The following is a 72,089-nucleotide window of genomic DNA, read 5'->3' on the forward strand; positions in this document are numbered from 1 at the left end:
TTTAGATTATTTAGACAAATAGCATACACGTGTGAACATAAGCCTATACTCATTTTCCAATAGCCCGCAAAACTCAAATATCGCTAATCTGGACTGAATGCTTAGAGCATTATAGATGCTTTTTAAGTCACTCAGCCCCTATTTTCAAGAATTACAATTTGCTTAATGTTTATGATAGTTATGATCTCGAACTAAGCACTTTTATGTACAAGTATAATACCAATCAGTTACCAAAGGCCTTCAATAGTTATTTTGTTGAGCAGAGGAATCACCTCAGGTATCACACAAGAAACGCTGAAGATTACAAGATCTGTCTTACAAAAACAGAGTTTGCTAACAAAACAATAAGAACCGCCGGGCCAAGAAAATGGCATTCGATTGACAGATGCGCCAAAACGGCTACATCAGTAAAACTCTTTAGATCCCTAATTAAAACAATCCTTATAGAAATGTACACTTAATACCTCTTAGTTTGGATTTACTTATTTTTATTTTTCTCCCTTTTAAAACAAAAAATCGATTAAAATTAACTGATCTCTTATAGCATTTATACTATATTCACAAAATGTCAGCTTTCTTGTGCGATATACGTACGTGAGCAAATGTTATGAAATCCTATTTTATATTCTGCATGTTCTTTATTCATCATTTTTTCCTGCTTAGTTCGTTCTACATGAATGTATGAAAGAGGGTGGGGGGGGGGTGTTTGTATGTATGAAATTGTATTTTATTAGACAAATTAAGAAACTTAGGCTAAGGTTAAGGGGGTGCTTGTTCAGGCCTTTTTGGCCTTCTGAGCATCTCCTCATTCAAATGTGTTGTTTTGCTGTTATTGTATTGTTGTATTTTGAATGAAATAAAGATTGATTGATTGATTGATTGATACAGCCAGTCGTATTTGCATATCAATACCGAGGAAAGTAGTTCGATGAAAGGATATGATCTTCTCTGGTTCGATGCACCCAAGGTGAATCAATGGGTGCTTCCTATTACCTTTAGATTATTTGTCTCAGCATAGCGCCATCATGATTGCAATTGCGTTTACACGTAGTCTTGGTTCAGACTCTATGCGGCTATCACGAACATACTAGGAACGACGAGCGTTAGGACCGACACAAACTGGCTGTGTAGGAGGCTAGTTTGGATGTGAACGGGACTATGACGTTCTACCGCAAAATGCAGAAATCCGTAACCCGTATGGCGTTTGCAGTGAACGCCTCTCCGCAATCTCTCTATTAAGCTTATACACCATCCCTGAAACTTTGGATACCATAGCACACTCCATGTAGGCTAAAAAAAATCAAATGTGGCAAAATTTAGGTAATTTTCAAAAAATAAAGAAATACATAAGAATACTACCTGCCTAAAATTTGGTTATACATGATGTTTTGTTTGAAAAACTAATAAACGATCCCGTCAAACAACCATGATCTATTTTCTTAATATCAAAAAGCAGATACACCACTCTACGCCGTGTACAACTCGGCATACCCAATTCCCCTAGCACTCTTAGAAAGGACAAGAGCGCAAGCGGTTACTTTAAGGTTGGTCTGAACCCTGGAATTATGGAAACTTTCGGGCCTCATAACTTCTAAATTGTTGGTCTAAAGTATATAAAAGTATACATATTTAGAATGGCAAAGACTTGATAAGTTCATCTGTGAGGTCAAATTTGGGCCAAAATGGCACTTTTGGCCCAAAATCCCCAAAATAACGGTTTTTTTCTTAATTTTTAAAAACTAGATCAAAATATCTAGGACCAGTTTTTTAATTTTTTTTTAATTTTGACCAATTTCACCAAAAATATTTGAAATTTGTGCCAAAATCGGGATTTTTTATGATTTTTTTGAAAAATCAGGATTTTTTGACCATTTTTGGCGCAAATTTCTCAAAGTAAGTCGAAATTCAAAAAAATGAAAAAACGGGTCCTAGATATTTTGATCTAGTTTTTAAAAATTAATAAAAAAAAAATTTGGCCCAAGAATTTTTTGTTACGGTGCACAAAAAAGAAGTGGGCCAAAAACCGTTATTTTTGGGATTTTGGGCCAAAAGTGCCACTTTGGCCCAAATTTGACCTCACAGATGAACTTATCAAGTCTTTACCATTCTAAATATGTATACTTTTATATACTTTAGACCAACAATTTAGAAGTTATGAGGCCCGAAAGTTTCCATAATTCCAGGGTTCAGACCAACCTTAAATTATCCCATTGCCACCATGGTCAGGAATTCTATAGAGACAGTGATACACCGATTATTTTATTGTCCCGTCAACAATTTAGTAGTTTTTATTCTATTTGCATGGTCATTACTAACATTAGGGTAGTTACCATTAAGCGCTGAATAAAAATGTCAACTCAGATACACATGTATTGATTTAGTTTCCCGCCTGTGCAACATAATTATTAACCTGGTGTTGTGCGATGGATGATTGTTGCTCATTTTTCATTTACAAGGTATAGTTCTCAGGAACCGCTAACTATAATGGTTTATTTGTCTGTAACAGACCAAAATAAAATAAGATAGCTTCAAACTGTCGGTGTAATCATTTAACAAGTTGAACTTCAACATTTGCGCCAACCTTAGCCCACGACAATGCCCCTCGTAGATAACCATTAACCGTATTATACATGTGTAGTTATAGGTATAGCAAATGGGAACCTATGACCATGATCTTCGATCTGCATATCACTTAAGACGACCTTAAAACAAACACGTATGTTTGAACAGGATTCATGGAACACGCAGATGCATTTGAATCTGTCAGTCACCAGCTGGTCTACTGAGATCCTTTCTGGATATTGGGTTTCCCATTTAATATTGCGGTACTTGATCGGGCTTTGTACATCATAATGATTGGGGTTTAAGCTGACATTTTTTTTCACAGTTATATTTTACATAGTAGATATTTTATGAGACAGATTTCAAAAGAAATGAAAAATCAGCAATATATATATATTTTTCAAGCATTTTTCCAATCAATTATTTTATCGTATTATTACTGTGTATTTTGGTTTGAGAGAAGTGCAATAATCCTTTCTCATGTCGCAAGCCTGCTACGCTAATTCCCTAAGTCAGGTTTTGTAATTTTGTCCAAACTATGGTTCGAACATGCATTTAAACATATTCATTAAACAACTACTACCCTAAACGCCCTAGTGGTAATTTTTTCACATTACATGTATTTTAAGTTCTACAACCGTTTTTACATTCGTGCGAGATTAAAAATAGAGGCATTAAATGCATGTTATATCAGCCCTGTTATAATGTAAAATTTTCAGGATATACCTAGAAATGTCTAGCCGGTAGCTAGATAGTATCTTTTGTCAGTGTATGGAAGCCATTCTCGAAAAATACTAAACTGTACTCCAATCGGTACTTGAACTCTACTGTGCGATCATTGGCTTCCAGCTGAGTCAATTTTGAAGCCATTTACTATTCTTGATCATCAACATTGCAAAACTAAATTGATTTTAAAGCATTAAAAGTTAAAAGCATTGGATGGCATAAATATGTACCAACAGTGCAAATTGACATTTGTGAGCTACAGTAATCTTTCTTGCAAATGACTGTCAGTTGCCCGGTTAAATGAAAAGTTCAACAACAACACCACAAGATTTTTTAGCATTAAAATTCATATTTACCAATCACCTTTTATACCACGAAGATAAATATGTTATACATCTCTTAGATTATCTTCTCTTTTTTCTTAACACATTAGTATGAACGGGGGTAGAATGGGATCCAAATTTTATCATAAATAATAATAACAATAATGTCGGTAACGCGCATTTCATCTAAGCATGACCTAGTAATCAGCACACTTCAACAATTATTCCGCTGCCATTATGATATATCAGAATCATATCCGCTTCATTAAGTCCGCAACTGATGCACATGTGCTTTCGGCGACTTAGATTGGGATTACCACCAGCAGCTCCCCCAGCAACACACTGGCTGTGGTGGGGCTCACACTGATTTACTGATTCAACCCTTTGTCTTTCACTCCTTGTGACCTTCATGGTCACAGAAAGCATTGTACTTGTAATCTTGTAATATGGGATTAAGTAAACAATGACCACTGATGTGAATAATTTTTTACTGATTATTACATATGTTGACTTCCTCCAAATTCACGAAAGAAGAGGATTAAGTAAATGAGCGCAGAAAAAAAATCCATGGACACTAATACAAGGCAATACGACTTTGCTGCAACTTTCAAATCTACACTCTTCAAAAACAGTTTGGAAACTTTCAGAAACGGCTGTATATCAGAGATGTTTGAGATCTATCTCCACATTGTTTCATATCAGTGAAAGCATCGTTCTTTCCTGTCAACAATGACACCTCATTTGTGACGATAACTTAATCCACGGCTGAGTAACTTTCTTTGAAAGACAGAGAGGTCTCATAGAAAATGTGCCAAACTGACCATTGTCTGCGCTCATCTTATGCTTCAAATGAATGAACGAGTGGTTTCATACATGAATAAAAGTATGAATGCCGGAAAAGTTCATCATGTTGAATAAAAAGTGCTAGGATGGTTCTACATGTGGATTCAAATGGATCAAGGCAGGTCAGTCTCTCTTGCGCTTGCTGGTCACCTCTTCATAGTGGTCATTTGCGATAAAGTTCTAATCAATCATGGTTCAATTATCAGATCTGGATAAGGCTCGAGCTATTGGTCAGCTTCAGGCTGGCATACCACAGAATCAAAGTGCGGCAACTATTGGAGTTTCTTCAAGCTAAAAGTCAAATTTCGTCAGACCGGAGATGTCAAAGACAGACCCAGAAGTGGCCGCCCACGAAAAACATCGGCTGCAGATAGAAGACCGGGATATCAGACTGGCAACACTATGAAACCGTTTTTAATGAAACAGTGTAATATGCCTTATTCATGTTTACTGATGCAAATGGCGCAGACAATGGCAGATTTGGCACATTTTGTTTGAGACCTCCTTGTCTTTCAAAGACAATTACTCAACAATGGAATAAGTTATGGTCACAAATTTGGTGTCATGTTTGTATTGATATGAAACAATATGAAAATAGATTTCAACTATTTCTGTTATAAAGCCGTTTTGGAAAGTTTCCAAACTTTCGTTGAAGAGTTTAGTTACTTTCATTTAGATATACGCTGCAACATCGATTTTGGGACCATTACAACAAATGAGTTATCATAATGCGCAGTAACAAATTCTGCTTTGACTACATATTTCAATTTTGGCATACGATTAACCGTTTAGATATAACGGCCATTATTTAAAGGGGTAATTACATTTTGGTAGATGTTTATATTTGTTTGATTGGAGTTCGCTATCTAAGAGTGTATGATTAACACGTATTGAATTGAAAGGATTGGGTACGTTCATCAAATTAGTTAGTAATGTATAAATCATAAGCATCGCAAACCACCGCTTTAGGCTGTGATCTGAATTGCCAGATGTTTCGTGGTAAATTTAGTTTCAATTCATCAACACGCACTTAGTAATACAAATTTTTCAGGATACTAAAAGCTAAGTGTAACACAAGATTGCATACCAATATGACACTCAGCTGCAAGTGTATTTCCTGTCCACACTACCAAGGTGATGATCATTTCTATATTACGTTGAACAGGATGATGCCTGTTCATAGGGACAATGTCGGGAAACACGTCATGCTATTGTTCGACCTAGGCTACATCATTTTTAACGCATGCGTGTTCGTCAATACAGATTTAGTCTCATCCACCTTCGCAACACGGTACGTGGAGTGACTGGAATCACATTGACGGCGGAGGAGAATACTATCAAGCATATAATACCTGAACAATCACCGTCATTTGATCAATTTACTACGAGTATATTGTATACTTAAAATATAATTTAAAAATGGTAAGCCTGTTAATTTATATATGTGTGTACTAAAGTATACGACACGTGAATAACATCATGTAGGAAACAAAATGGTCACTAATCCGCCTATTGTCTAGACCTAGGCTACATCTTCCGGTTTGGTTACGTCCTTTCAGATGCCCATCCCATTGTCTATTATTCCTGCGTTGATTTTGCATTCGGAATTTTACTTCTTGGAATGCGGTTCATTAGTGGAGACACACATTAAGCCCTATGACATTACGTAACATGAATATTCGATAGTCAGCTATTATTGTGATTTAGTGTTCTTAGGAAGGGGATCTTAGGATCATCTATTGATAAACACACGTCAAAAGATATTTTGAAAAACAATCAGTCAACAACCACTAAATATAATTTTTAACATAGGATGATATACGCTGGCGAAGTTATGTTATAATCGGATTAACTACCATATCAATAGGTGAAAACAATGGATTTTACTGTTTTGCACCAGTACGTTCACGCGGTACGTTACTATTGAGCCATATCATACTGATAACTCGCACCTGCAAGAATAGTATTCGTTGAAAAGACAATCTATGACGGCAGACATACACAGGTGATGGGTGCAACCTATTTGTAGTGCAGCGCGATATATTCAAAATTGTTTTCACCTATTGCTATGGCAGTTAATCCGATTTATTACGTCACTTCGCCAGTGTATTCTCCATATAATAATATGTTCATAAAGTTGTTTTTCTCAATATAGTCTTTACAAGCAATATGTGATGGGTGGATATTGAATCACGCTATAGGTACTAGGCGCTAATAATTGGTATTTGCCAGACAAGGGAATGTGCCGTTGGCCACACTTAGTCCATATTTCTTTCCACGAGATGTCATCGACGGTAAATATGACATTTTGGCATTGAAAACAAGGTGATCCAAGATTGAGTGTTTACTACAACTGCACAATTTGTTAAGTTTATGTAATAACATTTACAAGAGTGTACACTCTAGAATTTTAGTCGTTGGAAAACTAAGGGCGAGTTACGAACAAAAGAACAACTTATGTAGCGAGGTAAGTGCCACGCTGCAGCGGCACTACTTGCTGGGAGTCAAGTCTCATTTGTCCATACACAAATCTATTGGCTGTACCCGAGTGGCAAACTGATGATTTCTGTAAGCACTGTTCAATTTAAATCGATTTTAACAACATAACTTCCAACCAATTATGGATCGAAGTTAATTTTACAGGTATCTTGATCAACTTAGAGTTCCACTTCAGTATGCAAGATTCCGTGCATACTATTTCATTTTTTTTTAAATTCAGTTTCCAACTTTGTACACATTTTAAATGCTGATGCACTAAATTACACCTTGAATATTGAATGTTAATTGTAACAGACAATAATGCATACAAATTTACGATTTCAGTGTAGATTTATGCTGAAATTTTGTGGACATGTTGACAAACTGGATTTTGATCCTTCACATTGAAACCAGCGCCTTTATCATTATTATTATTTCACCTTATATTTGATCCCTTTTTCAGATTGTGTGTGAAAAGTAGCCTGAAAAGATGAAGACTTTCTTACCACTCTGGACTTACGACTTGCGTTCCCGCACAGTCCCCAACACAGCCCATACCCACACCCCCACACTCCAACCCACATCCACACACACACAACCATTGTGGCGACACCTGAATTGTTCTGGGTGGAGCAATGGGTCACACGGGGACGGCTATTTCAAAACAATTAGTAGCCTCATGTTGAATGTCGAAGTTAACAAAATGTAATAACCGCCTAATTGGGCAGGATATATTTATTATCATATCACAAATTCTTTCAGCAAAATTAATATGGAGTGGTTGGGCACGGAATCAAATAGAATAACCCCTGCATAAACCATGCATACTAGTTATAATACATTTTGACACCATTGAGATACTAATTTAAAGGGCATTCCCACAGGTGTGTCATAAGGGCCGTTCTAGTTAAGTTATCGCCTTCCGGTCAAAGAGAAGACGTCTCATGATAACAGCACGATTTCGCGCCGAAACGTGATGGCCGTATTAAATTGTGCAAACGCAATCCTTCAAATGCTTCTATTGATCTTTTGACAACTTCGATGACTTTATTTATCATTAGAATATAAACGAATCTATACTTATGCAAACAAACAATACCTGCTATATTCTGAAAATATGAAACTGGCCAATAGTTTGGCCGACGAGAAATAAGAAGTAGCGCACGTGTATATGTACAATTTGTTTATAAGTTGGTCTTAACCCTGGAATTATGGAACCTTTTGGGCCTCATAACTGCTAAATTGTTTGTCTAAAGTATATAAAAGTATACATAATAGTCCAAGCGAGAGTAAAACCAATGATTGGTAAAGTACTCGACCAATTGGGAGCATTATAATAATTACAAACAAGGAACACAATTACATAACTGTTTCTTGAGGTCTTGAAACAATTAAGACCTCACTCTTCAGAAACCAAAATGTAGAGTGTCTAAAACCGGAGATCTCGGAAAAAAACCCTTCAACCCGGTACCTCAGTGGTGCAAGGCGAGGGAGCAACACTGCACCAACTCACACTCCCTGGTATGTGTTAAGAGGGGCACCATTAGATTTCCGCGGGAGAGGCATCTACATCTTGTTGGAAATGAAAAACTCACCCACTCAATGAACAATCAATGCCTGCTATCTCTTAAAATCTCTTATGGGCAAATTTGGTATCAATTGAAAGCAGCTAACATGCTCTTTGTAATTAAGTCATCTTCCAGTTACTTTGGTTATCATGAAATTTCTTCTGCTCCTAGCAAGAGTTAACGTTTTTCACAGCTGTCCCATAGGTACAAAAATTGGTATCTTTATTTAGCAATACTACGAGGATCTAGTCGTGAATGTTGAGTATTAAAAAAACAAAAAAAGGTTCCACTGAAATGGGTTTAAGCGTGAGTTACCATGCAACAACCCGTATTTTTTTTTAATACATTTTGACAAATTCTCAGTGTGTCGTTATATGTCGCAATCATTTTAGCTTGATGCCCGAAATCTAAAATGAGGAAAACATTATGTGAAATGTTGCCATAATGTGGTAATGCTGATAAAAACCACATTAAAGGTTGGCTGCGCACTGTTGATAATGGATTACATTTAACCTCAAAAACACACCTGCTGTCGGATATGAACCTTAGAAAAGGTGTCTGTTCTCTAAACCCCTTGTCAAATGACGTACTTCTTTAACGACTACATTACGAAATGGCTGTTTGAGCTATGTTGGAACATTGGCGACAAATTCGGGATGGGATTCAATTACGGACGTACATCGGGCAGAACTGTAAAACAGCTGCAGACATCTTCAAAGTCATTGTTCGCTGGAAAGGGAGATACGAAGTTCAATGTTCATGCTACTACGGTATTTTGACACCTCACTAATTAAAACTGTAATTAAATAGATTATATTTTTAGGTCATCAACAAACTGATTCTTTCAAAATGTATTCAAAATTTGCACATATCTTCGGTGACCATCGTAATCAAGTGCAAATAAACACTTTCAAGAGCCACATAAGATGATCAAAATTTAAATCAAATTTCAATAAGTAATACAATTTTGATTTATAAAGAAAGATAATAATATGGGTCTTCATCATATTAGTCATAGTATGTGAGTTTGCTAAACCAAATTATGTTAGTACAATGTCGTGTACCAAATATTATTATTATTATTATTATTATTATTATTATTATTATTATTATTATTATTATTATTATTATTGTTGTTGTTGTTGTTGTTGTTGTTGTTGTTGTTGTTGTTGTTGTTGTTGTTGTTGTTGTTATTATTATTATTATTATTATTATTATTATCATTATTATTATTATTATTATTATCATTATTATTATTATTATTATTATTATTATTATTATTATTATTATTATTATTATTATTTATAATATTATTATTATTATTATTATTATTATTATTATTATTATTATTATTATTATTATTATTATTATTATTAGTAGTAGTAGTAGTAGTAGTAGAAGTAGTAGTAGTAGTAGTAGTAGTAGTAGTAGTAGTAGTAGTAGTAGTAGTAGTAGTAGTAGTAGTAGTAGTAGTAGTAGTAGTAGTAGTAGTATTAGTAATAAACATTGATGACAGAATCAGGATAAAACATTATTATTAAGAATCAGGATAAGACATTATTATTCTTATCTCTTGCAATAATTACACGATAGCAAAATAAAAAATCATTTATTTTTACAGCACAAACCTATGTTGGGCCTCAACTCCTTCCTCTATGATAATTTTTGATGGTCGTTACTACCCCAGGGTACTTAAATGAGCGCGAAGGATGGATCTACAATTAGATTTATGCCGGATAAAAAACCTTTTAGGGGACTAGGATTAAGGATTAATTAGTAAAATGTGGAAAAAATAGAAAAATGTATAGCTGTAAAAGTACGAAACTCTTTACGCAGTTATATACAATGATTTGAAATGAAATACGTTATGCTTTACACCTGTTTGAGAGCATCGAGATATTTTGTAGTAATTTGCTTCACATTTGCTGCGCTTGAATTCATTTAACACCTACCCGTATTAATTAATGAGCAATTTTGATTAACGTGTCAGCCATTAAGATTCTATTTAGATCCCCTTGGTTAAGTTATTATTGTTGTAATGAAAGTGGCTCATCAATATGGATTATTGTTTTATTTTCCATCAAAAGAGCAATCAAAAAGCTTTCAAGTTCAGTTTAATTTGAATCATTAAGACTTTCCCACAACTGACATTGTTACAGCTAATTGCATTGCCAAAAATATGTTAGCAGAGTTAAAAGGTGACGTTGTTGGAGTAATTACCCAAATGAGTCATTTGAAGAGCATTATCAAAATGAAATAGTCCTCAATTATTAATGATGCAAATTACAACTAAATTTGCTCCTTTAAAGCAGTCCTGGTATATCAAAGAATATGGTTAATTTAGTTAACATAAATGCAAAATACGAGCGTAATATAATAAAGTACAGTGTATATTTGACAAATATTTCAAGTCACCCTGTTCAATCATATCTGATATGAAGAATCGGATATTTAGAATACATATGTATCAACTATTCTTTAAGAGTAATGTAAATTTCAGATCTATACAGGGTGTCCCAGAAAAAATTACGAGGTGAATTAAATTGGACATAAGTTGAGAAATAAGCTTTGGGATCATAAAATTTTGAAAAGCAGAAAGTAACTCATTTTATTATGCGTCGCTGTTTTTATACTCGCACACCCCTTCCTAAAGTGCATATCTTAGTATATAAATACATAAATAAATTAGTCTGCAGCACGTTTGGTTCTGCTCACTCCACGCCAACAGCGGAACCAAACTGTCTGCGGAGGAGATTATTTCTCGATGCCGCTTTCTTTTTTTGCGGCGGAGGAGGAGACTATTCTTGGTGCGTTATTTTATTTCTCGATGATTTTTTTTTAATTCTCAGTTATATTTTTGTTTTTATTTTTTTCATTAGGGAGGGCGAGTTAGCGCAGCGGTAATTCCCTCGCTTTGCACCACTGAGGTCACGGGTTCAAGCCCGGCGCGGCCCAAGGACTCATGTGCACTTGGTTTATCCTGATTCCATGCTCGCTCTCGCAGGTTTTCTCCGGGATCTCCGGTTTCCTCCTGTATCGCAAAAATCGGTGATTAGTTGTTTGGTGATCAAAACTTCCTTCACCCAATGGAATTTGGGGAGCTGCACAGATAATTGTTGGATGTTACAATCTAAATGCGGATAGGTGTGCGCCGTTCGGCAGCAACCTAGTTGATGCGATCTGATTGTGATGATTCACCATTGCAGCAAAATTACAGCGCTTTGAGTCCTCTAAGATCTGGAGAAAGGCGCTTTATAAATCCAAAATCTATTTATTTTATTTATTTATTCTCGGTAAATTAATTTTTCGCGATGTAATTTTTTTTCTCAATGGGTTGTTTATTCGAGATTTTGCCCACTCTGGCCAGCCATATCTGCATGCAATGTGTGCATGCTCCCATCACTCGTGGGCCCTTTCCGCTCACACCCCGACTCACTCCTGCATGCTGCTGCATATGTGACAATAGCACCATGGTTTCTTAGTGCAATATTTTTCTTCTTTTACCATGCCTGATTTAAATATTATTTTGTTGTTTTGTTTTTGTATTTGTAATTTTGTAATATTTTGATGTATTTTACTGACAATTACTCTATTTGGGCGTAGGGTTTTTCTAATAAAATGAAATGAAATAAAATGATGTGTGTGTGTTAAAATGCTCAACGAAATCCGTCATTAACCGGGTTTTTTTTTACCCTGCTGTATTATATTACTCTGGGCGGATATGATCATGATAATTTATTGAGCTGTTCATTACGTTGCTCACAATACGATACATTTACGCAATGAGTTTAATTCCATATCTGAAGCCTCTATCAGTGGTTAGCTACATAATTACATCTGAAGAAATGTTGGGTTGGGAAAAAGTACAAGTGGGTAAATGTTTGCAAACTTGTACAAAGTTGTACAAAGTTGCCAATGCGAGTGTGTGTAAGGAGCTGCATAAGCTAATTAGTCTATAAGTTTGTACGACTGTGTATTAATTTATTAATACCTTCATTGCACAAGAACATCACAGCTACGATATGTGCTGCAGAAGGGAACCCCGGACGCGATTTTCGTACATCATAGTTTACGCATACGTGTAAAATCAGTTGATTTTTCAGAAAATCGTATTTATTCAGTGAGTTTTGCTTTATTCCATGTTTGATTATTAAAAACGAAAAAAAAAAATCAAAATTTTCAAATTAATGATGTACGAAAAATATAATCACACCCGGACAGGTACAGGGTCCTCTTTACACATCAATTTAAAGTATATTAATGCATAAAATTACTACAGTTATTAAACATGATCTAACTTTACAGTTCTATGTTCTCGGCGAAAGATGTATTCTTCCATTCCACTCGCCGTTCCGGCTCGTGGAATTGAACAATCCATCTTTCACCTTGTGATTAAATTTCGACCATCACACTCAAAGACAGTAAATATTTGTATATGTGACCGTACACCACGAATGAGCCGTAAATGTCCTCAATTGTATTCTGAGTTACAGTGTAAAATGGGCATGAAGGTCGTATTCATAGGTACCTCAATTTGGTGCTACGTGTATCTCATTTAATGAGATACACGTAGCACCAAATTGAATTACCTATGAATATGACCTTCATGCCCATTTTAAACTGTAACTCAGAATACAATTGAGGACATTTACGGCTCATTCGTGGTGTACGGTCACATATTATCTGTCCAGATTCTGCGATGCGTCTTTGCAGTATCGTTTTGTAGCGAGTGTGTAGATGAATTCAAATATCACAGATATACCTTTGTAGGTCCCGTGGTACTTGGGTTATGTTGTAAAGAGGGCTGAAACAACATCACATTTGTAAAACGTACATAACTCATTAACAACAATAAATCAAGTCAGTTTTCAAAGTATATGATAATTGTGTAGACTGAACTTCTCAAAACATCAAGGTGCAATAATCTATTAAATTAAAATCGATATTTTTGGCTCAACCAACAATACTTAGTCAACCCTTAAGCCTTTAATCTTTCTTATCAAAGTTGATAGAGACACTATATTTTTAGAACCATTGTCTTTTTCTGTTTAGAGAGAGAAAAAGAGTCACGTGAATTCGGAGTAGCAGCGATGATTTCCCTAATGAACATGATGAGTATTATGCACATGAAAACAATCATGTCAAGTATCGTGTTACGATTTAATCACCAAAGAATCTTCAATAACTCAGAAAATCAGAAAACATAAGGTTTACTAAGAAATCGAACACAAAAAGTAACGATATTACAAGGCTTTCATAATTCATACATGTCCCAAAAGAACCCAAGCTTTCATATTTTAAAAACAGTAAGGGGAAGATAGCGATTGGCATTTATGAGTGAAACATCTAGGTAATGCTGTCAGAATTATGAATATCAATGTGTAAAACGAAGCCTACAGATATAATTTATTATTGCTTATTAAGTTAAATGGATTGAGCATTACGTATAATACGATTTGTGGCACAAACCCAAGACACGAAAAACACTCATTATTATAAGTTGTGATCTGAATTGACAGGTGTTTCGCAACAGCTTTGATTTCAATGCATCTTTCTAACTCTTGTAAAAATCGCAATCAAGATAATGCTGTACGAACTTTCCTTTATACATCAAACATATGAAACTAATTTATGAATTGATATCCATCTAACCCGCCCAGATATAATCTAAGTTGTGTTAAAGGAATATTATAGTAACTGTTTTCCCGAGGGAGGTGAAGGAGGGACAAACGATGGGATTTCACAAAACTTGTCATTATTGGGCAAAACAAATAAAAAACCCAAAATCTAAAATATCACGGAGGCTAGCAAGGGACAGCTGCCTCTGCCTGCTTGAAGTACCAACAACAGATGACATTAATTTATGGAATTTCAAATAAATTGTATTAAGAAGAATATAAGTAAAAATAAATACATAAACTTGAAAAATGAGCACCACTTTGATAAAGATGGTTTCTTTTAGTGTGTTACATGACTTGCGTGTAATATTCAGTCAACCTATAGATGCCTTTAATTGGCATACAAGGTAAGATGCCGTGGGCAACACTTAGTCCAGATTTTCTCCGTAGATCTGGAGAGGCCTTTCTAACCATATATCTTTGATTTTAGACTTGATTTCTAACGTGTATAGTAACGTCCTTGTCATTTGTTATTGAAAACATGGTCCATTATTGAGGGTGTTTCAGACGTACAAGTTGACTTTACATTGTTTAACCTGACCCTTTTCCATCAATATTGATTGTATCCGTTATTAAGAATTGTACCGCTAAAAGAACCCGATCAAAATGTAATGGATGTTATACTTATCAGCAAAATGCCAAAAAGTACAATAGCATGAGGAATTACAGATACTTAGCCTTATTATAGTGTATATATTTACCTCCAGTCACCGGCACTAGCTTTAAAGTCCAGCGAGTTGTTTAGCGTTGTAACGTGTGTGTAAATACGCACCACTTTGATAGCGCGCGTGAAAGCATGTACACGCACCAAGTAACGCAAAGCTAACGTGGGACACGATGAACTTCAAAGCTAGTGCCACTGACTGGAGGTAGATAATGGACTATAGGTACATTTGTATATGTTAAGGGCTGGGGTATGAACGTTTGGACAGTATTTATTGTGAGACATTAGAGCACATCAGACATATCGAATTGCATTCTGAATACGAAGAATGTCCTTCTGATATCAAATAATTTTGATTTTTTTGAAATTCGCAATGTAATACACATTTTATGACAAATGATTAAAAATTGATATTTTTGATATTTAACAGTACTCGAAGTAAACTTTGTAAATCTTATGATTTATACTTAAAGTGTTTGTAGGTGGGATGAAAAGCCGACGATCAATTGAAAATTTTGACCTTTCGTATTGAAGATATGAATTTTTTTCCCCAAAACATCAACCAAAAAAAAAAAGGTCTTTTGGGGAAAAATCCATGATGAAAGGTCAAAATTTTCAATTGATCGTCGGCTTTTCCTCCCAGCTACATACTTTTTAAGAATATATCATTAGAATTATAACATTTACTTCGAGGACTGTTATATATCAAAAAAGTGAAAAATATCAAATGTTAGTAATTTGTCATAAAATTTGTATTAAATCGTGAATTTCAATGTTTTTTAATTATTTGATATCAGAATGACATTCTTCGTATTCAGAATACAATTCGATATGTCTGATGTGCTCTCATGCCCCACAAAAAATATTGTCGAAACGCTCAAAACACTCATTCCAGATCCCTTAAGAAGAGTATAATTTATAGCAACATAAGTAAATGAGAGTAATATCGCTCCAATTCTCACCCAGTATTCTCTTTATGCGGTTTATCAAATAGTGTCAATGTTATTGGAAAGCTCTTGGGTAATGGAAATAATGCTGAAATGGTCAAGAATGTCAAACATAAACAACTTACATCACTGTATTACAGATGCGATTAGCCAATGTCTGGATTAAAATACTGGCTTTGGGTTTATTGGAAATGAGAGTAAGACATCAATATGTTCAAGTCGAGAACTCACTCGATACAACTAAATGCAGTCAACAATTCTTTTAGGCTTACTACACATCGTGGTGTGGCGTGAGTAGTCTAATTTGATCGTTTAAATTTACATTATAAAGCTATTTCATGAGAGAGAGATGAGAAATGGAAAGCCCCTTTTAAAACAATAATGCAAGAGTTTGTTTGTAATGAAATGTTTTAGGGGAAACACACATTGGTTGCAATACTCAATTCAGTCAAGATATATTAATAGTGAATCCCCAGTTTTTCAGAATATTCACCGCATTGCAAAATGTAACATCCGTGAGCTATTAATGTATTTTAGGTTTTTATAAGTATAAAGAAAAAGGAAAATATATGCTCTGGGCAATTATATAAAGAGAGTTTGAGGCTCTCTGTAATGTGTTGGAAGTCTGCGTGTCTAGAAAGATACCCGTGAACCAGTCATTTGCATAGTCAAAAATGTAATACACCAATAATATTTTTGCTGGTATTAGTTGTTTGTTTTTAATTAAAATTAAAGGATATTAACTAGGAATAAATTGATGAATGTTCTCAGTCATCCAGTTGTAGTAACATGACATTTGGAATTAAATCAAAATACTGGATTTACTATTTTTAGCAAAGCTACGCATCACACTTCATCAGGCAACTGACCCGCTGGACTGGTCATGTGACAGACGGCTGGGGATCGGCTTGATGGCTGAACTGAACTGAACTGAACTGAACTGAACTGAACTGGCTCTGTCCCATGCGTGAGATGTGAACATTAAGTTCACCCAAGAACTTTGCAAAGACAGCTCCCTTGCATTTCTTGACTGTTTAACCACCGTGAAAGGTGACGGCTCTCTATCACCCAAAGTATATAGGAAACCTTCACCATCCTCTCATACACAAGCTAGGAGTCGTACGAACCCTCAAATATAGAGCGGACACTATCATAAGTGAAACTGAACAGGGCCCGGAGGAGATAGACCACATTGAAAAATCACTCAAAAACTGTGGCTACCCGAACTGGACATTCTTGAAAGCCAAAAAGAAAACAAGCCAGAATACCCAACAAACCAACGGGGGTGGTGGACCTACTAAAGCGCGGGCTACGCTATCATTCATCAGGGGAACCTCGGAACGCGTCAAGAAACATCTAAAAGCGTACGGGATTGCAGCATCTTTTAAACCAGGAAATACCCTCCGTGGAAATCTTGTTCAAGTTAAGGACAAACAGCCCATAGAGAAATCCTCTACTCTTGTGTATGGACTTGTGTGTGTGCAGACAAAGACTGCACTGAATCATATGTGGTTGAAACCAAAACAAGCCCTAAAATCCAGAGTAAACCAACATAGGCGGCCGAGCACCAACGAAGCCCAAAACCCCGCTGTTTATTTACACCTCAAAGAAAGTGGTCATTCCATAAACATCGAGGATGCAACCATTTTAGACAGGGAGGAACAGTGACACCGTCGAGGCATTAAAGATGCTATTTGGGAGAGAGTAGAATCACCATCACTCAATAAAAGGGGAGGCCTACGATACAACCTATCTCACGCATGGGACAGAGCCATCAGGCCGATCCCTATCCGTCTGTCACATGAACAGTCCAGCGGGTCAGTTACCTGATGTAGTGTGACGGTACGTATCACAAGCAACGTAGCATTGCTAAAAATAGTAAGTCCAATATTTTGATTTAATTCCAAATTTCATTAAAGGGAATATTAAAATGTTTTGCTCCCTTTAGGGGATGTGAAGAGTGCGAACCGTGGTTTATGTTCCAGAGGGAGGGTGTCTCCTGTGATATTAATCCTTGATAATGCTTAATGAAAGGAGAGTGTCCATATGTTTTTTTGTTTTATATCATACTAATGCAAGTTTTATGGCAAAATACATGTGATAATGAAGGCACGATTAGCGGGTATAGCCAATTCTGTACTTATGATAAATTCAAGGTAAAATGAAACCGCTAATAATGCTGACATATTTCCTTCACTAATTTCATATCACCACAAAATAAATGAAAACTGAACTCTTGGTAATTTCAAAAACGACACAGGGCATGCACAGTCGGAATAATTTTAGAAGAGTCGTTGCGTGAATCGATCTGAGACAGAGAATCGATTCTCATGACGACTCTTCTAAAATTATTTTGTTTGCGAGAATTTTATTCTCCTAAATTCCAAACGCAGTATTGTTGCTTCTCTTGAATGATGCATTTGATAGCAATATATATCGCCCCACAGAGCACGGAAGTGTGTATACTTTCCTATTGTACATGCACTTGGTACTTTATTTCTGTTATTGTACTGGAATCCTTTTTGCCTGCCTGCTTGAGCCTTGCAAATGTAGTATGTTATGCTACTCTGCGCATAACAGATTCTAAACTAAACTGGAAAGTAGCTTTTACTTTGTCCCATTTTCTACACAAGCTAACACCATTGCTACTAATGAGTAGTAATTTCATTGTTGACAATCGTCAAATCTCAAGATCTGACGTCGACAAGTTGTCGACTAAGCAATGTATTAATAATGTCAACATATTAAGTTCAGATACCACGTTATACGTCATTTATGTACATCAAAATATTACCAGATACCCTTTGCGCGCAGCATCATAATATTGGGATTGTAATGGAAACATAATCTGCACCACTTGCGAATATAATAAAACAGGTGATGTTAATATATCTAATATCTTTAATGTCTAGATTTTTGTCGACAATCGATCCCTGCTCGTCGAAAAATAGGAAAATTGCTTAGTCGACAATATTGTCAACAACAACCTTGTCGAAAACTTCCCTATTAAACATACAGCTATGACTTGTCTGGTCTCTTACGAAAAAGTACAGTAGATCAGTGATGATAAAATCTAGGTGATAAAGATAAATCCAATTATTATTGAAATTAAGTCATAGGAAATCATCAACCTGAAATTCAAGATCAAATTCTTTACAAGCAATTCTCGCTATTCACAATAAGGGCGCCGCCAGCGGTTTGCGATGTAATCGTGATGTATCATGGGAAAAGGTCGACATCCAAGTCCGCGCAATACGAATATTACCATGCTATTACATAGGAACACGTGACAATATTTTTTAGTTTGTCAAAATAAAGGTGTTACACGCGAATCGATACTCAATAATACTTAATAATGTGATTTGAAATGTGCACAATTAATTTTTTCTCTATCGATTTGCGTGTAATACCGTTATATTGACAAACTAAAAAATATTGTCACGTTTTCCTATGTAACAGCATGGTAATATTCGTATTGCGCGGACTTGGATCATGGGATGTCGACCTTTTCCCATGATACATTACGATTACATCGCAAACCGCTGGCGGCGCCCTTATTGTGAATAGCGACAATTAAAACAAAAACACACTGTTTCCATGTTATGAAAACATAGGTAAACACACATGGTAAAGAAAATAATAATATGTTTCAAAATGTTCAATAGCTTGATGCCAGTAAGCATAAGTGTTGCACTCGATACAGAGGTGCCGTAAAAAAGTATTACGCCTATTAATGAGCCGATTGAAATAATTAGTTCGGTTTGTTAAAGCTAAGGGGCAAAGGCTTCTTTACATACCAACGTATACTTGATCAACTTTTCTGAAATAGGAGAAAAAGAGGGCGCAATGAGGGGCATTTTTGGGGGCACCCTATACATTACTCCTTTCCCTATACCTGTATTGAAAGTGTATTTAGTAAAGAGGAAACGCCGTTCACCATATTAAAAATGTGACGTTTCGTGTTTAAGATTTGCATGAAGTTTTTTTTTAAACACGAATATATTAGCTACCAGAAAAAATAGCCATATAGTATTAAGAACAACTTCGGTTCTTAATAAAACTATGCGGGAGTTCTTTCTACTGTATGTGTTATCTGGAAAGAAATGTAATTTTCAAAATTTGTATTATATCGTGAATTAAACAAATAGTTTGATATCGCAAGGACATTCAGAATGCAATTTGGTGTGTCTGATGTGCTCACAGGCCCTACAAACTGTTTCGTGCAAACTTCGTTAATGGAGTAAGAAAATTTGAGTTTGTACGGACTAAATACATGTCTATGTTTTCCATTATACAACTGTTAGTCATCACAAAATCACTTTAAACCGCATTCCGAATGTGTAAATGTTTTGTGGTAAAATAATTTTCTCTTTCATTGTTACGCATTCACGCATTACTCTCTGTACCAGCTGCACTGAGTAATGCGAGGTTATTTTGATAACACAGCTCTAAAGATAACACTTTTACATAAATTGGCAGCATCAGTTTATCGCACCCAGCTACAATACACAATTGTCGTACAATTTCAAGACATCTCTGCTTTATACAATACATACATTTTGCATTACCTTAAAATTACTATGTGTAAAAAGCACATACTTTACTGTGTGTTTTCATTACGTGCTTGAGACCAGTCTGCTGTTTTTCAATTGTTTAAAACGAGGTGGCAAAGTGGTTAAGTGTATTTTAACATAAATTAAAATACATTTCTAATGCATTCCATATATGAAAGTAAAGATCAGTAACATGCTTTTAACTACAACACAAGCTGCTCCATTTTGATTTAATGTGTACAAATCATTTTGTGTGCAATGTTTATTCTTGTTGCCGTAAAGGTACTTCCCTTTAATATATTTATTATGCGATTAAGTGTTATGTATATTATCATATATTTACCAGATTGTCTAAAAGCTCAGTTACTTAATTTTCAATTACAGATGTTAAAAACACCAACAACTATCACAATAATATTTAGTATTGAATATTGTTTTGCAAAATTTCAAGACTGGTCTGGGAGGGTCTGCATAAACCGCACGGAGTAAATATTATTTGGGGTGTGTCGGGAGATGGTGTAAAGTAATTATTTGACAGATAATGTGTTTTCCTAAAGTGGCGGACTAAATGAGACTGAATTTGATTTTGTGGTAACATTTCTGAATTTTAGCAACATTATTCTGATATTATCAAAATTGATTGAGGTTTAAGGTGATATCACCTTGGTCTGGGGCGGACATTTTAAAAATGAATTTAGAAGAGCAGCAACGACATCTCTTGCATTACATTCCAGATGTTAAATCTACATCATATGCAAAATTTGAGGACATTCGCACGAGGCCGTTTTATTTTAGGGCCATTTGTCTATAACTGGTCTTTACATGTATCCCTATGGAGAGAGTGCCCGTTGAGGGCGCTATAACCCCCATTTTAGGAACAAAAATGTGATTTAAAAAAAACGGCCTCGTGCGAATTTTCTAAAATTTTCAGAGTATGTAGTATGAACATGTAGAAATATAATCAAGTAGTTGTCCTACCTGCTCTTCTCCGATAAAATAAAAATGATAATGAAACCTAGGTGTGATATTTACTGAACCTAAATACCAATAAGTGTTCGTCAGAACCGAAATGCACTGTGACCTACTAGTTTTGAAAGTGAAAGGAGCTTAAAAAAACACGGATCTGAAAAGTGGTACGCACTCAGAAAGATTGAATGGCCGCCTGGGGTTAAATGTTATAAATTTACTGTATACAAAGAAACAGCGTGAGTTCATTGGGCAACCAAGAATTCACGCAGTTGTTTTGTACCGTAGGTTTTTAAAGGTGAACTTCATTGAAAATAAAGTTCTATATCAATGGAAAGCTTATGATGCCAGGAAGCAGAAAGGAATATTTTTTATTTGCCTAACGTACCAGGCTAGACATAATCTCCATGCAAAGATTGGATATTGGCACCCCCCTAAATTACAAAACGAAATCGTTCAAATTGGGCGCTTTCGTTGATGACGTCAGCTCGGGGACACGCAGTTACTTCCGGGTTTGATTGTAAACACAATGTCCATGCATTACTGTGGCATGCATCGGGCCAATGTACGAATTCAGTCATTGTCAACTTAATACTTTACATGAAAAATAAAATATGAATAACATGAAGGAAACATCATGATCAAATCAAGAATGAAGCTCCTGAATAAACTGTGTGAAAAGTGCTGGCCGGGGTGATTTGGGATAGGCCAAGCCACCCACGATATGCATAGGGAATATTGCAGTAAAGCACAAAGAGCGAAGATTCGCCGAAGAACCGGAATGAAAACAGATTGCAAAAAATAACTGCTAGTGCTACCAGTTCAGATCGTTACACCAAGTTGAGATGAACTTATCACAATGAGAAAATGAAGGAATAGAATAAGGTACATGTACAGGATTTTTAAATTATTTCTTAGCTTTACAACCGGTCATGTATGATAGGCGAACTCGTAGATACATCCCTACGGGATGAACTCAGTGACTGACTGAGTCTAAGTCGCCGAGTGTTCGGTATCCGCGACTGTACTGTACTTGCAGACAAAATGACCGATTTGATATTCACATTCTGATATTTCCAACTTATTGCTACTTCATCAGCAAAATTTATTCCTGTAAATGTTCCAAATATAAGCGATTGATCAAATCTGCTGAAACACACAGCCGGGCACACAGCGCAAGTGCTACCGGACGAAGCGAGTCGCTGTGTTTGTGCATGTCCACCTTGATCGGGTTCCTGTAATTTCTTCAGCAGCAATTTACGCATCATGTTCGGTAATCCATAAAACATGAATGTTTCACTTTTTCAGTACCGTACACTGATTGTACTATCATTAAAGAATCGTGACACAAGTGACAATATTTTAATTTTATTCTGATTTCGAATTCCATCAAATAATGGTCTACTAAGCCTAAATTGCATTTATTTCATAATAAAGTGTCTGTTTCTTTCAATCGTGATTGTATGGAAAGAATGTATTACCGCAATGCGCTAAATATGAAAACCTTTATATGGGCTGGATTTTTTATCAATTTTTTGATTACTGCAAGACGATATTTAAAAAAATCAGATATTTTAAAATGAATCAAGAATAGGGAATGTCACAAACAAGTATTTAATTTGTTATTCGATCAATGACGATCATGTTTATTCAGTCCATGACATGAACAGTATACGGTAGCAGCAAGCATTTGCGCATGGAATTGATCCCAGCGCGAAATTCAAACTCAATTACCCAATTATACCCAGCCAGTTGTGACTGAAAATTTATGTTGACAATAATTCTATTATTTCTAATATATATAGAAGGAACCAGCAACTTGAATATTCCTCTAATTTCAAGCTTTATTGTGAAAATCAGACTTGCCGGGCAACTTGCAAAGTACAGGAGGCAAGTCTTGTTTACATGTTTCCGAGTAGCGATTGATTTGGGTGCTTTTTGGGCGCCTTCAAAAAGACCAAAAATTCACTAATTTTTTTAATTTTTCACCTGTATTGGTCATCAAAAAATTTTAGTATCCTGACATCATAAGCTTTCCATTGATATATAACTTTATTTTCAATGAGGTTCACCTTTAACATTTGACCTCAGAGGGCCATTCAAACTTTCTGAGTACGTACAATATTTTAAGAGCCATATTTTAAACCCCTATAAATTTCACAATAACGAAATTGTGTCCCCACAAATCTCAAATTCAGCCCCCCTAAATCCGTCATTTTAGGCGAATTCGCTGCATTACAGGGTGTATCAAAATGATTGGTACCGGGATGTGTGACATTTTCAAAAATATATCAAAAATATAAAATTGCTTATTAATATAGTGTTTGTACTATGAATAGAAAGGGGCATATGTGAACTTAATCTGGAAGCTATTGTCATTTAAACGAAGATCGTCGTAATCATAGTTTTACTTACACAACACAAGATGAATAATTGTGTTCACTGCTTGAACTATTTATTGCATGCATGCCCTCAATCAATATTTCATTTCAGTCACATGTACTTTTAGAAAGGTAGTTCCTGAAGTCTCCGCCTTACGACTATGGCAGTGTGAGGTAAAGTCCCATCTTGAATGAACTTAACACCAGGGGTGGATCCATTCTGCCCATATCAACTTTTGAAACATTGTAATGTTTGCACAGGATACTCCTTGCTCTTGGAAACTGTCTCCTAAACCTTCTCATGCACCTTTCCATAGCTTCGTGTCAACCAGTAATTCTTATGAAACCACGCTTGAAAACCCATTCAGTGATCCCAGCGAAAGTGTAAAAAAATTGAAATTGTTTATAAATTGCTTAAAAGTTTAGGATAAGTCATTCAAATTGTCATTTGGTATTTTTGAAATGAAAAATGTGGCAAAAAACAAACAAAGAAAACCGCAGTATTAACGAAGATGAAGCTCCATTCGAATACATGTAGCTAATTTAGACACGATGGGTGGGTGTTGATCAAAACAACGTGTCTTGGGGCGTGCTTTGGCAAATGGAACCTTTCTGTGCATATCAACATAAGATCTATTACCAATACCAGCCAACTTGAGCGTCTGGTATCAGAACGAGACAGACTGCTGTAACATGTGTGGAAAGAAGGATGCTCTGCAACATATTCTGAGTACATGTACACCTGCGCTTGCAAGTGGTATGCACACCTGGAGGCATAACAACGTCCATGGAGTGATAGTGGTGACATTCAAGCTACAAATTGATCACAAGCTCAAAAATAACATCAAGCGATCATTTGTGAAGAAGGGATCTCAGTCCAGGTTATACAGTTCTAGTTCAAGATCGAACACCCATTCTCCAGTAAACGACTGGTGTATTATGGCTGATCTGGACGGTAAAAGGAGGATTTTCAGGAGAGATATTGACCACTGCACTGCGTTCAGATATTGTCATATGGTCAGAGGTTCGAAAGGAAGTGATCATCGGAGAGTTGACTGTCAAGTGGGATGACAACATTGATGAAGATCATGAGAGAAACATTGATAAAGTATTCAGAATTGAGAGGAGAATGCAAGGACAGAGGGTGGAAGGCTTCTTGCTACTCCCTTCGAAGTCGGCTGACGTGGTTTTGATGCACTCTTTCCAAAAGTGGTTGTGAAATCTAGGCTTTAACAGGAGAATGATAAAGTCAGTTAGCAGGGCAGCGTCAGAGGCTGTAGAATCGTCGCGGGTGTGGCCCAAGTACATTAAGAAGAGCAGATACTCTGAAAAACATTGAGATTAATTATTTAGCTGCAGATGCGAGAAGCATATAGTTTTAGTTTCATTAGTATTCAGGTAACATAATCGTCAAAGTCAAGTTGAAAGGAAGAGTTGAGTGGAACAGTGTATAGGGGAGAGGAGAGTGTAGGGGAGGTGAGCGGAGAGGATAATGATACACTGGTGGGTGGTGGAGAGGGATTAGGGAATAGGAAGTGATATAGATGAGGGGCGAGGGAAGTTTAGGTGAGAGATAGGGGTTGCGCTTTCTGGAGACAGTATATTAATATATAATCAAATCATCTTCGCTTTTGTCTTATACAATCAAACAAATAACAAAAACCGTGCACGCGTGATGATATACAGGTTGTAACAAAAAACGTATACAACGTAGAAAGCAGTATTAGATAAATATGCCACGTATTGGTTTTACTAAGTCGTCAAGATAATTTCTTATGCTACTACATAAGCGTTGTTTCAATAAAATCGAAGCGAAGCGAAGGTATGACCAATTGTGCAAAATAGTCCTAAAACAACTTGGTTTTTTACATCCATTAGGGGTCCTAACTATAGAATGTATATAAAGCACGCACATTAATATTTGATCCATTTGTTTCATCAGAAAATGGGGTGATCAATATGTGTAAGTAAGGTTTTCGTGTTGTTGGTTTTTTGGTCTAAATGAATAATTTGAAACGATCTGAGACAAAGTTTAGACGAATGGGAACATTTTCAAAATTGGGATATAATGTAAAAGGTCGTTGACCTTTGATCTACTACTATTTGACGTCATAATCCATGATCTGTGCATTATATGGAAATATGACAATTGACTTTTTTGTTCCTTATGATGAGATAAATAATTTGAGTTATCACACAGTATGTTCCGAACAACTTTAACATTTTACATCATTATGACCTTTGACGTAAGCTGGTGACCATACAAAGGATATGCTATTTTGGACTGACATTGGTGCCCTGTTCTCGAAATTGAGAGGATGGGAATGCGATACAGTTTTGTTTAACACCTCTTGTCAGAATGATAAACAGATGGTGCATGGGATCTATAGAAAATAAATAGGAAAGTTTATACTTCACTCTATAAAATGTTATCCTACGTCCCTTTCATGTATGTAAGATCTTATCTCTACTGTATAGCAAACATTAACCGAGTTATATCACGTCGCATAAATTCGTCATTCACGAATTCTGATTCCCTAAAGTCTAGTAGATGTCTTTTGATTGCGTTCAATATAAACCACGGTAGGATGAGAAGATCACCCAAAAACAATATTGACAAGAATAGTAAATCATATCATGTCTTAGTGCAGCGTGTAGTCGTCCTATTGATAACACCCTCTACCCGACAGTGCCTTTTAAACTACTGCAATGAATCTCATATACATTGATCCTGGTTTGTAAAGAATTAGGTTTGATCAGATATAGCACTACACGTTGTCCTAATAAAACGTTCTGAACATATCAAAACATAGGCTAAATGTATGTTTGTTTAAGGTTATACGATGTATTGTTGGTCGAAGCAGCAGAAAAAAGTAGTTCACAGCATCTTGCGAATGGTAGTGAGCTTTAGCGAACATTGCATTGCTCAATTCATAGCGAGCGTGTAGAAGAATTCAAATATCACAGATACACTTTTGTAGGTCCTGTGGTTCTTGAGTTATGTTGTAAATAGGGCTGCAACAACAACACTTTTGTAAAACGTGCATAACGCATTAACAACAATAAATTAAGCAAGTTTTCAAAGTGTATGATTTGTAGAATGAACTTTTGCAAAACACCAAAGTGCTATTTTTCAATAATATATTGATTCAGATATTAAAAGAAAATCGATTTTTTTTTGGGCTGCTTCGACCAACAATACCTCGCATACCCTTAATAAAAGAGATTACTTGAAATCCATAGTATCCCTTGAACGCTTCTGGGTAGCTCGACATGTTTGCTTTTCGGTCTTTAAACAGTAAACCTGGCATTTTCCACAAAAGATCGAACTCGTACTATAATCTTTGTGTATGGGTATTTATCAAGTTGAAACCAAATTCCCTTCTGACGACAGGTAAACTTTGCGGAGATAGGGTTCGCATGGCCTCCCTACGTAAGGTAATTGCTCTGTTCTGTTTTTCTGACAATTACAACACATCCTAAATGCTGTACCTCCTTGAGCCTCCCTAAACGTTTAAACATTAATCATACACGTTATATAGGATAAGATTGCTGTGTGGTGTAGCTACTGAAACCATAATAGCATGATACGAGTGATTAGAGGAATCAGGCTCTCGGCACATTGTTTGACAATATATGTTGGAAGTGGGTCCAGGATGCAGGTTTTATTGGGCATTTCCTTCATCATAGCAACAATATCCTCTTCACAAACCGGAGAAAAAATATCAAACACTGGACCATCATAAATAGCAAAGCATGGAGGCTGGCAATGCCGAGAATCTAATTCCTCTCTTAGGCCTGTTATTTTGTCAGAGAAGAATTGGCAAAACTTGTCTGGCAATTCATCTACAGGAATATTAGATGGGAGGGCACGAGATTTTGATTTGCCCAGAAGCTCATTTGACACATTGAAAAGTTGTTTGGTGGAAAAACCGACAGAGTCTGTTTTACTTCCATAGTAGTCTTTCTTCGCGGCAGTAACATGCTTGATAGTATCGTTCCTAGCATTAATATACAACTCTTCGTGAACAGACAGTTTTGTCTTGCGCCAGAGTCGTTCGGCACGTCGACGCCTACGTTGCGCATTCCTGACTTCTGTGGTGAGCCAGGGGGCGGATGGTCTATCCTTAACACTGCGAGTGGTCAACGGAGCATGCTGATCGAGTGTCTGTCGGAGGGTATCATTATAGGTATCAAGAAGACTATCGACAGTCAAGTTATTCATGCTAAGGGACATCACAGACAAGTCCTCTTTCAGTTGATCTGTATCAATTGCCCTCAGATTTCGTGAGGTCACAACACGTTTAGCAGGAGCAGGTCTTAAGATGATCATCTGTCCTAAAATAGCAAAATGATCCGATATCCCACGATAAATACGAACATCATTAAAAGTTATAAGAGATCTTTCATTCCGTACTACGGCCCAATCGAGAATATGATTCTTAATATGGGTAGGTTTATCTACAAGTTGCAAGAGTTGAAAGTCGGATAACACAGCATTAACGCGTTTCACACAAGATTCATCAGGCTCATCGAAGTGCAGGTTAAAGTCACCAATGAATGACAAATCACTGTTTGAATCCGCGTATGAGGAAAGCATATCGACAAAGTCGCACATGAAACCATTAAAAGTTACATTATTCTTCTTGGTATGATGGATTCTATATAAACAAATGCATGTAACTGAAAGTTGGTTAACACACAACTTCATTTCAACACTTTCAAAAGAAGAGTAGTTCAACGGAGTAAATTTGACATATCTGGATAAGTTGGATCTAATGATGAAAGCAATTCCACCTCCTCTTTTTCCGCGACGTGGGAAAGAGTAAGACTTGTAACCATGTGGGGTCATTGTACTTTCATATGCCTCATCACCTTCAGCATATAGCCAAGTGTCAGTTAACATTAAGATGTCTAGGTCATTATCGAGGATAATTTCAGAAATGTCAGTAGCTACATCGCGACATGATTGAGTATTAAAACACATCCATTTCAGATGATCACGATTAATTTCCATAGGCTTACCATTTTTGCGGTGGTAACGTTTACGTGGTAGGCCAGTGCCAATTTCTAGCGATCGAAGATTGGAAGCCAAATCTTTAGTCAAGCGTGCAGGTTGAAGAGCGATCAATTGATCACGATTGTACAATATTCGTTGCTCACGATCAATGATGGATGTCAAATTACTCGGCCTTGGTTCAGCTTGTTGGTCTGGCATGTATAATGGCGTATGCAATATAAATATGCATCGTGAAGAAAATAACACTGCCAGAACCAAGAGATGGTATCGTGCTAGAACCATAAAAGATGACCAGGAGAATGAGATCGCCATGGCAAACCATATATCCAAAATTCACAGAGCAACACAGAGTACAAACACCAAAAATAAACGCAAACAGGCGGAGCATGAGATCGCTCAAACCTCGCGGCAAGCGACCCAATGACCAATTAATAGTGGGACCATTAGGGACCGTTCAGAAATACTTTGGTGGGGGGGGGGCTGGGCACTTGGAAATTTTGGAGTCAAAACTTTTGACCCCCTCCAGAGAACCTAAAACTTTTTGACCCCCTCTTTAGACATATAAAACTTTTTTTGACCCCCCTTTCCAACTGAGACGAATATACTTTAGGTATATTCGTCTCAGCTTCCAAGAGGTTAAAAACAGTCTGGGGAGGGGCTACTCCATTTGTGCAAACTCTGTCACAATTATAGGCCTGAATGTTTAAGTTGTTTTTCACACGCTGTGACTTGTATGAAGTTTAATTTCAATTTATGCATTCTAATTTTTGTTTCATTCTTATAACCAATAAATAAATAAAAGTAATACAAAAAAGGGAAATTGACAGTGGCGTAGCTAGGGCTTGTGGCACCCAGGGCTAAGGATAGGTGTCGTTCCCGATTCTTGAAATAATGATTGCGCCCGGAGCACAAATAGGGCCTACCACTAATTAATTTTGGTTATAATGAAAGAATATCTTAAATTGATCTTTCAAATGACTCTGTCCTGATATGCGGGCAAAGCGCGAAAATTTTGACTTTCATCGCTTAGAGTGGCGCAGAATCGATGCTGAATTGGTTAATTTGGCGCCCCCTAAGAGTGGCGCCCTGGGCACATGCCCCCACTTTTCCCCGTCGCTATCCATTGGAAATTCAGAGCAACATCTGGGCACATACTCAAGATTTTTAATACTTAGGACTTGTTTATCAGGGGCGTAGCCAGCTTTCTTGGTCGGGGGGCAAAATATAAATTTCGGGGCAAAGACAAAAAATCCTGGTTGCATCATTTTGACCCGGTATTATCAGTGGGATACATACATAATCACCCTTTTCTTATAGCGACTGTGGAATACATGTTAAGTCTTTGGGATTCCAAAAAGGCTTTAATGGGACATCGGTAATGAGCGCGCGTAGCGCGCCAAAAATGTATTTTACACTCATTGGGCCATAATCGTGGTAAAAAAGGGCTTTATTGGTACATATGCGCGCGTAGCGCGCAAAAATTTTGTATGCTCTTGTTCTTTTGGTATTTTTTTGTTTAAAACTTTTTTGACCCCCCTCCTTTAGTAACCAAAACTTTTTGGTCCCCCCCTTTGTGCAACTCAAAACTTTTTGTGTCCCCCCACACTTTGCCCAGTCCCCCCACCAAAGTATTTATGAACGGTCCCTTACAACAAACGAGGTGTCGTAATGCACAGAAATAAATTAGGCTTATCCCAGATTTGGCATACGGTAAACAGTTTTGAAATAATGGCCATTTGTTAAGGGGAAATTGGGTAATTACATTTTTGATGTGCTTACATGAATTATCTTTGGATAATGATTGGGTTTTATCAGATATACCATTAGACGTTGTATACACTGTCCTAATAAAAACGTTAAAGCGGCATTAAAAACCCTTTTTTGATCATTTTGCAAACAAAAGATACGAAGATTGCAAGGTGATCCATTTTACTTTTACCAATTATGCTCGCATTTTAACAATATTACAAATCACAATCATGCGTATCTTACAACTTAAACAACAGTCATGTCAGTATTTCAATATTCACCAGTGGACTTCGGGTATATATATAAATGCGCATATATAAATGCGCACGTGACATCTAGAAGTCGCCATACCGTGTTCAACGATGTAAGGTACCCGGATGTGCACAAATTCCACACGCAAAAGGATAGGCGAAAATGACAGGTTACAAGGAAAATTGGCTTTGCAAAATAGTGGCATTGATTGCAAAGGGCAAAATAATTTGACCCGAAACATAAACTCTTTATTTGGATTTTCCATTACGGAAAAAAAAATTGTGACGGAAAAGCTAGATAGCTGATTAAAAAAGTTATATTTCATTATTTCCGTTCTAAATGGGCGTGGCAATTGGCCATATTGATGACGAAATGTGATTCTTACTGGCATTAAGGTCAGAACTGGGTAGCTGCCGATGATGTTATTTGATAATGTTTGCACATAGGGAACTTTTCGGAAGGAAGGGGTCATGGATTGATTTATTTGGGAGGCAAGATAAGTACCCCCCCCGGTAGTGCCGCCAATGAACATAACTCTGACCCTAATTTTAACTCTAATTATAACGTAAATTGAGGAAACTATAACTTTAGCCCTTTTCGGCATAATGACCCTCTCAAACTAATAGGCTAGATGTCCCCGCCCGACCTCCTTAATTCTAACTTACTCATTCGCTCGCAAATGGACAAAAAAACAAATTCAAAATGTGTTTTTAAAGCACCTTTTTGTGTCCCCCATGCTAAATCGGTAATCTGTACACCCTTTGTCACCCTTTGACGTACAATTTAGAGTATAAACACGTATATGACTGTACATGATCTAATCATCCCGGCTGGAAGATGTTGAGGAAGACTCGTATACTATACATCACGCTCATACGTTATATGACAATTTGACGTACAATCACGTATGTGATGCATGGTTTGAGGTTTATTCAGCTAGTAAGTTAGATCCGTCATACACATTATTGTCATGGTATTATATTGTAATTGTATACGTCAATTTTGTTCAGTTTGATTCAACCGGCTTATAAAGTTTTACTTTACACGGAAGGGGAAAGTTAACAAAAAAAAACAACAATTAATTTACGAGTGTAAAAGGGGAGGGGTGGTTTTTGGGGAAGGGGGGAGAGACAAATAATATTTATAAAATTAAAGTAAGGCGAGAAAGAGAGAAACCCTGTTCTACGGGCGAACGGACCTTTCAAGTACGGTCGGTCGGTCGGTTGGTATTTTTTTTTAAAATTTTTAAATAACCCAAAAAATCAAAAAAATCTGTAAATAAATTTCAATTTGAGAAAATACAAAAAAAAAAATTGTCCTGAAATTTCCGAAATTTGGGGTCGGCATTCATTTGTACAGGAAAAATTTGTTTCCCAATTTGTTCAAAATAGAACAGGGTTTTCGTTTTTCGTCGCATAAATAAATAAATAAATAAAAATAAATAAATAAATAAATAAATAAATAAATAAATAAATAAATAAATAAATAAATAAATAAATAAATAAATAAATAAATAAATAAAATAAATAAATAAACATTAGTTATGTTTGTACATGGGGTGCCGTGCAATAATCATGATCCTTTGATATCCATGATTTATCCTTGCAAATTTATAGCATCGAACCTCCAGCCAATGTTCCTTGCCAGTGCTAGCCACGAAACAAGGTCACAACTGTAGCCACTCCTTCAATGATCGCCATTTCAGTGATTGACAGTGATGTAATGCAAATATGGCGCTGGCCATCTGGTCACGTGCGCATTTATAAAAGCGCATTTATATATACAGCCGAAGTCTACTGTTCACTTAGAGAAGGTAGTGCAGACCGGCTATTACCCAAACCCGGGCATCAACTTAAAGTAGCAGGAAAGAAAAAGCACAACCATGCAACCATGGCTGTGGGTTAAATCTTTAGCAGGTAGCAACTCTTTTTCAGGTCCTAATGCGGGTAGTACAGCTTTTAAAAGATGTAAGTATCCCCAAGATATTTTGGTATAATCCAAAAATTACTATCAATTTCTATGTTTTACTAGACTGATTACTTATGAATTATGTTGTTTTCATTTGTTTGTTTATTTATTTGTTTAACTTAAGATGTTCATGATTTAGGTTTTACACATTTTACAAGTGTTTTATGGTCATGTATAAGGAACAACCCAAAAGTTCGATGAAGCCCTATAAACGAAAGTCCTTTCGTTAGGGAGGGTGGGGGTCAAAAAGTCCGATTACGTTTGTAAAAATGTAGTTAAAACATCGGTCAAAGTTGATCTTTTTTAAGGATTTAATTATAATTTTAAAATTTTAGTATTTTCTGAAGTACGATATTGACATTTTACAATGGTTGCTTCAAAATAATTTCAAATCAATATAGAGTGCAGTACTCGCAACCTGTAAGTTCAATTTTTGAATCAGCTGTACCTCACCTTGATTCATTTTCATTATAAAATCCAGCAAGTCATAATTTTTTTTCATGCCCAAAAAGTATGAAGAAAAATATTTTAAAATAAAATAGAATATTGGTTTCTTCCATAAACGTGATAAATTGCATTGTCGCACTCCTCCACATCCACCATAGCGACGGTCCCGTATCCTATGAATCCGGGTTGGAATTTTCGATATTTGAAAACTTACGTTAGAAGGGAGGGGGAGGGGGTTAACCTTCTAACGAAAGGACTTTCGTTTATAGGGCTTCATCGAACTTTTGGGTTGTTCCCTAAACAAGAGTTGTCCTTTCATGCATCGGATATGTTAGTGAGGAAAAACAAATACATCTTGTGTTCATTAATATATTCAATCGAAGGATGAATCGATTCAATCCCTATTGCTGGAACCCAAATTTTTTTAATTAAAAAACTTTTAACTTTCCTCTCTTTTGCTAAATCCTATCTAACCAAGGACGCACACCTCATCAATAAATCGACATACCGTGGACCTTATTTATACACGTTGTCCGAGGACCTGTCCATAACCCATTTGCCGGTATTTACCAACGCACCCCACACACACAAACAACAACAACAACATGAGACTCGATTTGTTACAAGCGGTAAGTAAGGTACTACACCAACTTACAGGATTTTGCAACAAATCCTGCAACATGCGCGGAATCAACTGCAGTGAAGAACTATTGTCAAGAATATGCGCAAGAAATGCTTGATAAAACCCACCTCACATAATTATAGAAGGACCTATACATTATTAAAATAAATCTTGTATTTTGCAGCATTCATTCTTAAATTATTCACTGAATCATAACACGTGATTTGAATGTGTGACACGTAAATATTGAACATCTTAGGTTATTAATGTTTGTTTTTGAATAAATTGCTCACTTCGTGCCCTTAGAGGGTTGTCGTTAAAGAGTTTTGGAACACAAATTGATGCATAAAAAGGATAGAAAATACATTTTTTTTATGCCGAAATTTTACAAATGGATGTATTTTTCAGTAAAAATAGCAACCAATACCTACTTACTTAAAACATAACTAATCAGTCTATGTTCCAAACGTTTAAACAAGGAAATTGATTAAGTACTTATGCTAATACCAAAACGTCTTAGGGCATGCATCATGAGAACACTAAGTAATTATAATAATATGGTATGAATTGTAACGGGAGACGGAACAACAATCTTGAGCGTTTTACAAACAATAGTGCATACTCTTGTGTCACGATATGTGAATGAGGTGCGTTTTGGGTAGATTCTTGCAAAAAGGGCTTGATTTCAGTGGCGAAACCTATGTCTAAACCATTGTCTAAGAACCCAATAAAAACAGTAACATTTGTTAATTTGGTTCAGCCAGCATTCTTGAATTTCACCGTCATTTTCTTTCCACTTTATGAAATTATAAAAGAACCAAATGAAAACAGTAATATGTGTATATTGGGTTCAGCCAGTAATCTTGAATTTCACCGACATATTCTTTCCACTTTATGAAATTATGAAAAAAAAATGTCTGCAAAATTCAAAATGGCTGCCAAAAATGAGTGCCATTCATATGGAAAGAAAAAAGCAAGGTACACCAACTTGATGTGGGGAAACAAGTAAAATGCAGACTATAGACAGTATGCAGGGGGACACAAACAGCAAATGTAGGCAGAAGAAGTAGGCAAAGTTCGATAGCCAAAATTTACCAGTTCCAAGGCCCACAGAAGTAAGTGCTGAACCTGCAAAAACAACAAGGATCAATGGTAATACAAAACTGCACTGGAACAAGTGATGAAAATCACTGTGCATATAAACAGACAAGCTTAACCAAACATCCAGAGTAGGCACAAAACAGGCAAAGTTCGATGGCCAAAAATTGCCAATTCCAGAGCCCACAAAAGTGTAAGGAAAACAGTACACTGGAAATGATGAAAATCACTGTGTACATATCAGTCAAACACTAAACAGACAAAAAACAACCCCATTCGTCCAATTGCGTTAAACATGGGTTTAACCAAAATCAAGCCCTTACGTGTTTCCACAACTGAGATATAAGTAAAATTGATTTTGAATTGCGGCCATTTTGAAAATCAAGATAGCTGCCTCCACCGAAGGAGCCAATGTTATTGGGACTGGTCTAATGGGAATCATTGACCTTAAAACATGAGCGTTATGGTCAAAAATTGTGATTTTAAATGTCAGATTTCCCAATGGCCACCACCATACCAAGATTTTTTGATAATTATATGATGTATTGAATGGAAAATGTGATTCGCAAGAATCTGCCAAAAAAGTCCACTAAATTAGCCCACTCAATCAACATGCTAGGGAACATATTTATGTCTGCTGCTCAGGTTTCAGAAAAACTTTTTTGTAGCTAAATCTGAGCACCCACACCGTGAAGCTGGTCAATTGTTGCCGGGTCTAGAGTGTCTCTGACTCACTAAATGTTCTTGTTCTCATTTTTATCTGATGTTCACACCTGCATGTCTGCACATTTTAATACTGGTTGGTTGGTGTAGGTTTCATGTAACAGGATCTACAATATGCATTGCCGCTGAATCGTATTAATTAATGTTACATGCAATTATTTTTCTTTTGCTCATAATTCCAAGGAGAAATTTACGTCAACCATCTAACCAACCATAGAAGAAGAACAACAACGAAAAACCAAAAGAGCAGAATATGATTATGATAACTTCATAGAATGCAAAATTAAATAAAAAAAATCACATGGAACAAGGCGGAACGACCTGCCTTTTGAATGTAAAGTAGTCCTATAGCATAAGCGCTAACCCTTCCACGTTTTCTATTGCGACACAAGTGATGAAACAAACAAAAACAATACGCTAAAATGTAAAACTTAAAAGCTTGTCGCGGTCTCCTAAGACAATCCTCCTTTTTTGGCTTTATTGCTTTGTGAGCGTTTAATGTAAAGTTGATTAGGAAGGTGTTACATTTCGGAGAATTATGATTTGGTGGGTTTTTTGCCAGATACTCGTGCTTGTAAAATAATACTGTAATGTTTCACAGAGAGTATTATTATTCATTTGCATCATCATTATAATGATGATAACCAACCCCGAAGGCTGTGTCTTATCATAATTAAATTCAGAGTGTATGAAAGAATGCTGACGCTATTGATTACGATTTTCAATATTCGTATGTTCCAGTTTCCAATGCTCCTTTTCCCGTCCTAACACCATAAACTCAACTTTATTGAAAAATGTGTTTCTCCATTTTCAAAAGAAATGTTTAAAACTAAATGTGCATGCAGGCAAGCTTTCTTTCTATGAGAGGGTCTAGTGGTTAGGTGTATTTAAACATAAATTTAATAAATTTCTAATGCATTTCAATCATTCACACTATTAAGTTCAGTAACATGCTTTCAGAAAACGACAATAGATGGAGCTTTCTTATTTTTTTTTTATATTTAAATTATTTTCTACGCCAGATGATTTTACCTTAAGCAAATGCTACACGTAACTCACCGTGAACTAATTTCTGTCGGAGATTTGATTTCGCTAATGGCCATATGAGGGGTGCTTTTATATGAGTTATTCTTGTTTTACATTTTGTTTACGTAATTTGTTTTCTCTCTGTTTGGGAAAATGTTATTCATTATCTACGGTAGATTGAAACCGCCGTCGTAAAAATTGTACATAAGATGGTCATAATATTTCTACCATGCGTGACTTACGTGCGTTAGGGTTACATCGTACGACAAGCTTAGGTAAATACTTACGTCTACATGTGTACGATGTATACCCATTCGATCTCTTATACTCATTGCTTCGCAGTGGCGTGGATTTATTGTTGACATTGGGGGATAGGGTTGGACAAAAAATGCTTGAAGTATAGTAAATTCAGCACCTTTTGGCGACATAAGTTTATGGTAGAAATGCGCCAAAACATTTGCCATTTTGAAGCTAAACTGTTGAAATATGGTGCAAAATGGAATAAATTCGCGCAAAAAAAGCACTTTTGGAGCTAAATGGCCACATATGAGGTTAATTTGGTCAGAAACTCAACTAGATGCGTCAACATGGGGGGTGTATGGATCATCCCCAGTCAAAATATGGGGATGTAATGCCCTACCCGGATCTACGCCTATGTTTCTTCGATCAATGTGGTACTGTAAATGTACTGTATCACAAACAATGTCACTTTACCTTAAGGTTATTAATTATTTTAAACCGTTGTGATTTGGTAATTCACAGCATCTTACGAATGGTAGTGAGCTTTGGCAAAAACTGCATTGCTCAATTCATAGCGAGCGTGTAGAAGAATTAAAATATCACAGATACACTTTTATAGGTGCTGCGATTCTTGAGTTACGTTATAAAGAGGGCTGAAACAACAACACTTTTGTAAAACTCATTAACAACAATAAATTAAGCAAGTTTGCAAAGTATATGATTTGTAGAATGAACTTTTACAAAACATCAAAGCGTTAATTTTCAATAATATATTGATATAGATAATGAAAATCTATTTTTAGGTTGCTTCGACCAACAATACCTCGTCTACCCTTAAGCTTATAATTCCAATTCGTTTTAATATTCCGACACATTTTTTTTGAAATTTGATTGCGGGTAAAATTGCTTCTGTAAACATCTAATGCACAGATAGTTCTTCTAGTGGTCACCTCAAAGTTCGATTGTAATGATGAATTACACCAGGAAAGCCCCCCCCCCCCCACCCCATGTTTAAGCATAGCTGGAGTATGTGTGACGAAAAAGAAAAAAATACTGGAATCTCTGCTGCCCAGCTGCAATTTTCTCAAGCATTTCATAAGCAAAATGTGAGAACATATATCCGGGAAGCTGGGCAATAATAGCCGAGTCTACAAGAAACTTAACTATCGTTTTCTCCACTCTAATTATTTTGCTTGATATTCAGCCTTCATGTCTGCACTGAACCATACTCGAGACTGATGTCAATAGTATTCATGTTACAAGAGCTGTCAGTATTTGTACATTGACAATTTCTTACCTTAAATATTGTGATTCTTTCTTTACACCAGTTAAGAAACTACCGTCTGGTTTCCATTACCAGCCATATGAGGCCAACATTTTTTTTATTGGAACAGTATTATAGATTTGCCCTACATATTCATAATTAAATTTGTTTGTCAGTGATTTTATGAATGTAAATTGCAATTCTTTATTAAGAGGGCTTGTAATTTCCAAGAAAATTACTTTTTGTTCTTTGTTTCAAGGTACGTGTAACATGAAACTGTGTTGTTTCACAAGTGGTATTAGTTTTCAATTCCATCTTCATCATATGATGATACTGAATCCACAGGCTGTGTGTAATCAAAATTAAGTACACCTACATTTACAACATCTTACAAAGTATAAAGGAATGTTCAACGCTATTGATTACAATTTTCATGTGATGCATGCGAAGAGGCTGCTTTATTCTTAATCGTCACCCGTTGAATATTACAATAAGAGTTCTAGCTTTGCTCCAAAGCCAACCTATTTTCCATCCAATTGAAAGAAAAAATGAAAAACCATGCCATATGCCCTCTGACACTAATAGTAGAGACCGGCGCACAGTGGGCCAGAATCGCCTCAAAGTGTGCAAAAATTATAAACGGACAATCAAATGCATAAAAATACGGTAAAATGACTACATTAGGGGTTTTTGAGGCTGCAGAATTCAATGGAGGCATTTTCAAAAATGTATGACGTCATCAAAATGCTGAACGGTGATTGGTCGATTATTTTAACAACAGTATTTCAAATGACATATGTTAAAATTTTAATTGAAAAGGCAAAATAGGGTTTCCAAGGGGTGCGAAATTCAGTGATGACATTTTGGAAAGCGTATGACGTCATTAATATGCTGATATGTGATTGGTCAATTATTCCTCCCACAGTTATTCAAATGCCTGTGTAAGAATTATTATAAAAACTTTCAAATCAAGGGTTTTAAGGACTGCGGAATCCAATAGAGTAGTTTTCCAAAGTATATGACGTCATTAAAATACCGAACCGTGATTGGCTAATTACTCTTACAACAGTAATTCAAATATCCGGTTGGAAAAGTATTAGCAAATAGCATACTCAAGGTTATACGGACTGCGAAATTAACTTACGGCATTTTTTAATACCAACGAATCTAATATAATATATAATTCGCAGATTTAATATTAAATTCGTAGATTTAATATTTAATATATTCAATATTAAATTCATAGATATAATATTGAATTCACAGATTTGAAATTTAATTCACGAAATTTATATTAAAATCACGGATTTTATATTTAATTCGCAGATTTGATATTTAATTTACAAATTTTATATTTAATTCTTGAATTTAATATTAAATTCGCAGATTTGATATTAAATCTGCGAATACAAATGCTAATATAATAGCAAAATATACGGATATTAATAAATCTGCAAATTTAGTTATTAAATCTGCGAATTAATATTAAATTCAAGAATTAAATATGAAATATATAATATTAAATCTGTGAATTAATTACTTAGAAATTTAAAATTAGCAGATTTAATATTAAATCGGTGAATAAAATATCAAATCGGTGAATTAGATATTAAATCGGTGAATTAAATGTGACCGTTCACGGCGAATGAGCCGTAAATTCCTCCCCCGGTCAATTTTGTTTTATTTCATGTTTAACAAATATACATCATAAGCTTTAAAATGGTATATCATTTGACTTCAAACGATACCCAGAAGCGGGGTTATAGTTTGTTAAACTTTGCTCCTTCAACGACATTGAATACGACATTCGTACACATTTTACGCTGTAACTCAGAATACAATTTAGGGAATTTACGGCTCATTCGTGCTGTACGGTCACAAATATCAAATCTGCGAATTCAATGCTAAATTCGAGAATTAAATATTAAATTCTAGGTCTACTAGTGTATTTAAAACTTTGTTAAACTTTATCCATCTCTATACGGCGGTTGTAGATGTTTGTACACGCTGCAGCGCGGTACATCTCTTTTCACCTGAATTTACGATTTTGTGGCCACTTTTACTGGCACAGGGCCTCATAAAACTGACTCCACTGCAGAAGACTGCAGAAAGCTGCAGCTGAATTTGGTACCATCACAAAGATTAACCTTTTCTGATTGTGCCTGTATAAATTTTAAGGCGGGAATCAACGGGAATCTAATCTTTCGAGATCAAGTTTGTTAAAATGTAATTTTTCTTAGTTTCTAGGACGTTTAAGCCAAAATATGTAATTCCCTGAAGGTTTTCACATTCTTCATATCCTATTGTTATATTCTACTAATAGTTTCTCAAATAGCTGTGAAAGCACAGATGAATCAGAAATGTCAAAACAAAATTATAGAATTTTACCCCAAATCATGATTTTTCTAATAAGAAGCAGATTGTTGCAATTTCGCGTGTTTATTATAAAAAATACCACCTTTAAGAACAAACCAGTGGTGAAATATTTTCAGAAAATATTCTTAGGTTCATTATCTTTCCAAATCGCAAAAAAAAATTCGAACATTGAAAGTCACCAAAGTAGGGTTTTGGCACACTTTGACTTTGACCCGGCCCACTGTGCGGCGCCTGGCGGCTCGGTGCGTGGGCTTTCGCGGTTGGTGGGTTTTGTAGACCAATATCTTAGGCAGACAGTGATCTTTTACTGTATAGTGGTCCTACTGCATAGTGGTCCTACTAATACTTGTTGGTGACTTATGTAGCTTGCCTATAGTGAAGCTTGCCTTCGGCAAGCTCTGTACATGTACTGCTGGGAGTGGTATTAATTTTTTACAGAATGGTCTAAACCAGGCAGGGTTTGGCCTATATATATATACATTTTTTAAAATACCAGTCACTTGCTTGGGTTTATTTTACTTGGGGATCACTGGATCTTCTAAGGTACTGCGAGGGCTCTGATCAAGAGCTATAAGAGTTCATGTTTACAATTTTCTATCTCACCATCGATCAAGTTTAATATTGTTTCGCTTGAGCTTGATAACAAATCTAAACATTGTTTGCAAGTCCCGATGATATGGTTATGTGTAACAATAAGATGTAACAAGTTTAGTGCTCCATTGTGCAGCTTGCACATTCAGTTAGGACGCGGGACTACCGATTGTTATTGTTCTGCAAGGCTCACTCAGTCATTTAATAAGGCAATACAAACGATCGAATTTGGTATTCAAATGAACAAAATTTTGAGTTACACCTTTTCAGTGTAAAATTTCTCAGTCAAATGAAAAGCAATAATTTTCATTTTTTCAGTAAATGTCAGGAAAAACTGTAATGCTTGATACTGTATTTTTTTTCAAATCTTAGTGTTAAACTTAGTCGTGAAATTCAGTCATTTAGTGTAAGATTGTCGATTTTGATAGGCTTCAACTCTGCCCGCGAGCCTTTTTTTTGGATCAATCTTTTAGCTTTTCAAAGTAATATAGTTCGCTAAAGAAGGATTTTCCCAACTTTCTAACGCACATCACCGTGAGCGATATATCATAGTTTTGTCAGAATTTCCGTTTTGATTCCATAATTTTTGACTACTAGCTAAAACATTTTCAAATCTATGCGTGAAATCTTAGGCTAATAATAGCATTGTGGATCGATATCTCTGGGTGCCCGGCCTGGATACAGTGTTGCCAGAACTTCAATATAGCAAAGAAATTACCTAGTGTTTCAATTGTCATGAAGGTGACTGGGTATAGTGCCTTTTGTTTGTGTTTGTTTGAAATTGCTTAAACCCACCGAAAGTCATAATGAAGCAGCCAAAACAATACAAGGTTAAACATGGAAGTTTATAACAACCTATTATTATGACCTAAAGGAAAAATCATTTATGGCAACAATGAGCTTTGCATTGTAAGTCATGGTTAAAATGTGTTGAGTACCCACCCCACCCCCATGGCCTACATATTATTACATACCGGTACCTTATAATATAAAGCACGGCTATAGCTATAGCCTACATTTAGAAAGTATGACCTATAGCGCTAAATTATAACAAATAGGCATACACAAACCCGAACGCAAGTCTGAAGGGTGTAATGAAAATGCCAACCCGCGATGGGGGGGGAATTCAAAATTCACATGGAGATAGGAGGGACAGAAAATTAAAATCCCCTCTAATAACACGCGAATTTTTCTAGGTTTGGACAGTGGATTTTCCCAAGGACCTCATGCTAGGTAAATAAACAAACAAACAAACAGACAAAATGGTTTTCATAATCATGGAATCCATAGCCCCTATAAATTGTAATTGCAGGCTATCACAGGAGCAAATTTCCAAAATTCACCTCATTTACCAGAATTGGGGATTTGGGCTACCAAATCGCTGGTCAGGCAATCCTGGTTTTCAATGGAAAAGGGACCTGGTTGACAACAATTGAAATATCGATTATTTCTGCTGGTTGTTCTCGAGATAAAGTACTAAGTTTGACATTTTCGGAGCATGAAGGGAAAAAGGGTAAAATAAAAACGGAAATTCTGACAAAACTATAATATATAGACCCACACGATGTGCTTTACAGAGGTGGGAAATATCTTTCTTTAGCAAACTATATTAGTTTGAGACGCTAAAAATGAATTCCGTAAAAAGGTCACGGGCGAACTAAAGGCCTATAAAAATCAAAAATATCACACTAAAAGACAAAATATGATGCTTGAATTTTAACACCAGGATTTAAAAAAAGTATATCCAAGCACTATGTCTTTAACTGACATTACTGAAGAAAAAAAAAATATTGCTTTATATTTGACCGAGAAAATAAATTTCATAGCAAAAAGGTGTATCTCTGAATTGTGCTGATTTTAACATGTATCGATCGACTTTTAGCGCGACTACGCATTTCTAAAGAATTGGTAGTCCCGCGTCCTAACTGCATTGTAATATAACTATCTGAAAAACACGTTCTGGAGTTGTTTATAAATAAATAGTAAATACAACATTGCTGTAACACTTAATGAGACACACTTTCTAGATTTTTTCTGATGATGTGACCAAATGGTATAATGGTGCTATGTGTTTGGAGTTTAATTCGATACATTAGTGGAAACAATGTGGTTTTTTTTACATCCTTACACAAAATAGCAATAAACTGTAGTTGCCTCCATTTTTCACATGACCCTATGCTTCCATCGAGGGGTCAAAGGTCACAAAACTCAAATATTTTTGTCTCTCATTGCTATTTAATAAAACGGGTTTTTAACGTCAAAAATGTATCAAATTTTATAAACGGTTTCAAATACCCCTCAAACATAAGATCTCACACCACCAAATAAATCCTCATAGACCCAGCAAACACAAAAACGTTTTAAAAACGTTTTAAATAAGTTATATTTTGGCTTTTGGTTTAGGTAAAAACGTTTTAATAACATTAAAATGTCGGGTTATATAAAGGTCATGATAACGTTTTAAAACGTTTTGTATGAAAACACACTACAACAATATTTTTAAATGTTTTCAAAAAATGTTATTGTAAACCATTTTTGCAAACATTTTTGCCAAATATTTTGTCAATACTTAAATAACATAATGTTAAAATATTTGAACCCAGCAAACACAGAAATGTTCTTAAAATGGTTTTTCAAAACATTTTAATAACATTTAAATGTCGGGTTATATAAATGGAATGAAAACGTTTTTAAAACGTTATTGCAAATATTTTGGGCAAACATTTTTCGCAAAATATTTTATCAACCCCAAAATAACATTCTGTTTAGAATGTTTTGTATCAAGTTTTCAAGAATGTTTTTGGAATGTTATCAAAACGTTTTTATATCCTTTTTAACCCGACATTTAAACGTTTTCTGTAAAACATTTTTGTTTGCTGAGCAGTAGATTATCAAACAATGTTTTTAAGGTTATGAAACCGTTTTATACTCTTAATATACCCTTTATATAACCCGACATTTAAACGTTTTCTGACTACCTTTTATAACCTTTTGCGAATGATGTCGAAAACGTTTTGTGTTTGCTGGGGAGATATCTACTAAATTTGCCTCAAGAAAACGTCATTTTTTTCTTCGCAGTAGCGACTCAGTTCAGCGACAGCTATGATGGTTAAATTAGCCCTAGCCTGATCTCTCTGGGAAAAAAGTATTATTTTTTTACGATTGGCCCTCGAAGGCTATGATGTCTGGGAATGACTTAATTTACATGCAAAATCATGCAAGTGTGTCAATCAGAAAATGCTGCTTAAAATCATTAAAAAATACTCGATCTCTCCTATCTGTAGTACACTTGCAGGATTTGATATTACTAATCATGACCAATCCAAATTTAGCCAAAGTTATGCAAATTTATGCTCATCTAAACGCTTGCTTTAGGCCATCTATGAGTTTTTTGAAGAAAAAAAAAAATGCATTAAGGGCGCGCACCCATATAATACTATTTGGTGCTGTGAAATTATAAGTACTCACATACATACATTTAATTCACAATTTTGTTGCACTTTGCAGTGTCATGTTCCCCTTCAACAATAACGCAGCCAAAGCATAATTGGAATAAAGAGACCGGGCGTGCCTGTATGCTGTAGCTAAAGACTACCACATTTGTAAGAGCATTGCGCTTTCAGTAACGGCAGGAGAAGGGACAATAAAATCACGATGCAAGGGCGGACTTGTCCCGTGCTGGGGCAAGTCCGCCAATTGCGAATCGCCATGTTAAAAAGAAAAGGTTTTAATTTTGCATAGCAATGATAAATTTAATGCAAACGTTTACTAAAGGGTGTATTGGGTACTCATTCTCTTTCAAAGAGTATACTAAATTCATTGAAGGGATATAATGTATGCTAATAAATGTGGGGGTTCAAAATGAGCGAAACCTTTATTTACAACTTCGGCAATTTTGGTATTGCTCTCAATCGGCCCTGATTTGGTAAAATGATCTAACTTGAAATTAAAATTGCTGTTTCGAGAAAAAGAGCTTTAAAGTTTGAACACTTGACATTTTTCTTTTTGAATAAAATAAATTATTAAATAGATCTTATTGCTTATACCAAAATATAAAAATCTCATTATTTGGTGGCATAGTGGTGATTTTAGGATGTTACCAATGGAAAGAGCGCCCTCACAATACCCATGATATGGATTTATTTCAAAATATCCAAATTTCAAGTTAGATCGTTTTACCAAATCAGGGCCGCAATGTTGTGCTCTAACAGAACCCAGGGTAGTTCCAATTTATATAATCCGAGGGTACTTGTGCCTGCACTATGAAACTGAAGAAGATGAGAGTATTAAAATGTGATTAAAGAGTATGTGCATTAAATGTTCATTTTTAATAACTGTGGTCTGTGGAGTATGAATTTTATTTTATGAAGACAAAGATTGCAATGGCTTGGTCAATGGATAGGCCTCTGCTTTTCCTTGCAATAGCCAGTCTTCTCTTAATTTCAGTTGTGCTGTCACCACTGTTGTTAATCATTGAACCCAGATATTCAAATTGCTTCACCTCCTCAATCTGCTGTCCATCTATCACTAACTCATCACTTTTCCGCTCTCTATCTACAATCATTATTTCTGCCTTCTTTGTGTTTAGGAGAAGGTCCACCTTCAAACCCCTCCAAAGCTGTTCTCATTATGTCTAGTCTTCAGAGTAGATGTTAAATAGATTTGGTTTATACACGTAACGTATTTGTGCCTTTTACACAATCAGAACGGACCGGGTGAGACTGACAACTGCGATTCTTTCTTTTCTTTGAGTTTAATGGCGCCTTCAGCTACTATGGCTATTTGCGCCGACAACTGCGATTAATGTTAATGTTTGTTTTTCTTGTTGTAAATTTCGAGGTGTTATAAGGTTGGCATTGTAACACATTGAAAAGTCACACCGTTATGTCATGTCTAGATGGAATGTGACAAGTATGTGGGAATACGTTGTTACGCCTTTAAATGTAAGCCGATGGCTTAGATACGAGATGTTGTATTCAAACATATCTAATTCAAAATGCACTCGTGGTTTTAGTTGTATTTCCTTTTGTTGGAATCTTCAGGTAATCACTGGTTACCATGGGTACCATGGGCTTACATAAAACCTTTCACATTCTAAGAAGTATCGGATCTCTGAAAAGATGATTACGAAATGAATTATTTCACATTGTGGAGCATTCCATGTTATAATATCAGGGAGAACTTACTTTGTTATGTTGCATTAAAATTGAACCTTGAAAACATCATCAGTTATTATTTGAATTTTGATATAGAAGTTGCTTAAATTCAGTGATAACAAGTATCATCACTTGCAGAAGGATATAAACATGGGACCTGTGTACATGGGCCTCAATTTCAACCTCTTTTTGACAATCTTGTCCAATTGAACCCCCCCCCCATACACACACCCCCACACACCCACATTTCAAGCTGGCTTGGCTGTGTATCTAAAATAGACAAACACGAAATTGAATAAGATTAAGAACATCGAAAGTTCAAAGGCACTCGAAAAATCTAACTATAAACCAGATGGAGGGAAAATCAGACCCTAATTGTAAGACCAACCATGTACTCAAGGTGATATTGTCGCCTACAATGTTAATATCTGGCCATTTTCCTGGGAAATGAGGAATTGACCAAGAAAACCATTTGAATGGATGGGCTGGCCAATATTTTTTATCATAGTGGATACCGGCGCAAAATCCTATCTTTTATTCTCATTCTTATTCAGTTTAAATGTAACTTTTTGAGAAAACTGCCTTTTTACAGAAAAAACAAAAGTTACCTTTGTGAGGATATCCCCATTGTTTTAAATGAACGAAACCATCACGAACAGCTAAGTCGCCGAACTACGTTCTTAGTTCTCGCATGTGTAATACGCGAACGTATATTAACGCGCGATCATTGGGGAGCAACAAGCGTGCCGCCGTTGTGTGATATTATGCACCAGAATACCAATTGAATTCTGAAAGGTGAATTATTTACAAGACACACCCACTGAACAATAATATGATTTATAATATAGTCCCAGATGATATTCCCAGATGATACGAAATAAGCAATGTGCGATATTCAACGCAAACTGATGCAAGCAGTATGCAATTTTAATTTACTTGTATCTATAATAAACTACTGAGTTTGGAGAAATGGTAAGGCTAAAAACTTTTACAGTTTACATTATTTCGGAAAACGGACTTTTGCGATGCGAAGAACAAGGTTGTGCGCACTTCAACAAAATGTCGAATTCTGTTTTTGTTTACGTTAAGGGTGTCAAATTAAGTTAATTAGTTTCAAAAGCACTGAAAGCTCCCTGCGAGCTAAACACTGAATAAACACTGAGGAAACAGTCACAATACACTACAATACAGTCATCTGTCCGAAAGCCTTAGCTGTGTAGTCCAGTACTCCGGTCACTGAATTAACTATAATTATACCCTAGACATTCAATATCCTTCTTGGAGATCCAGACTCAGGGTTGCCAAACATGTTCAGTGAGAATAGAGGGTCAAATCATCGGGACATCGCCCAATTTTTCTCTTATAAAACCATTGGTTTTCTAGGAAACCATCACATGGTCATGGGAGCCAATGTTGAAAACTAGCTCAATTTCTTTTCCTTAACCATTGCTTTAAATGGGACAGGAAATGTACAAATTGCAGGGACCATTTCAAAAGTCACCTACTTGGGCTACCAAATTGTTGGTTTGGCAACCCTGACTATGAAGAAACATCTCATTTACACCTATTGTTACACATCTTGAAGAGTCACCAAACACAGATATTGGAATAATCTGAGCACCAAATCAATTACCATATGTAAACATTTACTCAAGAGCATGAAATGTCCTTTTTGGAGGTCAATACTGAACATCTCATACCAAAATAATAAACAACCAGCCAATGGCTACAAAATATTGACCAGTCACCTTGAACATGTACAATCCCTCATTTCAAATATATAGTTTTGGTTTCTCTTTTGTTCAGAAACCAAAAATCAAGGGATTAAAAAGTAGAGCTGATCTGATCTGCAATCATAACACTATTATGCTGGGAGGACACAGTATAGGGTATATAACCAGAAGTATACAATAGCCTATTGTGCTAACATAATTATTATCATGATTGATATCGGAAATCTATCCCGCGGACGACAGTTGATGCTCTCTGTCGAAGGTATAGGTGGCATATTACACTCACGAGTTCTAGGCCTAGAAATCATATACATGCGCGTATACTGAAGGATGGGGTGGGGTGGGGAATTTGTTTGTTTGTATGAAACATAAACGATGCATGGAGATGATTTGATTATGAATTTGTTTATTATCCCAGGAAGCACAACCCATACCTCTTTAAGAGGGGCTCCCTCCCTATATAACCACCTCTTTCCTAAATTACCCTTTTCCCCTCCTCCTCCCCTACATTCGATATCTTCATCTCGAGCTCTCCTCCCCTTCTCTTTCACTTCCAATGCTCTCTCTCATATGTTTCTCTCTCTCCCGGCCCATATCCCCCTTGCCCTCCAGCCCCCCCTCCCCCCCACACCACACACACCCCAATCTTTTCCCCTCTATCTTCTACTTTTTGCAGTAAAAATTGCTTCAGTAAAAGTCATTAGGTTATTAGAGGTCATATAATGGCCTTCCATCGATTCTGGTACATGGGATTAAGGACATGAATCGATTTTGTTTATAGCACCTATATAATTACAGTAGTGGCCCCTATTGTAATGTCGAATGCAAATATTTCGATGGTCTATATATTTTCACAGTGAAATCAGCTAAGGCTATTTCGTAGTCTCAAGCCAATGCTTTCAAACTAAATCAATGCTTTCAAATGTAGACTGTTTTGTTCGACTTCTCTGCTCGTGAATATTGCACTGCGACATTTAAACATTTCTTTTGTATACTTAGATCAGGTAACTCGAAAATCCTGTGATTTTATTCGTCACACCACTTATAAGAAACTGAAACCAAAACCGAAACTACCTGTCACAAATGTTTAGTTTTAAACAAAAGGTAGAAACAAAGAGTTCGATATCTTGTGATTCAAGTGGTTAGGCAGGACAATAGGAAACCACGTGACCAAAACCAAAACCAAAACTAAAACTATATATTTGAAATGAGGCAATGTATGTGACCCAATGAGTTTGAGTATTATAGTAGCCATTCTCTCATTTACATAATGACAATGATATTGGTCAGTACTGGAGTGAGTGATCATTGTTTATACGCTCATCAATTACATGCTGACAATTATTATATTGACTTCTGAATTACTCTTGAGGGGCTGTTGAGGACTTTCCTCTCAACTTTTCATGAGTAGTTTCATCTTTTTCTGATGTGTACTTTACAAATAATCCACCTCGCTATTGTATTTATAAATAAAAGTAATCACATGAAATAGAACATTTACACACCCAACAAATCAGTATAATTTACCCACCGCCGAAAGGATTTGACCGCTAAAGATTGAGACCGCGAAGCACGGGTAGTATCACAAAATACCGAATACTGTTAAATGTTCAAGGCTTCCCTGCACAAGTGTTTCTATTCTTATCATATTATATGGAATCTATTAATATAAAACAAAATTCTATGCATACGTAAGCGAATCTTCTCGTTGTATTTGCTGTGAAGTATAATGCATTAGGTTACAACAAACGCAGCATTGTGAAATTTCATTAATAATGGAACTCCTTTTCACAAGAGCAAAGCCCCTACATCATAATTAATTGAGAAGCAAAAATACATTTATATACTTATTAATTTCGTATTCATGCACTGAAAGTTTGTTCTGCTTATGTATAAAGTATTATTGTCATCCACACATTTATTTTTATCAAATGCCAAGTGACAACTTGGCATAGTTCTAAAACGAAAAAGACTATAGCTATTTCATATCAACTGTTGCAAATGCATTAGCCTCTTAAATGTGTGTAAGGTTGTTTTTTTTTGGGGGCTGAATTGTCAAAAAGTGGGTCATTTTGTGAAAAGGGGGGGGGGTGCTGGAATAAAATATTGTACAAAAGATTCAAAGCACCTTTTTAGTCAGAAGCGAAATGAGTAATTGATAAGGGAAAAAGATGGGCATCGATAAATCACTGAACATTGTCCTACACTTCGTTTCGTTTATGTGTTTTGCCTAGCTTGTCGTTGTCTTTGAACACTTAGTGATAACAAGGATCGATAGCTAATAGCAAACATTTTTGAGTCTATTGCACGGACTTTCTGATCGCAATTTATTTCATCTCTCTAAATGCACGGATTGGAAAAAGAAAATATCAGGATCAGAACCTTGAAACCCATGACACGAGAACTACACCGGGCCCGAAGGTCTATTTTAATTCAGTTCACTATTGTAATAATTATTATATTAAGGGTATACGATGTATTGTTGGTCGAAGCAGCAAAAAATAATTTAGTTCACAGCATCTTGCGAATGGTAGTGAGCTTTAGCACTGATTATAGCGAGCGTGTAGAAGAACTCAAATATCACAGATATACTTTTGTAGGTCCTGTGGTTTTTGAGTTATGTTGTAGAGAGGGCTGAAACAGCAACACTTTTGGAAAACGTGTATAACTCATTAACAACAATAAATTAAGCAAGTTTTCCAAGTATATGATTTGTAGAATGAACTTTTGCAAAACACCAAAGTGTTATTTTTCAATAATATATTGATTTAGATAATGAAAATCGATTTTTTTTTGTTTGCTTCTACCAACAATACCTCGTATAACCTTAACCGTGTCTTACTGATATATTTGTTGGTTGCATTCTTTACTAACTTAAAATATTTTGTAAGAGCAAAGCTACATATTCGTGGGCTTCATCAACCCCACAATGGGCCAGGTCACCACCATCAAGGGTCAACTAAAATGTGAGGAAATGATGGTTTAGTCAATTTGAGCGTCGTATTATGCCGGCTAACATTTTTTTTGGTTTGTACACCTCCCCAACTAGTAAAACAAAGAATATAAAATTAATAAATGTTTCTTCAAATGGAAAATACTCTAATTTGACCCTCTATATCTCTGGTCAGTGGTACATGGTGGGAAACGCATTGCGAGCACAGTATGTGTATCCGTGACATTTTCATTGAACATTGTGATTGGAGTTTGTGATGTCCAGCCACATATCAGACTGGTAAGTAGGCTTACCTTTTAAAATCATCAGATCGTGGTTTGTACCTGGTATCATGATGACCATGATAATGACCTGCACGTGTTTCACAAGCGGATCTTCTAACTATTCTACCTGCATGTTCTGTCACTTCAGTTACATTTTCAATTTTAGTTTGAAATCCTAATCAGTGTTTCATATACAAATGACGTTGTTTACAAGTTAGCTGTGACGGATATCCAGAAATGACACTAAGAAAATATCTCATCAGAATTCTCGGATCCCCCCCCCAACTCATACATACTTTGCTCCCATCAGAATGTCTAATTTGCACGCAGACGATGGTGGTCGACGTCATTTAATGCGGCCACCACAAACATCGTAAACGAACCATAATACGCAATTCTTCCCCGAGCAGATGTGCATTTCTGGTTCTATTGGCCCCATTACAGGAAAAAAAATGCACAAAATATATTTACCAGTGTACATAATTTCACATGAAAATAACCAATTTTTTTTATTAAAAATGAATGGGAAAATATTACATCCACCGGGAATCTATCTCGGACCGCCCAATCACAGGGCGAGTATGCTAGCCACTACATCAGTAATCAATTGCAACCCGTGTGCGAATACATATAATAACACATCGTAGCCACACGCGAAAAACGTGTGAACATACTTTACAATTAGGTGTACTTTTACACCCCAGCAAGTTTAGACTAGTAACATATTGCTTGATAACATACATGTTAATACACTTTTGGAATTATTTGTCAAAATTAAGTCAGCCAATTATTTTTTTACGGCCTCAGGTCGTTGTCGTCGTGGTCTTATGGGTCATGACTGACCCTTTGTGACCCTGTTGATGATGGTATTCCAGCAGCTTCTGTCTTGAGCCAGACGGTGGGTTGCGACGAGAGAAAGGCATGTTAATTGTTTAATTCCATCAGTCCATCTAAGATTCTGTCTACCTCTTCTACGACTGCCTTCTACGTGACCTTGAATAATTATCTTCTCGATGCTGTCACCATCTCTTCTAGAAATGTGGCCAAAATATGCCAGTTTAAACGATCTATTTTTTGGCACATGGAAGCATGGTCTCCAATTTGGTTTCTTACAAGTTCGTTAGTCTTATGTTCTTTCCACGATATTCTCAGCATCTTCCGCCGGCACCACATTTCAAATGCCATGATCTTTTTCTTATCTGTCATTCTAACCGCCCACGTTTCACAGCCATACAAGGCAATCGGGAAAACCAGAGCATTGAATCTTGATAGCTTTAGAAATGCCACTGTCTTTCCATATATCTGTCAACGCAATTGCCGATGATCTTGCCATGGCTAGGCGTATTCTGACTTCCTGTGCACAGCCCCCTGCATTGTCTATAAGTGATCCCAGAAAGTTGAAAGTGTCAACTTGTTCCACATCTTCTCCATTCACCTTCACTTGCTGATTTGTATCTCCTCCACAGATCATTATCTTTGTTTTTTCTTGCCATTGAGATACAGCCCACATTCCTCACTGTTTGCTTTTACTCTGTATATGAGGTCCTGAAGCTTATCTGATGACGTTGCAATAAGGGCGGTGTCGTCAGCGTATCTGAGGTTCTTTATCTTTCATCCTCCGACTGACACCTGACCTGTAACACCAACAAATGCTCTCCACATGATGTAATCTGCATATATGAAGAGATTTGTTGTAAAACCCCTTACATCCACTTTTGACTTTTTGAGAAAAACAGCTTTTTTAATTGTGCAAGTATTACTTGTTCGATTTGATTCAATTTGGGATTGGATAAAGTGTTGATGAATAGAAACTAAAAGAATAAGTTTGGGACAATTTTCAAGGCTTCCTATTTATTTTAGTATTTCTTTTATATCGCACCTTTTGTGGATGTAAGGGGTTTTGCAACAACATTAATTTACCCCTTTTCTAGAAACCACCTTTGCAATCAAATTTGAGCCCATTTGTTTGCACTACATTATGTAACTTGGCTAATGCTTTGAAAATCAAAAAGAAAAATTGAAATATCTAATTTTTTTAATTATGAATTTTTAATTCAATTCAGGAAAATGGCATTTTTTGGGTATTTCCGAAGCTACACCTTTTGTTAATTAAAATGATTTTTTCAAACATAGTGACCCAAAAACAGTTCCTTTTGGTTTTAATAGGTAAAGAACATTCCAGGCTACCATTATACATCAAAAAATTAAAACAAAACAATTCTATATTCATTTTAATTTCAGATTTCCGGAAATTCCCTAAGATTTCCCAAACGGGAAATATGCGATAACTCCGGAAGGGAAGGTAGTATGAAGGTCAAACAACCACCAAAATGTGTATTTTTACCCACACTATAATATTATGACAATAACTCAATTTGACCAAAAGTGGATGTAAGGGGTTTTGAAACAAAGCTCTTCATATGTTGAAAAGGTACGGTGACAGAATGCATCCTTGACGAACGCCTTGGCCAATAGTGAACCACTCACTGTCTCCACTCTCTGTTCTAACGGTGGCTTCTTGGTTGTGATATAATGAGCAATTCAGATCGGTCACATGCTCGGAGAACACCATTTCTTTAATTTTTCTCCATAGCTGCCCAATGAAATGCCTTTGAGCACCTTAATGTAAAAACTGGCAATCCTGATAATCAAATAAAGAAATGAAAATGTTAGGATTTGCATACACGTAATTCTAGTTCATTCTAGTTGTACTGCAATTATTTCTTTTAATACAAACACATTGCTGCCTAAAATGACTTTAAAGCACTGTTTATATATCAAAATGAAGTAATAATTACAAATTGCAGTCTCAGTCTCAGTCTCATACTATCGCCTCTGTAACGTTTCATATAGACATCACGAATATTTTCTACATCACTGTGAGTAAAAAGTAAGTTAAGACTCAAGCGAAAGAGCGAGAAGCGCGTACGTTTCTCGCCCAAAAAAGTTTGACAGTCACGAATTCAGTACTAACAAGGCCTAAAAGGTTTAATCAGGAAACGGCTCACGTTACATCTGCCACCTCTTTTAACGAAGAATCGGCTGTTATGTGAGACAACATGCAAAACCAAGTCATATGACTGTTCAAAATTACGCATTTGTTTTTCACTGTTCACGCTTGATTTGCATCACATACCAGTAATTACCATGATGCGGGAGGAGGAGATTGTCTCAAGTATCGACGGTTTATGCTTTAACGTATTTCGATGGCACAGTTTCTACACTTTTGGAATAGCTTACACGGAATTACTCTAGTAACCTGATTTAAAAAGATGAAAAAAGAAAAAGTAAAAATAAACCCGAAAAAAAACACATGAAATACATAAGATTATGCCTTAACGAAATTTGACATAACCAATCGTCGATCCTACATCTTGGATAACTGGGGAAGGATTATAAGGATGTAGAACTATACACTACGCCACACTCTGACATGGTCCACCCTGAATCTTGATTGAAGTGTTGCAATCACAGATACAATTATTATATGATGCAAAAAAAACAAAAAACAAAAAACACAAAAAAAACCACATAAAACATAAAAAAACCCGCCTTTGTCAATTCCCAGGACATATTTTTTGTTAAATAATAATAATATTTCTTCATGTATCAAGTGTTTAAACATTTCCGGTTAATGTCTGGTGTTCTTGATGTGTTCTTCTGCTAATTCTGTAGGATTTGAGGTGGCCTGGTCGTGTCTGTCAAAATCGTCAAAATCACACGGTGTGTGGTTCACCACTCCTGACATTATGTGGATGCCCTAAAGGAGATACTCGAGTATCTTGATTAACCACTGACAAAATTCTCCATTTTCTTTGTTTACGCGCAGAAAAGGGTAACTGACCGTCCTTTTCGGGATCATTAGTGAACTCGATATGCTCGTTTTGACAGTCAATTTGCTATACTAGAATGCACAGTCCCAATGGACAAAAAGAGCACATTGTAAACGTCCAGAATAAATGAGTGAAGTGAAAAGTGTGGGTGTTTCTGAACAGTATTAAATTTCTACTCGGAGATAAAAAATCATTGTCCGAGAGTGAATGAAAAACTTGTGGAGAAAATTGGAATTTTTACAAGTTGTACTGGGAACATATTACTTATACCTGACTAATACTACTACCTATTATACGAAATGACAATAATCTTTCTCGAAGACGTATTTTATAAAATTGAAGTAATAAAAACACAATTCCTCCACAACATGTAAATAAGCGCGTGTGATGCTGTTCACTATTTATCTGCCCTGCGCTATTTTGTCTGGTTGGGTGCTCAGAAGTGAAATTATTTAATAATTCTGTGAGCGAATTGGTAAATGTTATCAATTATGATTTACAATTGGCACCGTTATTAACGATATTCTGTTACAAAAGTAATTCAAAAATGAAATAACATTTTTTATATTATTGAAAGTACGAAGTGTTTAGCTAGGGAACAGTTCCCGATGCGTGAGCAGATGATATAGCCAGGTCAGTGTGGTCAAACTAGGAAGGCTAACTCGATTCTATTTGGACTACGGTAGGTTTATGCACTTTCTCGCATTACTCTAGTTTTTTGAACAATAAAGAAACCGCAAATGACAGTACAGCGCTTAAATTATTACCAATTTTGTGGCACACGAGTGTGTCACGATTTATAACTTGCTTTTTCACGCACGTTTGTTTCAGATGTGATCTATGGCAGGCATGAATAATGTGTTCAAAAACTGAAGAAATATATGATATTTAAAGTTGATCTTAACAAAGTTAATTAGTAACATTTTATCTCTGTGCGTTTGTAAAAGTTTTCTGGTTAATACCACGCAAGTTAACACTGTTCGGCAAATCAAAGACTCTAATCTAATAGAATGCGGTAGATGGATCCAGAAACAAACCTGATCCATTGTGTATAAGTATAATACAAATATGTTCAGACCGATGTTGACACTTTCAATTTTTTCCAGTTAAAACTGTCAGGTTAAATTACAACTATATACCATTCTCACCTCCCCTCACCTCACCTGGCTGTGTTCGACCAATAATGGATGTAGCCCTCTTCATGATTAGTCCCCTCTTTTTCTGTCTCTTGCATTTCTTGTCCACGTAGGTCCCATGTAGGCAGCATCACGCCACCTCCTCTTTTGCCTTCCTCCTGATCTTTTCCCTGTTCTTGGTTGTCATCCTGTAAGTCGTTAGTTCACCTGTTATCTTCCCTTCTTGCAAGGTGACCTGCCCATCTTCATTTCGCTTCTTTGAGTTTCACCATAATGTCTTTCACCATAACGTCATATTTTAGTGTTCTTAATTAATCCCTTAATTAATGAGTAGCATCTTCCTTTCTATTGCTCTTTGGCTCAGTTGGTCAAAGTGCAGCGCGCTTAAAAATTTAATCGCACATATCGGAAGCAGAGACTAAATTAGATCGAAAAACAAAACTATTCAAAGTCTACCGTTCATGCCGTTTGTAGTGATTAAGTGCACAGAGATATTTGAGAAAAAACGGACAAAATGGGACATGGTCATAGTTTTGGATTTGGTTATTTGGTACCCTTTACTGTGCATTACGTCTTGGCTACATACCCCGAAAACGTGAAGAATGCTTTTACAGTTTTCCCATTTAGTATATTACGTAATCACCTGACAGCAGAGTTTACTGCTTAAGTCACTGCTATTCACAGGGAAAATTTTGCCATATTGAAGCTTAACTTAAGTAATTGTGTAACAGTATAATAGATGCGCGCGAATCGCACAAAATTCTGTGTTAAATACGAAGTTAAGTTGGTTATACACCTACATACATGCGTCAGCATGGGGGGGGGGGTTGATTGTATGGGCATCCCCTATCAAAATGATGGGGGGGGGGATTTATCCCCCATCCCCCGGGATCTACGCCTAAGATATAGCGATTTTAGTAGAGCGATTTAATCAGACCGTAGTATGTTTTTTCGCGTGGTAGATAGCCTTACAAAACCAAAGTCGGAAAATACTCTTCCTTCGCATGAAGACCCGAAAGAACTCGCTGACCGCTTCGCCGGCTACTTTAGTGATAAAGTGAATGGTCTCCGTGCAAGCCTGGACGAACAAGCTACCACATCTGCTTATTCATCGACATATCAAGAAGACGCGTGCTCCAGTGTTCTTAATTGCTTCCGCACAGTTTCTGAGGACGAGGTCCTGAAAGAAATCAAGAAGTCTAACATTATGTCATGTGAGCTTGATCCGCTACCTGGTTCCATTTTTAAGGACTGCCTACCTGACATTCTACCTGCTTTGACGGAGATTGTTAACAAGTCACTGTCTTCTGGTTGCTTTCCTACCAACTTAAAGCATGCCATCGTCAGACCTTCGCTAAAGAAAGCAAACCTTGATGTCGACGCTCTTTCCAATTATCGTCCAATCTCAAATTTGAGCTACCTGAGTAAGCTGATTGAAAGAATTGCCAGCGGTCAAATTCAAGATTACCTCAGTAGAAATGGACTTGTGTCTCAAGTACAGTCTGCTTATCGACCTCAACATAGTGTTGAAACCGCGCTCCTCCGAATTCAAAATGATCTGCTCCAAGCTCTGGATCGCGGTAAGGAAGCCATTGTCGTGTTGTTGGACTTTTCGGCCGCATTTGATCTGATCGATCACGAGCTTCTTTCACGCCGCCTGGAGGACAGATATGGAATATCTGGTTCTGTTCTGAAATGGATCAACTCCTATCTAACTGGAAGAACACAATCCGTCGCGGTAAAGGATGTGCTCTCTGATGGAACTCCCCTTACGTGTGGTGTTCCACAGGGTTCCGTGTTGGGCCCACTCTTATTCACTCTGTATAGTGAGCCGTTGCAAGACCTGATTGCATCATATGGAATCCAGGTAATGGTCTACGCAGATGACACACAACTCTACCTATGCTTTGATCCTGCCGACCGAGCCAAGGTCATTGCCGTCATCGAGAAATGTATCGCAAATGTGAGAATGTGGGCTATAAATAACAAACTGGCTCTGAATGTTAGTAAGACTGAAGTTATTCATCTGAGATCTAAGTTCCGTCAAGCTCCGGACCCAGTTACATTGGTTGTAGGAGATTCTGTTATTCATGCATCCGACAGTGCCCGAAACCTAGGCGTCATCATCGATTCCAATCTGACCATGAAACCGCACATAGACCGTGTTTGTAGATCTGCCACAATTGGAATACATCGCATCGGTCAGATTCGCGATCACCTTGACAAGGCTACAACTGAGAGACTTGTTCATGCATTTGTGACTTCGGTTCTGGACTCGTGCAACTCGCTCCTATATGGCCTGCCGGATTGTTACATAAAGCGACTGCAACGCATTCAGAACACTGCCGCTCGACTTGTCGCTAGAGTTCCTCGTATTAATCACATGACTCCGGTTCTTCGCTCACTCCATTGGCTTCCTATGAAACAACGCTCCATCTACAAGATTCTGCTGCTTACATACAAGACTCAAAACAATCTCGCTCCTCAATATCTCATCGACACCATAACTTCTCCATTCAAGCTCCAACTCAATCTCCGCTCTCTTTCACAAGGACTCCTCTTCATACCGTATCGTCCGGCAACCAAGTATTACGGTGACAGATCTTTCGCCTACGCTGCTACAACTCTATGGAACCAACTCCCACTGGATGTTCGTCACGCCAAATCTGTTAGTGTTTTTAAAAGACGGCTGAAAACCGCTCTGTTTTAACTTTATGTACTTTATATCGCGATGTAGGTGCCGGTCACCTTTAGTATCCTCGCTTGTTATTTGACTGTATATGTTTTTATCACGGGCATTTTAATTGTTTATCATGGACTTTAATGTGTTTTCTCATGGACATGGATATTTGCTTGTCTTTATATAATTTTGCCTAGTATAGCATGATGTATTTTGTTGTAGTGTTTAAGATGGTATAGTGTTTCTACCTTATATATTTTTGTCTCACTGAATTTTGGTGTAGTTTTTAAGATTGTATACATAATGGTGTTTAAATGATTGTTTTTATTGTACAGCGCTTAGAGTCGTATGTATTAGGCGCTTTAAAATCCCCTTTTATTATAGTATTATTATTTATTTAATTAGACTTCGAAATGAATAGTTGATGATTCTAAACAATATTTTAAAGTCATCAGCAGATGTTTTATAACATTCATATTTCTTCCTCTTGGACTACTACATTTTGATATTATCTTCCAAGAGGTACTTTGGTAACAGTTCTCAGCAATGGATTATCAAGTGGGTATTCACAGACACCAGAAAGACAGTTGGCATCCTTCAGGCAGAATTAGTATTTCATTAGTAATTCAGTATTTTTTTATTTGCTGGTTTTGAAAGAAATCAAATAATTTCTGGAAAAAACTCGTATCATTCCTAATTTATGACACAGAGATACATACACGTTAGACTGAATCAACATTGCTGCAAAAGGATCATCCAATAAAGGAATTTAAGAATTCTGTCACTAAATTGCGTTTGGCAATAGGTAGCAGTGGAGGTTGATTTCGTGCATTGTTGTCTCTGTTCTTGTTTTCATATGACATTTTGTTCCTATGTTTTTCTTTCTTGTAAAGGACCCCAATGGAAATAAGCTTTTCCCAAGGCTTTTTGGGCTATCCTTGGCACTTGTGGTTTGTAATTCGTAATACTTCATGTTCTGCAATCTCGATGTGCAATATATTTTATTTTCAACAAATAGTACTGTAACTGTGTTTTAGTTTGTATTTATATGTATAAAGTACCGAATCAAATCAAATCAAATCAAATCTATATGTTTTTCCTCTTTGTTTTTGGAATTGTATGGTTGGAGCCATTTGATTGCTGGTGACACTTCTGTTTGCATCTTGAATAAAAGGGAGTAGACCCTCAGCTAATGCTCATATTTCCCGTTATATTTACCATCTTCGAGGGAGTACTCACAGCCATTGAAGATGTGAAATACGGTGCAATACTTGTAATTGGATATAGCTGGCATACATTTTGCGTCCAATTTTGCGTGCAATGTCTGGGTCACATCCTGATGCAATTGCGAGAGTAGCTGCTGTTGGGCGAAACAATTTCGCTGTGAATCCGCAATTGTCCAGGCCAGCCAACTTAATGGCATTATTCAACTGTTCTGCGATTGTCCCTGCAGAGATTGCTCCATATGGCGCCTTAAGTGACACAAACAGCGGATTGTTCCCAAACAAAAGTCTATGTGGCATAGATTTCCGGATGTACACCTTTAAACAGCCGATAGGGTCAATAAATTTGTTTTCTGCAGGGGGAATGGTCACAACATATCCTTTGCGATGGATATCATTTTTATGCCAAAAAGTTGAATTGACAATGTGCCATTCTCGTGGAATTTCACTTAGTCAGCAGACAAAATCATTGGTTTGCAAGTGCCCTCTTGAGTAAACATGACACCTTTGGGTGCAAGATCATCCGATGGTCTTGCCATGATTGCCAGTGTTAACAATGCTATGGCTTTCAGTCTAAGCCGCTTCAGGTCGAGATTGTCATTTTCACCCCATGTCTCAAATAATGTAACAAATGGTTGCACTGGCATAACTGAAGAGCGTGACATAGGTTCTTGCGTGTTTGTCTTTTCAAGAGCTGTTATAAGTCTCTTAATTTCAACACTTTCTATTGGATTTATTCCTCCTAATGCCTGATACACCGCTGTCATTGCTGACGTTGTACACCGAAGAATAGATCTTGGTTTTGTTGATGAATCTGCTATCTCACACAGAAACTCTGCTACTGTTCCCGAGTCACTTGATGGAAATGCAATTTGTTTTTCCACAAACTCATTTAATTTTTGATGTTGGCGGTCATAAGTTTGTTTGGTCGATGGTGCCCAACTCATTGAATTTGAGCTCTCACTGGCCAATTAAGTTCACTTAAATGATTGCGCCAGATACTCTCCAAGCCACCAGCTGCTATTTTGGATTTTTCAGTGGTTCTGCTGTTGGCCCTGCTGACCACATTGTTCAATGTGTTGTGTGAAGAACAACTGGCTTTGCAAGGGAGAGCTTTTTCAGCGTTTGAAACCAAACCTGGCCTGGCCAAAGTGGCGTGATTATTGTTGCCATCGCTTCCTGTTGCTTTATTAGCTCGATAACTTTTGGTATCAGACGAAAAGGTGGATTTGCATAATTGTTTTCCGAATTCCAATTTAGTTGAGCTAGTGCGTCGATGCCCTCCGATTTGGGATCAAAGAACCTGCTGTCATTGGTCAGTGTCGCGAATCGATCCACCGTATGTGGACCCCACACATTGTCTATCCAATTGAATAGCTTTGTATGAAGTCTCCATTCGTAAGTCAAATTCAGTCTTGACAATCTGTCTGCTTGGACATTCTCTCTGCCGGCTAAATATCGTGCGGATATGTGTATACCGTTGTGGAAGGCTAGCGCCCCGATGACCTTTGCAAGGTCCGATAGTTCTTGCACAGGGCCACCCAGATGGTTCAGGTATGCTATTGTGGATATGTTGTCCGACACAATTTGTACCGACTTTGTTGTTTGTCCCTACGGGACAAGGTCCTTCACACAATCTTAGTTCTGGATCTAGCGTTATACGTGCCACAGAATCACGAATACTCTGGTATTCTTTTTGTATGTCTAGGAGTAAAGTTTGTTCCTGATATTGGTGATTTGTCTGACAAACGTCACCTTCCACTGCTTGCATAAGCTTATTATTGTTAATTTCAATGGAACTTGCCTGATTTATCGTCTGCGAATTTTCCAATTGTTTTTTGCTTTATTGTTCACTCGCTTCTTCTTTATTTCCGTTGATTTTAGTCTCTAAAGTTGCCAGACGTTTTTGTATATCTGCGAGTATAGTTTTCAAATCGGAATTGTCTTCATTTCCCGACATAATAGTAATTTTCTACGGCCGAAACCGGGCCCAGTGGCGAAATTTGCGCAGGTAAAACAGAAGACGAAGTTGGATGTCGTGTCAAAGGTCACGACACGACATTGTCCTTCACACAATCTTAGTTCTGGATCTAGCGTTATACGTGCCACAGAATCACGAATACTCTGGTATTCTTTTTGTATAATTCTGGAGACAAGGTATATAAAACTTTATTCCAAGATATATCTATTTGCCCGATATTGTTCCATGTAGTCCGATTTCCGTGCGACCCACGGGCATATTAATGAATGAGCATAGCCTCCTCATTGACCTCTTTGATAAGACTTTTTAAGATACCTTGATGATAAGGCGGCATTCTCTCTGTTCTGTTTTTCTGACACCATTCCATCGTGCATGCTTCGTCCTTGTCTCTAGTACTTCTGATGGGTTCCATCTTTGAAGTACTTGTTGAGAAGGTGTTTTGTCAGCTGCATGCATTTTATTGATGTGGTCGGTTTCTTCACAGGAGCAGCAACCTCACAAAAATGACTTCGTTCATCCCCCACTACATACAAGGTTTGACACCATAGGTAGTTAGTGTGGACCCTCTAGATCACTACTAGGTAGGTAGTGGTCTCAAATTGTGGTATCACTTTTTTTTTACAGGTCATTTTATATACTCGTGATTTTGAATTCATTTTGGTTTCAATATGTAGCTAAATGATTTTCCTAACTTTCTAGTATTATTTTTAAACAAAAACAGGTTTCATATGAGCATATTTGGAAGTATAGTCCATAAATGAGTGTTAATCTGACTTTTTAACCATGTGTGTAAAGTTTGACATTGGCCTCAAATCTCACAACTATACCACTTTATATTTTCAAAATTGATTCAGTTTCCATTTTTAATTTTTTAATTTAGATTTTAATGTTTTATTTTGTTTTTAATGTTAAGCATATCAAGGGAAACATTATTGTAACAGTTCCAATCATGTGTATGAGTTCGTTGGGGTGTCTGTGGCACGAGGTGTGTGTGGGGTGCTTGGTTTACATAGGGTATGTGTGGGTGCGGGGATGGCGGTGTGTGTACATGTCTTAATAACAAAAATTATGTCAATACACTGCACCAACTTCCATTTACAAAATCCCTTAAGTTTCCATTGATGTAATATTTTGAATATTTATGTGTAGGGTGTGAGTAACCACTGGGAAAAAGACAAAAAATGTTTTAAAAAAAACAATAAACCCAACAAAAACTGATGTTGATTTCCCTCGTTTATCAGCATAACATAGAAAAATATTAAGGGGCAGGGGAAAATAAATCATCAGAACTCAATATTTTACTCATGATATTGACTTCATCTTGGTATTAATTCTATTCAATTCAATTCAATATGTATATCTAATTGATTGTTCTAACTTTTAGTATTATTTTAAAGCAAAGCGACCATTGGTTGTCAGGTAGATACACAGAAACTGTGAGAAAAGGGTACGTTTTCTATGTCTAACAGCGTAAATATGACAACATGAAGGGGTAGGGGAAATATAAACTGCCATAACTCAACTTTTACTCATGAAAATGAATTCATCTTGGTATCAAAATGTATCTATGTGATTGTTCTAACTTTCTAGTATCATTTTAAAGCAAAGCAACCATTAGTTGTCAGACAGACAGAAACTGTGAGGAAAAGGTTACTTTTCTATGTCTAACAGCGTGAAAATGACAATATTACGGGGTAGGGGAAATGTAAACTGTCATAACTCAACTTTTGCTCATGAAAATGAATTCATCTTGGTATCAAAATATATCCAAGTTATTGGTCTAGCTTTCTAGTATTATCTGAAAGCAAAGCGACCATTATTTTTCAGGCAGATACAGGGTGAGTCAAAAAAGTGCAATAGAGCAAAGAATCGATATTTGTGTAAGAACCACGTTGAACTTTCCAGTTATGGAAAGTTTCATAAATGCCACACTTAATAGTCACCTGTTGTGAAAAAATGAAGTCAATCACATCTACTGTTTAATTTTTATTAATCCTTTTGCTACGATACCCAATTTCATTATTTGTATCATGTATTATCATGTATTTTGAATGAGAGCACACACTGTACGATAAAGGCACCAGCTCTGAAACTGACTTTACCTTAATAAGGTTGATTTTTGCGTTATTTCAATTTCTTTTTTCTGAAAAAAAATCCGCCTACAAATGTGTATGTTTTTGATAGAGAATAAACATCTTTAAAGTAAAGGTAAATCTTACACAGAGTGGGCTGACATTCAAATTTTAGACCCTTCTTGGACAAACATTAAAATTGGGTATCGCTATAAAATGGGTCATAAAAACAAAACGGTAAATGCTAATTCCTTGTTTTTTCACAAAAGGTCACTAATGGATATATCCTTTATAAAATGTTTTAAAACCTAAAAGGTTCAAATCGGTTCTTAAACAAAAATGGATTCTTTTCTCTATTGCCCTTTTTTTGACTCACCCTGTATATACAGAAACTGTGAGGAAAAGGTAAATTTTCTATGTCTAACAGCGTAAAATGACAATATTAAGGGGTAGGGGAAATTTATAACTGCCATAACTCAACTTTTACTCATGAAAATGAATTCATCTTGGTATCAAAATATATCCAAGTGATTGGTCTAGCTTTATTTTTTTTTAAAAGCAAAGCGACCATTATTTGTCAGGCAGATATACAGAAACTGTGAGGAAAAGGTAAATTTTCTATGTCTAGCAGCGTAAAATGACAATATTAAGGGGTAGGGGAAATTTATACTCAACTTTTACTCATGAAAATGAATTCATCTTGGTATCAAAATGTATCTGTTTGCTGTTTTAACTTTCTATAAACAAAGCGATCATTAGTTGTCAGGTAGATTATTAGATACACAGAAACTGTCAGAAGAAGTCATTTTCTATATCTAGCAGCGTAAGGGACCGTTCACAAACACTTGTAAGGGGGAGGGGCCTGTTTTGTCTATCTACCTCACAACTAATGGTTTAATTGCTTTTAAATAATACTAGAAAGTTACAACTATCAATTAACTACATATTGTTACCAAAATGAATTCATTTTCATCAGTAAAACTTGAGTTTTGGTGATTTGAATGTCCCCCTACACCTTAATATTGTCATATTTTACGGTACTACACATGAAAAATTGACATTTTTTAAACATGTTATGTCTTTCCAGCTAACAATTAATGGTTATTTTGCTTTAAAAGATTACAACAACGAAATAGCTATATATTAATGCCAAAATGAATGAATTATAATGAATAAATGTCGAGTTACGTTGGTTTGTACATCCCCTAACCTTTAATATTGTCAAATTTTACGCTGTTACACATTGGAAAATTAACATTTTATCATATTTTATGTCTATCTTATGGTTTTTCTGTTAAAAATAATACTGGAAAGTTAGAACAATCAATTAGCTACATGTTGATACCAAAATGAATTCGTTATTATGAGTAAAGGTTGAGTTATGGTGGTTTTTATTTCCCCTACCCTTTAATACTGCCATATTTGACATGGTTATACATAGAAAAGTAACCTTTTCTCACATTTTATGGCTATCTACCTGACAATTAATGTTTGCTTTGCTTTAAAATAATACTAACACGTTTGAACAACCAATTAGCTACATATTAATTCCAAAATGAATTCATTATCATGAGTTGAAATTGAGTTATGATGGTTTATATTTCCCCTACCCCTTAATATTGTTACACACGCTGCTACAAGTCAAGTCCAAGTCAAGTTAAACTTTATTAATCCATTTCTGGAAATTACATGCACATATGAGATCATAAAACTACATTATATTAGAGAACAAGCATTATACAAAAACAGGTATTATAAGCAAAATGAAATTCAAGGGCATTCCCTAGAAATGGAATGAAAACATAAATTAACGACGGTACTTCAAGTTATGATAAAACATAGCTTGAGGAACAAATGAGTTCAGGTACCTGTCTGTATTTGCACGCGGCAGTTGCATACGACCAGATTTTGAGTTATGGTGATATGACAAGCGATGGTGGAGTGAATGTTGGGGATCCTCCATCACATCGGAAAAGCAACATCACATGTGGAAAAGCAACTTTTTTTTTTACATTTTCAGTCTATTTTCCTGACAAACAGCGGTTGATCTCACCCCACACATATAAATATTCAAAATATTACATGAATGGCAACTTACCAAACACATTGTGTTAATAGAACTTATATAGTTCAGCCGAGTAACATATTAAGACATGTAAAACACCCCAACCCTGAACCCTATACACACCCCGCACCCACCCCCACATACCCACACCCCCAAACACACCAAACACAAACCAACATGCAAGCAAACATGCACATACATAAATATTTGAACCAGAACATCAAAGTTTTTATTTCACCTACCCCTTAATAATGCCATATTTGACATGGTTATACATAGAAAAGTAACCTTTTCTCACATTTTATGGCTATCTACCTGACAATTAATGTTTGCTTTGCTTTAAAATAATACTAACACGTTTGAACAACCAATTAGCTACATATTAATTCCAAAATGAATTCATTATCATGAGTTGAAGTTGAGTTATGATGGTTTATATTTCCCCTACCCCTTAATATTGTTACACACGCTGCTACAAGTCAAGTCCAAGTCAAGTTAAACTTTATTAATCCATTTCTGGAAATTACATGCACATATGAGATCATAAAACTACATTATATTAGAGAACAAGCATTATACAAAAACAGGTATTATAGGCAAAATGAAATTCAAGGGCATTCCCTAGAAATGGAATGAAAACATAAATTAACGACGGTACTTCAAGTTATGATAAAACATAGCTTGAGGAACAAATGAGTTCAGGTACCTGTCTGTATTTGCACGCGGCAGTTGCATACGACCAGATTTTGAGTTATGGTGATATGACAAGCGATGGTGGAGTGAATGTTGGGGATCCTCCATCACATCGGAAAAGCAACATCACATGTGGAAAAGCAACTATTTTTTTTACATTTTCAGTCTATTTTCCTGACAAACAGCGGTTGATCTCACCCCACACATATAAATATTCAAAATATTACATGAATGGCAACTTACCAAACAAATTGTGTTAATAGAACTTATATAGTTCAGCCGAGTAACATATTAAGACATGTAAAACACCCCAACCCTGAACCCTATACACACCCCGCACCCACCCCCAACCCCCCCCCCCCCAAACACACCCAACACAAACCAACATGCAAGCAAACATGCACATACATAAATATTTGAACCAGAACATCAAAGTTTTGCCTAGATATGCTTGATATTAAAAACAAAATTAAAAAATGGAAACTGAATTAATTTTGAAAATAGAAATTGGCACAATAGTAAAATTTGAAGCCAATGTCACAAAAACACCCACCCTACGCATTGTTTTGAAAAATCAGATTTTTCACTAGTGTATGGACTGGCCACTTCCAATCATGATCAAATGAAACCTAGGTTTGCTTTCAAATAATACTAGGCAGTTAGAACAATCAATTAGCTACATATTCATACCAAAATAAATTCATTATTATGAGTAAAAGTTGAGTTATGGGAATTTATATCTCCCCTACCCCTTAATTTTGTCCTATTTTTTTGTGATTTTATGTGATTATACGTCCATATATAAAATGACTTGTAAAAAAAAAGTGATACCACAATTTGAGACCACTACCTACGTAGCAGTGATCTAGAGGGTCCATACTAACTACCTATGGTGTCAAACCTTGTATGTAGTGGTGGATGAACCCACTCCTTATTTAGGGCCCCTGTGAGATCTTGCTCCTGGACTATCCAGGCCATACTTCGATCTTCTTCTGTATATAATGCACTAGTAGGGGTGTTTCAGCTGATACTGGCCTCTTTTCTTAAAGGACATTGTTCATGTAGCTTCTAGTTTCTCCACAAAGATAATTGGGAAGTTGTAGATTTTGTACTCCTTGGGACAATTGAAGTGTTGTGACAATTGCCTTATTGTACACAAACAGTTTCATGATCCCATTGATTTGGCTTTTGTATCCGTAACCTCCCTGAGAACTACAACACACTACAAACAACTTCACAGCTAGTGTGTACATCTACAGGATGGCGTAATCACCCTGAGTGATTCGAACCCGAGACACCTCGCATGTCAAGCACTATGGCTAAAATAATATTTTCTCGATCATGATAGCTCAATTGGCACGCAATGACAATTGCGCCGAGCGTACAACGCTTACCACACACGCTTCTAAAGGTTACCATACCGCGCTATTTCTTGTGCGTGCACACATGACGCGCTATCGTGTTATTCCATTACAATTGCGACATTGTGCATTGCACGCAGTACATTCATTCTATCATGTTCGAGAAACTATTATTTTAGATATAGGCCGCCGACGCTTAGCCACGGATATTACGCTAGCTGGGCCAGAGAAAGCGTGTCTATATATGTGACGTGTCATGTCAAAAGGAGACACTTTTGGGCAGGATCATAAATGGAGGAATAGCCAAAAATCTGTCCGGGGGTGATTTTTTCCCAATTTGGGTTTGTTGTGAATTTGTGATGTTATTAATGTTAAAAATATTGTCTGATAGTTTCAGACCGGAATATAAATGGCATCTTGTATTTTTTGAGACATTTTTCAAGGTAATTCCTACTCTCAACATTGCCAATAATATTTTTAAAGGCCGATATCTCAATTTCCAATTTTATAATGCCATAACATACGAACTCAATGTCCAAGGTGTACAAAATCCACAAGTTCCCAATTTTCGTCGGGCGTCAGGGTTAAGTTACATCTAGCAGACTCTATAGCTCCTCTGTTACTTGGTTTCTTATTCCGTCATCTATTAGGTTCTTTGTAGATGACTTGACCCAGAACATGAATATGATGGCAAAAATATGCGTTTCTCGTTGAGAATTATAATCGAATTTTGTAAGCAAAAAATAGATAAAAGTATAAACAAATGTACGATGTTTTGCTCCAATAATTTATAAGAATAGGTCCAATTCCCTGACACTTCATACGCTTGTGAATATACCTTGATAATAAGTTTTCAAGTTACTGTTAATATGGCCTTTATTCGGTAACAGGAAACGATGAACCTTCCAGGGCATGCCACCGGGAACGAAACTTACCCATCAATAGGGAAATATAATATAGATGAAAGATAACATCTTGAATGTTCCATCATACTTCCGGAGTCACAATGCAAAAAATACTCATGCGAAAAGGACTCAATTTCTTTCATTTTCTTTAAAGTGTCTGTCCCCGTTAACATTAGCATGTGTTATACTGTATAAAAGAACATACAAAATCAAGCCAAATAACTTGTTCCCATTACTGTAAAACAAATTTGTTTTGCTCACATCATGTTTACGCTTGATTGGCATCACATACAGGGTGTCCCAGAACGATTTATATCGGGAAAGTTGTATTTTGTTTAGGTATTAAGGGCATTACTATTGGTAGTATTGTTTTAATTCTAATATTAGAATATATTTAGCTTTCTTAGGAATTTTAGATTTTAGAAATTGGACGTTTCTAATAGAAGTTACAGGATATTGCGTAAAAATGGTGAATTCCAAGTTTTGATAAAACTACCTATTTTTAAAACCGCTAAAATTACTAACCGTTCAGCAGAAGTTATGCAGTGTATTTGTCGTGTCCTGTTCTTACTTCTACTAAATAGTCGATATCTATCGATTATTTATGATGTTACGAAGTAATCCTTGTATATGGAATAAAGGATTTTCCACGCTTGAGTGACCTAAAACTATTCTTTCATTGGCGGCAATTTTGAAAACAATCATTGCAGTGTGTGAGTTTCATCTTTTGAAATGCCGGCAGAGATTTTTCATAAAAGTATAGAGAAGGTTCGTCCTTAGTGCCACAGGATGTATTTATGTCCTCAGTATATTGGCAAACCCACAGCTACGTAACGGAGAAGATTAAATTACCTGCCGAGGATCCTTGAGGAAGTTATATCCTCTGTAATAATGACATTTTTGAGTAAAAATGGTGGTAAAATCACATCAAAAGTATGTTTTTCAACCTAAATATCTGAAGTAATATTGAAATGTTTCACTTAATCCCATATCAAGAATTATTCAGCGTTGTAAGCTCTACATCTGTACCAAAGTTGGTGTATTTCCTATAAAATAATGTAGGATTTCTCCAATATATTGCACAGTGCGGCGGGACGATGGTGATGATTTCACACCACCAACTAGAATTATATGGTTGTGCGCCCTTATTTCACTTCTCAGAAAAACTCAATTTAAGCATTAAAATGAGCAGAAATTTGCATAATTTTAGCCAAATTTGGATTGGTCATGATTAGTAATATTACTTCCTGCAAGTGTACCACAGATGGGAGAGATCGAATAACTTTTAATGATCTTAAGCAGTCTTTTTTTACAGAAACGCTGGCATGGTTTTGCCTGTAAAATAGGCAATTCCCGGACATCGTAGACTTCGAGGGCCAGTCGTAAAAAATAATGACGGTCAACCTATATTTTTTCCCAGCCAGAGGGATCAGGCAAGGGCTGATTTCAACCATCATAGCTGTCGCTTAAAACTGAGTCGCTCCTGTGAAGAAAAAATGACGTTTTCTTAAGGCAAATTTAGCACATATATCTATTGGACTCTGATTTGGTGGTATGAGATCTGAAAAAGGATCCATGTATTATGAAGCCGTTGTGCTGTAAATAACACGCATGCAGTTTTTGTCTATTTTCAGTAATAGCAATGTCACGCCAAAACGAATCAAGCTATTTCCATGAAAGTCACATAATAAGTAGGAGACATTGTATTGCACTTATTAAAAGTAGATACACTGATGACTATATTTTTGATATTTTGTTCAAACACGGTATAAATCATTCTGGGACACCCTGTACTACTAAATCACGTACTAATAAATAACCTTGCGGCGAAAGTCTCATGTTGTAATAATGTAATTTGATAACAGTTCCTACACTTTTGAATTTGCTTAAACAGATATAATAGTGACCTCATTTGCAAAATTAAAAAAACATGAACAAGTTAAGATTATTTTCTTCAATGATCCAAACAAGGTTTATTCAATTACTTATATCTGATTTATCATAATCGTATCAAATAGTATAATCCTCAGAGCTGGGATATAAAGTAATGACTACTTCGCTTTATTTTTAAAAAAAAAAGCAAATTAAATGTGGAATGCAAGTAAGTATTGCCTAAAGACAGATAGTCAGCTATGTTTCAATCTTGGCGAAATTGTTAATTCGGTCTTCATTCATTCATTCATTCATTCATTCATTCATTCATTCATTCATTCATTCATTCATTCATTCATTCATTCATTCATTCATTCATTCATTCATTCATTCATTCATTCATTCATTCATTCATTCATTCATTCATTCATTCATTCATTCATTCATTCATTCATTCATTCGGCTGCGATTTGAAGCCAAAATGATAATCACTTTCGCTAAAATGTTACTCATTCACTTCTGCAGGTCGGGTATCATGATATCCAAGCGTAAATTGCTAACGTAAAATGGAATTGTCTTTAGACAGTTTGTAGTCAACTGTCGAAATATCATCATACAATCAGAGATAGTTGCATTACTTGGATAGGATGTATATACCAGCGTACACAATGTAATTTGCGCCACCATTGGAATACAGTTAAATTAATTGTTTTGTTTTCACCAAAACAAAAAATATCCCCAGATTTAGACTAATTCTGGGGATATTCTTACCTGCTACCTTTACCGGAGAATAGTGTGATCCTTATTGAATTATATATTTTGTGACATTGTTGATGGTCATCATGTTTTAGGAAGAATCAACAATTCTCACAAGTGAAGTTGATGACCCTGGAAAATATTAGTTAGGCGGAGAATCTATCACCTTACGTGATAGTGCTCTTATGTTGTCTATGGATAACACGCCCTACGCCTGGTCCAGAAATATCAATAATTAAGCCACAAAATATGGTTCAATAATATTACCAACATTTAATCATTTTTATTTGCTTTCCCTGTACATGCAAAACAATCAAGATAATGAATGTAATACCATGCTTT

At 36.2% G+C, this 72,089-nt stretch overlaps 1 protein-coding gene across 1 annotated transcript; it reads right to left on the reverse strand.

The window, feature by feature from the left end:
• Positions 1 to 27,254: 27,254 nt before the first annotated feature.
• Positions 27,255 to 28,907, reverse strand: LOC140160174 (uncharacterized). The gene has a single exon (XM_072183451.1). The coding sequence runs from the start codon at positions 28,905 to 28,907 to the stop codon at positions 27,255 to 27,257; it is 1,653 nt and encodes a 550-aa protein (XP_072039552.1).
• Positions 28,908 to 72,089: the final 43,182 nt, after the last annotated feature.

This window comes from Amphiura filiformis, chromosome 9 (genome assembly GCF_039555335.1).
Source record: "Amphiura filiformis chromosome 9, Afil_fr2py, whole genome shotgun sequence".
NCBI classification, from domain to species: Eukaryota; Metazoa; Echinodermata; class Ophiuroidea; order Amphilepidida; family Amphiuridae; genus Amphiura; species Amphiura filiformis.

Coding starts and splice junctions, on each gene's coding strand:
- LOC140160174 (XM_072183451.1), bottom strand. CDS start 28,907: ATGCCAGACCAACAAGCTGAACCAAGGCCGAGTAATTTGACATCCATC.